The 72,089-nt window shown below is 35.9% G+C and overlaps 5 protein-coding genes across 6 annotated transcripts; 4 read left to right on the top strand and 1 right to left on the bottom strand.

Moving 5' to 3' along the window:
• Positions 1 to 2,583: 2,583 nt before the first annotated feature.
• Positions 2,584 to 6,085, top strand: LOC144453347 (uncharacterized). Its single transcript, XM_078144617.1, has 4 exons — positions 2,584 to 2,712; positions 3,897 to 4,125; positions 4,539 to 4,672; positions 5,299 to 6,085. Exons 1-4 carry the CDS (start codon positions 2,652 to 2,654, stop codon positions 5,478 to 5,480), a joined length of 606 nt encoding a protein of 201 aa, XP_078000743.1. The 5' UTR covers positions 2,584 to 2,651; the 3' UTR covers positions 5,481 to 6,085.
• A 12,391-nt stretch (positions 6,086 to 18,476) lies between these two features.
• LOC144451073 (uncharacterized) lies at positions 18,477 to 23,819 on the top strand. Its single transcript, XM_078141848.1, has 4 exons — positions 18,477 to 18,569; positions 20,344 to 20,545; positions 20,865 to 21,001; positions 21,377 to 23,819. Exons 1-4 carry the CDS (start codon positions 18,506 to 18,508, stop codon positions 21,592 to 21,594), a joined length of 621 nt encoding a protein of 206 aa, XP_077997974.1. The 5' UTR covers positions 18,477 to 18,505; the 3' UTR covers positions 21,595 to 23,819.
• Positions 23,820 to 23,967: 148 nt separating this feature from the next.
• LOC144451874 (uncharacterized) lies at positions 23,968 to 34,264 on the top strand. 2 transcript variants are annotated; one of them, XM_078142804.1, is made up of 7 exons: positions 23,968 to 24,106; positions 25,891 to 26,059; positions 26,775 to 26,902; positions 27,787 to 31,345; positions 31,709 to 31,922; positions 32,457 to 32,584; positions 33,571 to 34,264. In XM_078142804.1, the coding sequence occupies exons 1-4, from the start codon at positions 24,046 to 24,048 to the stop codon at positions 27,930 to 27,932; spliced, it is 504 nt and encodes a 167-aa protein (XP_077998930.1). In that variant the 5' UTR covers positions 23,968 to 24,045; the 3' UTR covers positions 27,933 to 31,345; positions 31,709 to 31,922; positions 32,457 to 32,584; positions 33,571 to 34,264. The 2 variants fall into 2 exon arrangements, with proteins under 2 accessions (XP_077998930.1, XP_077998919.1); XM_078142793.1 differs by having other exon boundaries at positions 27,787 to 31,922.
• Positions 34,265 to 35,316: 1,052 nt separating this feature from the next.
• LOC144447042 (uncharacterized) lies at positions 35,317 to 37,846 on the top strand. Its single transcript, XM_078136919.1, has 4 exons — positions 35,317 to 35,430; positions 36,230 to 36,530; positions 37,015 to 37,136; positions 37,644 to 37,846. The coding sequence occupies exons 1-4, from the start codon at positions 35,370 to 35,372 to the stop codon at positions 37,772 to 37,774; spliced, it is 615 nt and encodes a 204-aa protein (XP_077993045.1). The 5' UTR covers positions 35,317 to 35,369; the 3' UTR covers positions 37,775 to 37,846.
• A 1,889-nt stretch (positions 37,847 to 39,735) lies between these two features.
• LOC144453569 (uncharacterized) lies at positions 39,736 to 44,747 on the bottom strand. Its single transcript, XM_078144890.1, has 3 exons — positions 44,513 to 44,747; positions 43,373 to 43,655; positions 39,736 to 40,711 (listed from the first exon to the last, which is right to left on the bottom strand). The coding sequence occupies exons 1-3, from the start codon at positions 44,720 to 44,722 to the stop codon at positions 40,545 to 40,547; spliced, it is 660 nt and encodes a 219-aa protein (XP_078001016.1). The 5' UTR covers positions 44,723 to 44,747; the 3' UTR covers positions 39,736 to 40,544.
• Positions 44,748 to 72,089: the final 27,342 nt, after the last annotated feature.

The following is a 72,089-nucleotide window of genomic DNA, read 5'->3' as shown; positions in this document are numbered from 1 at the left end:
ATTTTACACAGGGTACCGCCCCAATTTAAAAAAACATCTACCCATTTCTAAATGAGTATTTTTTCGGCGAAAGAGGGACAACGAATAAGGATATAGCCACTAGAGCACTAACATTGATTTTCGAGGTCGAGCGACCATAGATGATCTGCTAGACGCTCGGTGGCGAAATTTGTATGCATTTTTGAGATATATTTCACATTTCATAAGCATGGAACAGGTGCACATGTTTAGGGATTTTCGTAAAGAGTAATCCATTTGAGCGGCAAATCTCTGTTCACTTTTCTGTGGGATTTCTTTCACGCACATAATATTACAGTTATTCGAAAAGTCATCCTGGTCTCACAACCAGAAGAACTCCATACAGGTCTAAAGTTATTTTGTAAAGCGACAGCGCTATGGTGTGCAGGTAACTGTGTTATGACTTGAATACTGTACACTGTTGTGTTGGTTTTTTCTTCATTGTCTATACTGTATGTTACATACAAAGTACCTGCCTTCAAACTTACAAAATCTACATATGAGATAGTTGACGGCATATTAGTATCAGGAAATTGAATTAAAAAACCCTGAGAGGAATGACATTCGTTTCTATAGTGACCAGTCAAACATATACATTAGATCACATTGCGAAAGCTGAGCATTTATACTTGTGTAGCACATGACCTTCTGCCCAATACTTTGGATTTGACACAATGTCCAGGGGGGCATTAATGGTAATGACGAATTTCGGGCACCTTCAATCATGGGTCACGTAACATCAATGGGTCAGGGACACATTGCCCAAATTTCGGACGTTTGTACATGTGCCATACATCTTGAAAGGAGTTCGTGTTTTCGTAATCTCCATATACTCATTTAAAAAAAGAACACTCTTTCCTTCAAAGAAAGTGAATTTTCAGGAGTTTTGTTAAAGAGACCATGAAATTACAGCTGTCGAGTGCCATAATTATCAACGGGAGAACATTATAAACTTGTGTTTGTTATACAGTCTCGTTCTAGGATAAATTTCAAACTTAAGTTCAACCTTTTATACTAGACTTTAAAGTGTAAGTTGAGATATTTTTTCTTGATGATATTTTATTTATATAAGTAGTAAAAATTCATGATTCGTTAAAAAAGGAGCTATACTCCTGATGTTTACTAACACTTCCAATTAATCCATGTAATTTCCATTGTTCAATTCACAGTGTTCTGAGTGTTTATTACTTATTATGCAAACGTTGGATGCTATATTTACAGTGTATATACATATATTATGATGTGTAATGTTGTCAAACTTCTGTGATTTATCACTAAGAGGCCGTCCATTCAAACAGGTCTACTATGGGCAATAATGAAGCATTGTGTTTTATATTTACCTTGAACCACATAGAGCTTAATTGTTGCATTTGTCTTTTACTATACAACCAAACATACTAGTTTTATTTTAATAGCTTGTGAGTTTTGTCAAAAATAAAACTGCCAGTGAGTTGGAACACGCAGTTATTCTGTTCACTTTTAATTTGTAGTTGAATAGTGTGTATGGTTTATACCACTTGGATAACGCTCGTTGTATGTATATGGTATGTCTCAGTTAAATAATGAGGATGGTATGTCTTAAATAATGAGGATGGTATGTCTTGAATAAGGTGGATGGTATGACGTGAATGGTGTGCGTGGTATGACTCGAAAAATGTGGATCGTACTAGTATGTCTTGAATAACGTGCGTGGTATGACTTGAATAGTGCATGTGGTATGACTTGAATAGTGTATGTGGTATGACTTGAATAAGGTGGATGGTATTTCTTGAATAGTGTGGATGGTATGACGTGAGTAGTGTGTGTGTGGTATGACTTAAATAGTGTATCATTTCAATAGGGTATGTGGTATGACGTGAATAGTATGTGAGGTCTGACTTGAATAGTGTATGTGGTATGACTTGAATAACGTTTTGTATGACATTAATAATGTGTGTGGTATGACTTTAATGACTGGTTGGACTGTAATGCGCCAAACCTTCGAGGTTATTTAGTTCTTTGATGAATAATCGATTGCAACTACATTTTACCGTAATGACAAACAACAACAATTTCTAGCATTTCTCTCAACTCCTCCTCCTCCTCCTCCTCCTCCTCCTCCTCACCACCACCACCACCACCACCACCACCACCACCACCACCACCACCACCACCACCACCACCACCACCACCACCACCACCACCACCACCAGATTTCTAAAAGCTCTGACGATTTTCTTACTCAGAGTCTTGTGTACAATAACTTGCAATTGTGTTACAGAAATTGTTCACCACATCTTTTAAACTCCTGTACATGATATGCATATTAAAACGTATACAAATTAGTCTTCTGCTACCAGAGGGTTAAAAGTGGTGGGGTACGATTACTGGTTTCAGCTGAAATTAATTGAATGGACTAAAAGTACTGTGGGTAATCTTATGATCCGCAGGCGGTATCGGATTCAGAAATCTTTATATCGAGCAAAATACGCGGAACTCACTCAAATACGGAGTGCTATTGTTCAAAGGTGAAATGTTAACTCTAGTTGAACATTTCCAAACAAAAGTTGCTAAGCAGTCCGTTTGTTGATTCATATACCATGTACCTCGTTTTCATCTAGGAGTGACGCAGAGTCGAATACGGCAAGTAAGAAATGGCTTCCAACATGAACTTGCTAGTGCGTATGTGTTGCACCTGGGTGCTCATTTTAACAGGTAAGCTTATAGCAAAGTATAACTCGTGTGTCCGGAAAGGTATATTTCCCTTCAAGTTTTCATATGATCAGGAAAAAGAACGTCTGGGAACACCTGTAGGAACATGAACACCTGTTTACTGGGACGACTGTGACGTCAGATGAAAGCTAGTTTACCATTACCATTACCATACAGAAAGTAGATATACATATATATCAATATTTACCTCCATGCATAATGTTCACCCGTACTTGCTGAAACTCAGCTGTCGGCGCACTTTGCCAGTTATACGCGAACTTTCCTTGTTGTCGACGTTAGTGGTGAACTAGTCAATTGTCGTCAACGTATGGTTTGCTTGCATTCTGTGAAAATTGTAGTATAAGAAATGTCAAGCAACATTTTACGTTGATATACACAGATTCATATACAATCCTAGAAACGAACATATGACATTTACGATTGTAAATATGATCGACAATAATAAAGTGTCACAATACAATGTTTCTCAGCAACAAGACAACTTTCTACAAATATTCCTGAAGGGACCGGAAACCTTATAGTGTAGTACAATATGTATTGAATGGTTGCAAATTAAACACTTTCACTCTACGCGAAAAGATGTGTGATTTATCTAAATGAAGCAACTACTTTTTAAAAAATAGTCAAAACACCACTTCTCTTGTTTGATCGAAGTATGTATCTTATCGACTTTATGCTTTTCTCTATCTAGTTCGTTATTATAGTTTAAAATCAATGACCGTATAAATAGCAACGTAGCATGTTGATATTGGGTAATGTTACTTGCTTTCAATGACGTGACAAATGTATAAATTATCCGATTCAGATCAATTATTTATGTATTAGTTTCCGCTTGAGTAGCGGCCTATGTTTTTAGGACATGATACAGAAACCATTTTCTGACTAAGCTTAATGCATGTGATACTATGCTGCTGCTACTGTAATGCTACAGTTTTATAGTAATGTTTGAAATAGCAATAAAACGACACCCAGTAATTATGACATCTGCCGATTTGCCAATTTTAGTTCAACATTCCGAAAAGTTCAAGACAATTAAAATTTGCCAGTTCTTAATTCATTGGATTCATAATTTGAAAGTGTAAGCAGATCCGTATCACTTTTTGGAATTGAATACAATTTACACCTGTCCATGAGTGTCTGTCATGGCCCACTCATATTTATTCTAGCTGTTAATGGGGACTACTGCAATGGATACTATGATTCATATGGTAGCTACAACTATGGATTCAGCTGTCCTACTTGGGCAGATTGGAATGATGAATACTACTGCTGTGGTACATCTACATGGAAATATTGCTGTGACTACTCAACCTGGTTATACAGTGGCTATGACTCGGACGATGACTTTAACTGGGGTTCTGACTACGATGGATACGAGACTGCTGTTGGAGTAGGGTCAGTCAGTTTGAAATATCTAGAAATTCGACACCACGTACTTACGATAGTAATATTGTAGGCATGATTTTAGACCAAGGCACAAGGCGTATTTCCTTATCAAGGTGGTCTTAAATGAATATAGATGTTAACATCGTTTGTTAGGCTGTTTCAAAAACACATTTTTTTTACTTCAAGCAAACAAATACATTCTCTGAAATTAAGTCAGTAATTTAGACGAACTCAAATATTGTGGGATCCCCAACAGTGATCGTATAGTGAAATTCATTTAAATTTAACTTTTAATGTTTGTAACAAAACTGGTTAAATGAAGACCATAGTTAGGTGGAAGGAATCCTCAAATTACACTCTCATTACGAACACCGGGAATATATATTTCACTGGCCGTATTATGGTGTATTCTTTTGTTCCAGAGTAAGCGTTATCATTGGCAGTGTGTTTGGTGTTATTGGTTTAATCGTACTTCTTGTGGTCAGTATTGTTATCTGTGTCTGTTGCTGTGCCAAATCGAGTGGAGGTACCAGAACAACAACAACTCACGTTGTCCGTAAGTATACAGCATGTAGTCATTACGAATTCACTCCCCTGGCTCTCTTTTGTTGTAACCTCAGACGTTTGTTTACAGTGCTTGAACCACGTCTAACAAAGATCTGAACAAAAGTAAAGAAACGACAGATAAAAGAGTACAAAGAACATTACTTTTACCATTCTCAGAACCGTGTTAAAATGCACCAATGCTCATTGTATGAAGCACATAAAAACATTTCAATTTTGTAGTTCCTTGTGAGATAACAGCAAGGGTCTTGACCTAAGGCGATCGTACAACAGAAACGCCGTAGGCTTTGTTCCACAATGTTAAAGCTCTGACAACCAAAATAAAAGTCTTGGTCATCTGAGGTCATGATCAATCAACGCATATATCACGAGGCGAATAACCATCAGTATGATACAGAGGCGTCATTTGACAACCATAGCTGTTCAACTTTCTATGAATAACAGTAATATCAACAACAAAACAAAAATGTTCGAAAATAAAACAATGTAATGGGTTTGATACAGAATATATTATATTGCAAGTAGCCACAATAACTGAGCTTGGATTTCTCTTGTAACTGAATGTTCACTTTTAGAATCTAAATAGTAACAAAAAGAGATTATATACTTTCCACACAGAAGCTCCAGCAGTCCAACCTACTGTTGTCTCCTATTCGGCACATGCTCCACAAGGACAAATGGGTTACAACACTTCTCCTCCTGGATATAATGCGTATCCATCACAACCACCACAGTATCCACACAAGATTGACGATCCAGTTTATCCTCCAGACCAAAACACAACCAATCCCTATGCCTAGTATGAAAGTGTTGGAATGTTCTGTTTTTGCATTGCCTCGCGTGAAATATCTTATGATTTCAATTAGTAAAATTGTATATAACTATACATACGTGTCTTGGTAGCCAAATCTAAGTGTTACCATTCATACAGACGTCGACCACGTAGTAATCAATATAACTGACCGTTTTCTTGATTTGAATATACATATAACCAATATATGGCGTATTTTATGAATGACACCTTTTCGATATATAGTTAGAGATACAATGTATTAACACAAGAAGACAAATAAAATTACAAAATTTTATCAAACTATATTTACAGCATATTTACATTTTATCCATTGTTCGGTGATGCATGGTAAATTGACTAGTTTTCAAAACAGGGCTTCTCTTGATATTGTGATGTAATTAACCATAGAGAGCCAAGGAAACCATTCGCTGTCTATGAATGACCTGAGAGCCTTCAGGATATATTTCTTTACCCAGTCCTATCCTGCATTGCACAAGTGTGCCGTTCAAATGCCGTTTTAATGTATATATTGTATATTTTTTATCTCGACACTGTGTGCGAAGAGCCTCTGGCTCAACAGTCTATCGAGTTTAAATAAAGTCAACTAATAATAATAGTAAATGGGTGATGTAACGACCGACTCAGATTTTTTTCTGTCCATGCTGTAACAAGTGAATGTATTGAGAGTAACACATACATTGTTAAATGTATTTTGCGTTTAAGAGACATCTTCGGTCTCCCTCTGAGTGAGTGAGTGAGTGAGTGAGTGAGTGAGTGAGTGAGTGAGTGAGTGAGTGAGTGAGTGAGTGAGTGAGAGAGAGAGAGAGAGAGAGAGAGAGAGAGAGAGAGAGAGAGAGAGAGAGAGAGAGAGAGAGAGAGAGAGAGAGAGAGAGAGAGAGAGCCAACTACCCAATGACTTTTGCAGTTGCATTAGTTGTTTTTTCATTGCTCTAATCTGGACAGAACTCAAAAGCTCGAGTAATCACAGCAGACGTTAACATATGTATAAACTCAAATATCAAAAAATTATAAACATAAAAAGAGTAAACATTTCGGCGTCCCAATGTTGTCTGTGTTTAGTTAACAACGTAAAGCAGAACCACTTGATATGTTTGTAGTATATTCAGTCTATGCCGAATTCATCAGCTCTAAAAGAATGTCGAAATCCTAAAATAGCCCACTGTCACGGTTCAAGGATGGTACGACGTCTAGCCTGTAAACGATTCGCAACAAGTTGATAAATAACACCTGCATTACGTGTATCTCGACCTCTCTGAGGCGCGTCGTGGGCTAAAGAAACAAAGGTGATGTGTAAGCGGTGTGAATGCAGCATAGGTACCTATGATGTGCTACAGTAAATTTCGTATTTCGGTTTGAACCACGTCACTCGACGTCGTATTCACCGAACTGAGAAGCTAAGCCTAAGATCATTGATAGTTGTAAAGTGACCTATAACATCGAGTCTATCAACTACTTTAAATCCCTGGCAAAGGTTATAGAAAGTTGACACCTATAGTCATTAAATAGAATATGAAGTTGAAACATGCTTTAGCCTATCTATACCACGGTCTGTGATTTTGCTTCGCTCTACACTAAACCGCTTGTGATACTATCATAGTGAAGAAAGTTTGAAAATACGCACTCAAACTGATTGGTCGCAAAGGGTATAGTTTAGTCTCTATACGTGCTACGACCATCTCGATTAGAGAGAGATGTATAGAGAGAGAGAGAGAGAGAGAGAGAGAGAGAGAGAGAGAGAGAGAGAGAGAGAGAGAGAGAGAGAGAGAGAGAGAGATTTTAAAGTTATTGCTCAGTAGAACAAACTTATAAATAATTAATAAGTAGTCATTGTAAAGCTGGTCTATTAAAACCAACAATAGAACAAGTCGAACTTGATTTAGAAAAAATTAAACAAAAATACAACTTTTGTAAAGAAAGAAATTAAACAATAAACATAAAAAAACAACTATTTGTAAACAAATTTGGCTAATTCCAAGCCCCTGTGGACAAACCGAAAATCACTGGCAGTGCACATGCGCATCGGACGACCACTGAACTTTATTACTTTTTCGTCACATCGATTTCAACGACGATCCTGGTTCTACTGGTAATTGTGATTACATACGTGACCTACTTAAAATAGTGTCGATAATATAACTTAAAGTCATATTCTGATTTTACAGACATCACAACTGTGGATCGATAGAACGCATAGAAATGTTTGAAACACTGCCTTAGGAGCCAAGCCTTTTTTGACAAGCACTATTGATCGTTTTAATAAAGCTGTATGTTTGTCATACTTCATCGAGTTTTACTGATAACAAAGAATTAGACTCTATTCATCAGAGATTACAGTATATTCGAAGTGGCTATTATAGAGAATACTCGGGTGAATGATTATTGCAGTGGTTACAAGTCCTTCTATTATGGATGTTATCATTCGGATAATACTAAATATGTACTGTTTTACTGTTCTTTCCCTGCAAGGTAGGTCACATATACGTACCTCATATTATTCGAGATGACTGATGTTTGCACTCTTACGAGTTGTTCTGAATGCACCACGACTGTGACTTTTCTTCTTTGTATATTCGTGTCATGATATCGACGATATAAGAAGTATTTGACATTGAAATAAGAAATTAATTCTTTCTATATCATATCGTATTGTTACCAAAATTGGTATCATGAACTTCAAAATAATTGAAATGAAATTTGATCAAATGGAAGACAGGTTTTCGTTTTATTTACCGTATTTCACGCCACGAATGCACTTGTTCTGTGCGTTCTCTTTTATGTATAAATTATGTAAATGTATTTCTGGTATCAATATTTTCCCGAATTAGAGGAGGAGGCAGTACCAAACGTATATACAAAAGAAAAGACAAGTACAAGTCAAGTACAGTAATTTGATGAAAACTGTAAAGAAAAAAAATCGAGCCTTCTATTTTTGCTCTGATATCAATCACTGAGATAGGGAAATTTTAAGATTTAATTGATCGGAAGGAAAACATAAATGAAAGTGACACGGTCAGTCCATGACGATTTTCAACTCTTCTGTCTTACTAAGAACTTAACAGGTAAGATAAAATGTCCTCGGCGCTGACCAAAAATGTTTAATTATAAAAACCTTTGTTTTCGGTAATAATCCCACTATCACTGATAAAATTTCCACACTAAACCAGTACTCACCGTGAATTCAGGACCTTCAGCCATTCTCGTTCTATGGGAAATTTCCCTATCGGCATAATTTACATTTTTGTCCTGAAACACTGAAACTATGATAAAGGAAGTCCAACAGCATCGGTATTTCCTCGGGTACTGGAAATATGAAACGACATTGATCAAGATGACGAAGACTTCTTATCGTTGTTTATCAAGATAGCGGATTTATTGGGCACGACGAGAAGGAATTCAAATAAGTGAGGGCGCTTATATCAGTGAAAGGGGAGCAAGGATCTATAGGAATGTTGGCTACTTTCGAACTTGAAGGTTTCCCAACAAACGTACACAAAACGTACTTGTACATTTATGCTAGTGTTCTTTTAAGAATAGGAAGATGCTGAAATGATATTAATAACCTGACTGTTCAATTTATATGACAGTTACTGTGGTAGATGGAGAGTACTGTAGTGGGTATTATGATTCCTCTCAGACCTATGTAGCTAGCTTCAACTGTCCCACCTCAACTGATTGGAGTGGTGAATACTATTGTTGTGGTACTAAATCTACGTCAACAAAGTATTGCTGTGACTTTTCGACATGGTCCTACACTGGATACACCAATACAGGATATGACGATATTCTTGACCTAGGGTTTGTTTTTAAAATGTCTTACACATATGCAAACACACACACACACACACACACACACACACACACACACACACACACACACATACACACATACACACACAAATATATATATATTTCGGAATAAACATTCGAGCGAAATCACACTTGAATAGCTGCATTAGAATAATTCAATGTTATTTATGTTATTGAATTAGTCAAGATGTACACCAATCAGTGCAAATTGCCAGTTAATGACCACATGTATACATAAAAACAAAATTGATGGTCCAGTAATAATTAATCATTAACAAGCAATAGGGGATTACAGTTTAGGAAATCTGTGTATGCTTTGTCACAGGGTGAACAACATCGTTCGTATTTCATTTGGTATCATTGGTTTTATCATATTAATTATCATCTGTACTGTCACCTGTGTGTATTGCTGTTCTTCTAAGTCTGATGGTGGAACCAGAACAACAAGGAGACACATCCTCCGTATGTATACGTTAAATTGTAATGATAGTTATAATTACTGTACTGTACTGTACATTTTATAATTGTCAGATTACTGATTGTCATTACTGAAGTACGTAATTGATTTCAGAATGTAACCATAAACTATTGTTTTCCACACAGAAAATTAAAAGTCAAGACATTTTAGCCTACTGTTGTCTCCAATTCAGGATATATTCGTCAAGCTCAAATGGTTTACAACGCTTCTCCTCAAGGATAGAATATGATTTTATCCATCTCAATCCCAACCGTCACCCTCACCATCACCCTCACCAACGCCTACACAATCACCAACGCCAACACCAGCACCAACGCCATCTCCATCACCACCACCACCACCACCACCACCACCACCACCACCACCACCACCACCATCACCATCACCACCACCATCACCGTCGCCATCACCATCACCGTCGCCATCACCATCGCAACCACAATTCTCAGAAGTATCGTCATCCATTCTAAGCTATGTCAAGCCTATTTTCCTGAACATTTCATCACCAACCCTTTGGCGTAGTACATGATGGAAGTGTTTGAATTCTTATTTCTCACAAATTTTGCATATTGCCATGAACTAATTGGTCTATGTGAATCTACAAAAGGGAGGTCTCGTATGGCATATTGGATTTTAAATTTTAAATTCTCTTCAAATAGAATCTGACAGTACTTTAACAGTCACCGACATTGACCCAGAGGCGTGACGGACAATGCGAAGTGAAGAATGACTATCTCTATTGTACACTTTTCTTGTACCTTGAATAAAAAATATTCATATATTCCCATATTTGTTTCTCGTTGAGGTATTTCTTTTATTCCTTATCCACTATATAGTTCCTGAATATGATCGAAAAATAATGAAATCCAAAATGTATCGCTTTTTTAAAATATCAAACTTTGATACTTTACAAATATTGAACACTTGCTCGTTTAAACGACACTACCTATACGCAGTTGTACAGACAATGTGTCAATGATGACACACTTCTTATGATGCTAATGACATTACTAGGAATTATAAGTATCGTCATCGTGTTTGTGAAAGAATGAAGTGTAGGTCTAATTGAAGGTAAGTTGAATAGCAATTAAAGAAAACTCGTGTATGTATTTCCATTATTTGTATACATAATGACTATTTCGGGAAGCTGAGGATCGACTCTGAAATGTACAACATTTTCAAAAAATGTCTTACTTTTACTGGGGGTATGTGTTTGTTCATTTCTCTTAAGTAGACTATGTCTGTCTGTCTTTCTGTTTGTTTGTTTGTTTGTTTGTTTGTTTGTTTACTTGCCTGCCTGTCTGCCTAGCGTGCACTAGTGAGTGTCTTGCTATTTAGTAAAATAAATGTAGTTGTATAATACAAACAATTTGAAAATTGCCTTCCAAAATGTGGCTATTAAATTTTAAAGATCTTTTTGAAAGTTTAGAATGCATATGCAGAAAAGTTTACATTGTATTTCCGACCACTACAGCAGTGCAATGATTTAGCTTGTGGTAGTATATATTTATAGTTTCTACGAAATCTTTATTAACGTCAGACACTTGAATGAGTTCCTTTGATTGCAGTCGGGTTGCCAACGAAAAAATGCCATGCATGTTAACATGTAGGAACAGAATTTAAACACCAGCACATCACACTTGGCCATGATCTTACTTCCTCCTTGAAAGGAGTCTTGACTAGGAATGTCGGTTATTTTAGAATTTTCAAATTGGATTGCATTTATCAATATGTTTTTGCACTCCAACAAAAGTATGCAGTAGACTCGAAGCCATTTGATTTGAGGAAATATATTGACGAATAAGAAATGATTTATTTGCTTCAGGAGCTGTACTTTGATCTTTTCTGAGTGGCCGACACATAAATCTAGTCACAGTATAAGCTATTGTCACGGTCACATTCTCTGTTGTACTGATTGTTTTGTTGACAACGGCTACTGAATATGACAATGGCGATTGTGTACTCTGATAAATAGAAAACTTGAAGTCATTTTGAGACCATGGGTGTTGTCGGTGGAAAATTGAAACAGTGGTCTTGAGAAAAAAAGTTCGAATTTTGACTAAACAAATTATTTTGTACTTTTTCGATAAATCACGATAATTAAACTGACACTGTATGTAAAGTAGCAGACGGCTTGAACGTTAATCTATGGGAAGCCGTTCAGGCCAAAAGTATTTTTTTATTTTAGCTGTAGTATTTTATATTTTTCGTACTTACAAACTAATTTTAACCGTTTATGTACTTTTATTCCATGGTTACATTATTTTAATTGAAATAAGTTTTCATTTATTTGAAAATATTGTTTTATTTTTCGTCAAACCAGAATTTTTTAAAGGATTATATATAATTGAAAGTCAAAATATATTTTTTGTTAAAGTTATTTTATTTTATTCTTTTAATTAAAAAAAAAATTCAACTTTTTTTTTTTTCTTCCCAACTTTTTTTTTTTGGCCGAGTCTGCTGACAGGCGCCGGTGCAGAACACGTCGTGCTTGTACCCGGCGCCTGTCACGAGTACGAGGCGTGACCTTTGACATCCATGGCATTACGTACACGTTCTTATTACCTTCGAAATTGATCGCTCAAACATTATATCAGATCTCAAAACTCTTAATTTACGTGTGATAGTATCTGTTTTTTCCAACAACCGCGACTTCAGCCGCGTACGATCCATGTGCAACGGGTAAAGGTATTTCCAAACGGTCAGTCAGGTACTTCTAGTACGAGCGCACATGTTGACGTCGACCTGCTGTATTACATACGTAGACGTGTAGACTGTCGACAGTCGCTCGCGCCTTTTTCCCCCTACGTTTTATCTAAACTCCGATCCGGCACAACACTAGTCTAATCGCAAACTGATATCGAGGGCCGAAGGCCCGAGTGATCGAGCAATTCGGCCCTCGAAATCAATTTGCAATTATACTAGTGTTGCGCCGGACCGGAGTTTAGATAAAACGTAGGAAAAAAAGGCGCGAGCGACTGTCGACAGTCTAGTAGACGTGTTGTTCTTAACTTTTCATGATATATGCATGTGTACTCAGAGAGAATGTATACTACAATGTACAATGAAGTAAACTGAATCTTTACAACAACAACAACAACAACAACAACAACAACAACAACAACAACAACGACGACGACGACGACGACGACGACGACGACGACGATGATGATGATGATAACAAGGCGATAGAAGCTGGTTTAGGTTGATATGTAATACAGCAGGTCGACGTCAACATGTGCACTCGCACAAGAAGTAGTACCTGACCTGACTGACCCATTGGAAATACGCGTTCGTTTTCCTCGCGTTTTTGTTCCTAAAGCTGTTTTGCTCACGCTCACATTATAGTGTACCATCTTATTTCAATTCTGGTCAGTTTCACAATAATGAATGTAATTGTTATTGATGCAACAAACTTTAGTTGTTTTAGATTAACTACCATTACCCTTTGCACATGGATCGTGTCGTGTCCTACGTACTACATCATGTAATTATTATTATTATTATTTATTTTTAATGAGGGCAAAAATAGTTGACGAAACAACTAATCGAGTTTTGTCCTCAGAGAAAAAAACAAAAACAACAACAACAAAGCAAAACAAAACAAAACAAAAACATACATATCACACAAATCCGGAGAAGTATTTAACTAAATTCGGAAACAATGACAAATCTTAAAAGAAAGAACAAAATGGTATACATCAACTAATACTGGCTAAGAAGATGGCTTTTGAAATTAGCTTTGAATGTACTCCGACTTCGAGTGTCTCTTATATGGGAAGGGATAGAGTTCCAAATTTTGGCCCCAGTGAACTTTGTGCTAAATTGACCGTAATTATTGTTGTATTTTGGGATGCTTAGATCATTTCGCTTCTGTTGCCTGGTGTCGTAACAATGACCTATCTTGGAAAAGAAATTTGAGAAGTATGGCGGAACATTGCCAGAGAAGTATGGCGGAACATTGCCAGAGAAGTATGGCGGAACAGTCTACATACATCATACATGCGGTCATAACCTTAACGTGACGGTGTACACATGTATGTACGCGGCTGAAGTCGCGGTTGTTGGAAAAAAACAGATACTATCACACGTAAATTAACAGTTTTGAGATCTAATATAATGTTTGAGTGACCAATTTCGAAGGTAATGAGAAGGTGTATTTGACGCCGAAACACGTCGTAATGGATGTCGAAGGACATGCCTGTCACGAGCACGACGTACTCGTGACAGGCGCTGGTCATCAGACTTGGCCAAAAAAAAAAGTTGGGAAGAAAAAAAAAAAAGTTGAAATTTTTTTTTTTTTAAATTAAAAAATAAAATAAAAAACTTTAACAAAAAATATATATTTTGACTTTCAATTATATATAATCCTTAAAATAATTCTGGTTTGACGAAAAATAAAACAATATTCTCAAATAAATGCAAACTTATTTCAATTAAAATAATGTGAACATGGAATAAAAGTACATAAACTGTTAAAATTAGTTTGTAAGTACGAAAAATATAAAATACTATAGCAAAAATAAAAAAATACTTTTGGCCTGAACGGCTTCCCATATTAATCATCTCGAGATATGGTTTTTAAATAAAAAATCGACACTAGAGAAATTGAACTTCGCTTTCCATTTTCGTGTGTACAAGTGTACAGGATCAAAGACAACGCTGTGCAATGTATTCTTACTAATTTATAAACCATTCAATGTTTTTTTTACCGTTTCTTTTACTACATTCTGATATAACAATATCGTTACAACAATGCCTTTACAATTTCATTCAGAACAGCTCGGAAGTTTTTGCTTTGATAATGGAAAATTGACCGTAGTTTACACAAATGTTAAAAAGTTCTGTGTTCACAGAAGTACTATCAATTAAATATGCATGTAATGGCCCGGTCATACAATAAAGGGTTTTAGGACGCTGCCATGATACTGAAGTCTAAAGAGACGAGCGTGAGCTTCGACTTTGTACTTTTTTTCTAAAATGACAGTTGGTGGCGCTGTACATGTTTATGCGGAATGTGTTCGTTGTTCACGACAGTGTAGACACCGATACACCTCGATACCACTATCATCGCATACCTACTACCAGGTTTGCTCAAATACCGAGGGTAGTTCTAAAATGCCCCTCTGGCAATCAAATCACCGCCCTCCACCCCTTACTTCGATGAAAATGTACTGGCAGTTTAGTAGGCATAAGAAGTTGTGTGCTTATAGCACGTACAGTAAGGTATACTGTAAAAGATGAAACTGCTTGGTAGAGCGAGGATGAGATGACGATAAGGGTAAAGATAATGAGAAGTAGGTATATATGTATGTGAATACTCCTTTGTGTATTGTAGGGGTCAGTGGACTATACTGTGATGGATACTTCAATTCATATGGTACCTACATTTCTGGATTCAGTTGTCCTACTTGGGTAAATTGGAGTGATGAGTACTACTGCTGTGGTACATCTATATCGAAATATTGCTGTGACTACTCAACCTGGTTATACAGTGGCTATGACAGCGACTGGGGATCTGAGTCTGACTCTGACTCTGATTTCGACGATTGGAGGGACTCAGCTACAGATAACTTAGGGCTAGGGTAGGTTTACTATGTTTACAATGCACTTATTCATCAATGGAATAATAGATGATCGCAATATTTGTATTTGTATTTGTATTTGTATTTGTATTTGTATTTGTATTTGTATTTGTATTTGTGTTTGTGTTTGTGTTTGTGTTTGTGTTTGTGTTTGTGTTTGTGTTTGTGTTTGTGTTTGTGTTTGTGTTCGTGTTTGTGTTGTTTTGAAATACAATCATACCGTGTCTTTTATGTATTTTGACCTCTTTGTAAAATTATGTACAAGCTGTTTCTTTTGTCAATGCTGATAAATTCAAATGTATTCGACGGTATAATAATAAAGATGTTTTCGGAACTACAATCACGACTGTTTGGATGGTGTATATTATAGTATATGAAAGAACAAATGAACTTAGATTGCCTCATAGAGCATTGGAAGGACATAACAATTAATGAAGGCTCAGACCACTATGTAGGTATAGTTGTCTGAGGTTCAGGTTGATAGGGTGATCCATAGCTGAACTGATATCAATTATACCAAGGATAGATATATCATAAAAAATGTGTAATGTTGATGACGGAGGATGACTTTATTTCCTTGGTTTCAGAGTAAGCATTATCATTGGTATTGTATGTGGTACTATCGGTTTAATCATCATTGTTGTGGTCAGTATTGTTCTCTGTGTCTGTTGCTGTGCCAACTCGAGTGGAGGTACCACAACAACTGCAACTCACGTTGTCCGTAAGTATAACATGCTTTAACCCACAGGGACCTGTAACAGTGCTTTAATTGTTGGTTTTCCCGTTTTAAACCACAGGGACGCGTAAAAGTGCTTTAATCGTTGGTTTCTAGTTTTCTAGTATAACTGTTATGGTATTCGTAAGAATGAAAATGATCAAAAAACCTTATTATATTATACCAGTACATTGATGGCGCAAATCGAGAGATCTGATTGGTCTAGACATCGAACTAGCGCGTCTAAAATGCACAGTTGGCACGCATCCAAATTTTGATGTTCACCTGTTCGTCTACGAACGTTGCAGTCCGTGCAGGGATGGGGACGTAGATGAAACCAGAAAACGTTTCGTTTTATCGCTATCGCTCATGCATATATTTCGTTCACTGGTCAAACCGAGTGGTACACCATTCCCAGGGGGTGGTTTATTGCTTAAATATATTCAATTGTGTTTAACTTCACTGAAAGATAAATAACCACATGTAATAGACATAACTTCAACCATCAGAATACTCGTTTTATTTCGTATGCAGGAAATTGGATGACAGATTGTTAGTTTGTATGAAACACCGAACAGAGTGACATGCATGGTGTTGGAGTTTTAAATAGGATTCCAAACAATTAAACAATGTCTCCTAAATGTCTTTCACACAGAAAGCCCACCCAACCCGACTGTTGTCGCTTACTCGTCACAAAACCAACAAGTTCAAGCTGGTTACAACCATCCTCCGCCAGGGTATAATGCGTACCCAGCATATCCTGCACCAGCACCAGCACCAGCACCAGCACCAGCACCACTAGCACCAGCACCACCACCATTACAGCTACAGTCCAACAAGCTGACAGAAGACGACCAATCTAGTCTGACCCCAGTGGCGTAAAGCAAATGGCGTTTTCTCGTTCAGTGCACATGACTGTACATCTCAGTCTATCTATCACGCTCCCATCGTCTCTATGTAATCCATGCAGTCATATATGCTATATACGTCATATATGTCATATACATATCTGAGTTTATCTCAACACAAACAGGGGAGTTCACACGTGGTACTATATATGATGCTAATTGTTAAAATTTACGAAGGCAGCATGTTTCAATATTTTAAGATATAATACATTTTTATAGATCGCATAGGGTGTGCTTCTTGTGAAATAATAAAATTTGCTGTCGAAATTAAAGTGTGCTGTAGATTGTCTTACACAATTTGTACTAAATAAACCTGATTAATGCATATTAGAAGAAACATGCGCATATACACACATTCTATATCTAGCCGATGTACTCTGGTAAGGTGTACGTGTTTTAGTGAAACTATTGTGATGATTCTCTCTTGCTAAACCGTGTTGTCAGATCGAAGTGTTGACGTCCAGAAATTGTGAGAAATAGTTTTCCAAAATGTGGCAAGATACCAAGATCGTTTTATGTTTGGAATGTAGGAAGTACACACAGTATTTCATACAATGGCAATTGTAAGTAACTGTGGTGGTTTGTTTACCGTTCCTACGAAACCTTTGTTGTCTTCAGAGACTCGATACGGCCAGTGGATGATGAAAGACTAATTTAAATTGTAAAGTGGTTGGCAAACAGAAGACGTGACCGCTAGGTTAGACCCTAGGTTTTGACTCATGATATTATACAACTTTGTAGTATTTTGTTTTTGGCATCCCATTCCATCCAATCATTTTAACCCACGTTTTGAAATATCTGAACAAGGGGTCATGTTTTACAGAGACAAAATGAAGAAGAGCCACTTACGGAATTGGGGGGCCCCACATTATGATTTTGCAACAGATTTGGCTTGGTTTTCCCCGGCCCACCCCCTTGTAAATACTGAAGGGTCCCTTACATACAGAAAGTTGGCACACAGCTAGCACACTATACAGTATATTCAATGGCATTTATTATCTAGAGGACAGTAAATGACTTGGTTCTCGGTAACTGTTCGATTACAGTATGTATTTACGTTCTAAGGATGGCCGAATTAAGAATTGTTTCCGACTGGCCGATAAATATTAAACTCTGGTACTAGAGAATAATTGTCAAAAAACCCACTCGCTACTCTGTTGATATTATGATCATTTGATTCTTGTCTTTAAAAATCTAAGGACAAGGTCGAAATCTTGTGAAAAATGGTCAATCTCTGTCAGTTGAAGTGAATTGCTTTGGTCAGATCAACAACAACAACAACAACAACAACAACAACAACAACAACAACAACAACAACAACAACTACAACTTTAATATCCAACAGATACTGTCAGTAGGTTCAATATCCTAGACATAAAGCATATACTACAACACATAACACACGAAGACGTGGACACTATATATGTCTATGGCACAGTGTTTTGTTTTGTCCCACGTCGTGATCTCAGGTGAAAGTTCGTGTACAATAGCGATTGCGTCAAAGTTGGACATTGAAATATGGACGGAACTGCTCGGATAATCCTATGTATTGTTGTCTGTCTTACTGCCCTTTCTCTCGAAGGTAAGTCAGATATATCTGATCTGATGGATTTATTTTATTATTAAGGGCTATATTCATTACTAATAATCACTTACATACGATCTCGTCTGTGAAATCAAGGTTGAAACAGACTGCCGTACCAGGTATGTAAATCACGGAAACGGTAATTTAAAACAATTTTCACACTTCTAGCATATATATGTATATCGTTGTCACTCAATATCGATAAGTTAGCAGAGGTGACGATAAAGAAGAGCAAAAGAATCGTAGATTAGGATTTTAAGTATGACTATGTTGCAAACAAAGTATAAGTATACAGGAATAATAACATTGTCGTGTAGAAAAAAAAATAGTTTGACGTTTGAATGCAATTGTGCATCCGGCTCTTTACAATGGTTGCAATTGTATGTGCTATTATTGTCATGACGTAGTTGTTATCGAAAACGATTATCAAGTAAAGCCATTAAAGATGGCCTCAAGGTAACTAGACAGGTGTGGATATAACATTTCAGACGATTAAATAAATCGTGATCATAGTAATCTAGGATTTTTTGAAAAAGTAGATGAGTGTAAAAATTGGTCGGGAAAAGAACGGCAGAAATGTGTGGATAGTATCCAACATCCGAGAAAGCCAATAAATCGTCTTCATTGTCGGAAAACTGTAGGTTGTACGGTATATGACCAAGAAACCGAAGGCAGTACCAGTCGTTTGTAGGAATTTACTTAACAAACAGGGTCGGTTTTTCGTTTACGTGAAATACAAACATATGAAATGATCAACTATACTTTTCATTCGTGTATATAAGGAAACTTTCGGTAATTACAGAGGGGGGGGGGCGGGGGACACCAGGTCCGGGTTGTTTCATAAAAGATTCAGATTCAGATTCAGATTCATATTCTTTATCGCCATATGTATAAAAACATAGGAATATAACTATTCACGAGCGCTCCTAAAATATATATGAATATATGACCCTCCCCGATTCCGTTGTGCTAAAAAGTTACCCTCCCTCAATTTCCTTTCTTTAAACCTGACCCTCCCTAGTTAAAATATTTCAGAAAAAGATTCTTTAAATGCTGTCAGACATTTGACCCTGTTTCAGAATCAACGGTTTAATCTCACCGCTTTTACCACATTGAAAGTTTTAAATGTTATATTTTTTCCCAAACTACTACTACTGTTGTGAATTTGTGTGAAATCGGTATTTCATTAATCAATACCTGTGTTTGGATCTCAATGGCTGAGCTGAAGGCCATACAATTGACTCCCAAACACTAAATGGGCACACTCCGACATTGTTGGGACCGAGGTCAACATCTCTTCAAGACTATCCCTAATATCTAAGCCAACATTACTGTTCCTGTTTACTCCTATGAGACACATTGTGACTTCTCCCCTTATATCGCATCTGACAATTGATTCTTATACCATTTTCTATGACCCTCCCCTGAGAACCGATTTGTAAAAGGACCCCTCCTCTATTTCCCTTGTAATACTGAAGAATAAATGAGTGACGTCACAATTTAGAATGTCTTAGCTAAATGTCAGTAGACGGGAAGTACGTATACTGCCAAGAGTTATCGTGCTTCATAGATTTTAAATTAATATACTTTTTAGACTTATAGTTTGAAAGCATGGGTGGTTGTTTTTTGTTTAGATTGTTTTTTTTTTATTTCCGTATGTTCTCCAGCCAGCCAGCCTGGTGGCTTTCTTTTGTCTGATTGCGTGTCTTACTGTTTATGAATTATATACATACACTTTACTGATCACCTGACTGTTCGATTTGTATTGTAGGGGTCAATGGAGATTATTGTTATGGATACTACGATTCATATGGTAACTATGTCTCTGGCTTCACGTGTTCTAGCTGGAGTGACGAAAGCTATTGCTGTGGTAGTTCATATACATATAAATATTGTTGTGACTACTCAACCTACTGGGGATATGACGATGAATCCTGGAATGATTCAGACTTCGACGCAGGGACAGGGACAGGGTCAGTTCTTTCATTTTAAATGAACGAACATTATTGTGTTCCAACACTGAGTGTCTGATGATCGCACCATGCGTGAAACTCCGAGTTACATCCAAGAAAGAGTCCCAGTACTACCAAAACTATATATATATATATATATATATATATATATATATATATATATATATATATATATATATATATATATATATATATATATATATATATATATATATATATATATATATATATATATATATATATACAGTTAATAACTAGACAGCAAATGGAATAAAGAAAATTGTTACGACGAAGGATAATTTTGCCTTCTTTATTTCAGAGCGGGCAGTATCATCGCTGGCGGTGTGTTTGGTACTATCGGTTTAATCGTACTTATTGTGGTCAGTATTGTCCTCTGTGTCTGTTGTTGTGCCAAATCGAGTGGAGGTACCAGAACAACAACAACTCACGTCGTCCGTAAGTATAACATGGTGGGGGGGGGGGGGGGGTAACTTGCTTTAATAATTGCTTTCCCCTTTTTCAAGTGCAAAACAATCTAAATATAAAGACACAATTTGATCAGAAACCTGATATCATTTCGTACATATATCATGTATGAAAAGAAAGAAAGAACGAAAGAAAGAAAAACAGCTAAAATCTGGAACAATTAGATTACTCATACTTTCTCTTGTCGCTAAACATTTAATTCCAAAGCCAACATTAGACGAGCGAGTTTTTGTATAAATCATGAAGTTTTAACTGCCGACAAATAGTATAATGTTATTGCCAATAGACCACGGTTTTTAAATACGATTGCAAGAATTAATTATGAATTTAATGTTTTTCACATAGGAAATCCAACCAACCCGACCGTTATCGCTTACTCGTCACAAAACCAACAAGTTCAAGCTGGTTACAACTATCCTCCGCCAGGGTATAACACATACCCTCCTTATCCACCACCATCACAGTATGGCCAACCAGCAATGGATGACCCAGCCTACCCTCCATCCCATTCTTCACCACCACCCTACTCTTCTGCAGTGTCTAGTATTACTCCAGTAGCCTAGAGGTAGCAAAGGGTGTAGTTTTTCTCTGTTTCACTGAATTAATGTCTGTCTGTCTGTCTGTCTGTCTGTCAGACAGACAGAGGAAGGCATACACATATACGTTTGCATAACTGTTACCGGTGTCAACTCATTACTGAAGAATCTAGGTTTAGAAGGTATATTTTGCGGCGAGAAATATTTTAATTTACTCGGTAAACGACCGCTCCTGATTTGATTCAAATTATGAGTAAAATATTTTGGCTCCCCTTTTCGTACCATCGGAATTTTCGCAACCCTCTCCCCTTTGAACTCTCAATTTTTTTCACGCCCCCCCATTTCTCCCCAGGCCCACCCCTGCCGTAAATTCTGACCCCATCATTAGGAATGAAAACCTGTGATCACAGACAGGTGCATGTGAAAGCGTATGGTGTCAGTGCAGTCCCACAAGGTGACGTCATTTACTTCCTTGGTATTGGATCATGTAACTGATAATCAGCAATAGACTTGTTGCCGGTTCCAAGATGCATTGCGCGTACAATAAAATACAATACAATATACAATGCCATGTATTGTGCATGTAACGCCAAGTATACAATATACAATGCCATGTATTGTGTACGTGCTGAGGGGTTTGCAAGCGCTCCTCAGAGGGATGGTTGTCACCTGACCGTACCCTGGGTTCACCTGTAAAATCACTGTCTGTCATTGATGGCGTTTAGTCTTTGTTCTATAAAATTACTCATGATTAAAGAGGTCAACATGTGTTTCCATAATTTCCTGATGAAAATGTTACAGCATAAGCGACATCATTTCGCGCCGCAATGCATCTTGGAACAGGAAAATCGACTATGGAATTGAACGGAACAGAGTTACTAAATGTTTGTGGACCCACAAATTGTAATGCCTTCTGTGTCCGTAATAATGATGGTGACACAAGGGCCAGGACAGCAACACGTTTTATCCGTAGCTATTCAACCAGTTAGAAATTCTCGACGTGTTTAAGTTACACAAGTATTTAGTAGGGTTTTTTGTTTATGACTTAATACACAATAATTTACCACACTCTATAACCCATTATTGCATGCTGTTGAATTATGAATACAATACACGACAGCAGGTTCAGGGCAATTTATGTATTCCTCCAGTGAAGACATCAGTTGGACAACACTAGGTGTAACTACATGGAACGACATCAAATACAATATCAGGAAAGAACCAACACGACATAGTTTCAAGCGGTCACTTAAAATGGATTTACTGAAAGAATAATTTTATATAGCATAGTTGGCATTCTTCACCGAACTCAGTTCTTCTCATCACTTTTAAAATGACTGGGATTGGGATGGGGGTTGGGGGAGGGGCAAGTGCGTGTAGTAACACCCGTGAATGTTTAATTATTAACCATTAATGTAAGGGGTCAGACTTGATTAGCAAAGCTATTTTCTGACTCCCATTGCCTGTATAAATTGTGTATATATATTTTTCCCCGAGTGATCTGTAATTATTTCTTGTACAGGTAATAAAAATCAATCAATCAATCAATCAATCAATCAATCAATCAATCAATCAATCAATCAATCAATCAATCAATCAATCAATCAATCAATCAATCAATCAATCAATCAATCAATCAATCAATCAATCAATCAATCAATCAATCAATCAATCAATCAATCAATCAATCAATCAATCAATCAATCTATCTATGGGTTCACCAGTATCAATGCCAACCACGGTTATCAGGTCTGGCAAAGTGGCAACAACCTATACATGGATCAGAATGGAATCACTTGTCAAGGATGACTAGTAAATGACATCAATGCGTATTTTGTAAAAGAAAATGTGTTCATGCTCAAAAACAATCATTAAGCAGTTTGATTTTATTTGCACGAGATACAATATAGACCCTGTATGAATAAATTGTGGTATACAGTATTACTATCACTCACCATACTTTGACCTTGTGTTATTGTACATGGATGTTGTTCGGCATTTCTTTTCTTGACAGACGAGGTCTTAAAAGGCAGGGTTGAGACTGAACAGTTTGGATACAGCTTTAGTTATAATTGGATTTGTTTATCACAAAAGATGTATAGCCTATAGGCGAGTAAAATTGAATGTTTTTCTTATTGTTGTGTAACTTTCATGGCTTGTACTTCGAATGAAATTTGAGGGTGAATATTTGTTGACCTATTAAAGTTAGTAATGACGAAGTTTGTTGTTCATTCGGCTTCTCCACCGTTGACGTTTGGGGTTGGAGTTACATGCGAGTCGTGTCAGCATGTTTGTGTATCAGCACTACGTTTATTCTTTGACCTGACACGTTTGACCTGGCAAGTAGATATATATCATTACACTAACTAAATAATGACGTCACGTGTTTAATACAATGTATATTGTATTCTCAGTTGACTGGTTCTGAGTATACTGTAAAGTAGTTCATATTTCTTCGACGCCAACAACGTACCAACAATGTGCACGGTTCCTTGGAAAGTGCTATGTATCTGCTGTTTTGTCACCCTTTCCCTCGAAGGTAGGATTTATATGAAAACATACTGTTCATAATGGGATGTAATCTCGTGAATCTAATCAAAATCATACTTGATTTCGTCACGTATCCCGTATATATGTCTGTGACGTACACGTATAGCCTAGGAAAAAGTTTGTATGTGTTGTAATGGCATGGTAACCATGGTGAATTACCTAAAACTGGCAAATAGGAATGTCTACAGGTTACGATTTCATGTCTGACCGAGTCGAAAGCGAATGCTTTATCTTGGTTATTTTAATGGATATATTCGGTAGTCGTCTTGTCTTGTTCGGCCAAAGTAACAAGTATGGCTATTGAGACGACAACATAATGCTGAACGTCATGTCCCGGAACTAAATCGAGCACTATAACTAAAAGGGAAATGAAAGTGAGCTGCGGTAACCATTTTCCTCAACACAAAAATAGCAAAAAAAACCCAACAACTTAGTCTTAAATCGTTCGAATGCGATCAATACCTTGACAATGACAACGAATGTGGCTGCTATAGCCAGGTGACCCATTTAACACACAGATCTAGAGTCAGAGATGTGTCCTCTACCAGTGTAAGTGGGCCACCACTGCCATGGTAGGACTACATGACAACCAACCATATCAGATTCGCCACTGAGATTAATAATGAACAACAAATCGGCTAATACACCATGTATAAGACGTTCATAGATAAGAGTGTACTGTACTTGTTTGGTCATCAGTATAAGGTCATTGGCTGCAATATAAACTTTCAATATTTCTATAATTATGAGCCAAGGACAGCAAATTTGTTGCACAAATAGCACGTTTGCACTGGCCTTTATATGTTGCTAAGTGTTGTCACTGCACACAGTGCTTGTCTGAAGGACAGGAGAAGTAGCCAAAAAATCTTTTGTCAAATGACTCAGATATCGCCATGGGGTATTCAACCCGCCGTTGCAGATAGTCGCATTTTACTCTATTATAATTAAAGCGTTTCCTTGTACATTTTTGATTTTATATTAAAACAATATTAAACTAGCGCACATTTCATAAACCAAGATAGTGGAGGGGGAACGAGAGGGCTTTGATTAAATAGCAATATATTAAGATCGTCCTAACATTACTAGTAAAGAGAGAGTGAAAGATTTATAGTTATTTGTTGGCGCCATAGCAGCCTAGAAATGCACGTGATCAGGGTCATACTCCAATAGCATGACGAGCAACAAAACATACTGTGGAGTTCTCTTGTCTAGTATAGTAGAACCACAGGCATTTGTTTCCCGAGTTATGGCTCAGAATATTTCTATCAGAATACCATAAAATGACGATAGTATCATTAATATTGACGTAGTCAGCCAACTATATATGAAAGGGGTAAAATTACACTTGTTTCTGTGATCGCGCAGTTTCACTAAATGCGAAGGAAGACGTCTTCCTTCGCATTTAGTGAAACTGCGCGATCACAGAAACAAGTGTAATTTTACCCCTTTCATATAGTGTTGGTTTAATACGTCAATATTAATGATATTATCGTCATTTTATTGTATTCTGATAGAAATATTCTGAGCCATAACTCGGGAAACAAATGCCTGTGAGTAGAACCTGTACGTTTGTGTAAGTGACCAAGGACATGGTTGATTCAATTTATACTAAATGGACATACTCGGCTATTTTTACTACCTGACCACCTAAAGTATCAATTGGTATTATTTTGTGTTATATTTTACAAGGTGAGTTTTCAAATATTTAAACAATGAGATGTTATTTATCGGCGTTCATTCTATATCTATTTATATGTTATTTTTCCTTGCTAGGGGTAATGAGTGGAAGCTATTGCAGTGGTTACTGGGATTCTGATAATGACTATCAATATGGTTTTTGGTGCCCATCTTTCTTTGACTCCAGTGATGAAATCTACTGTTGTGGCTCATCGACATACAAGTACTGTTGTTCCACCGATCCGGATACTTATATTGGACTTGGGCAAGTGTATTATGATAATAATGATCTTGATTGATTCGTAAAATTATAAATGAGTTGACAGTATTATGTTATCTATAATTTTTTTTATATCATATGAACATATCATTTCAGTTTTTTAATCAACAGATTTAAAGACATGACCTTTTATATCTTAATTTAATTTAATTTGATTTTTCCAATTTTGTGATTCTGATATTTTTTTTATTTAAAATAGTCTCAATATACCTTTCCAAGGTCATATACGTCTATGCTATTCAAATCAAGTAACGGAGATATAGTTGTCATTGACTCTGGTGTTATTATATTTTTTTAGGAATAGTCTCTGATGATTGAGGGTGACACATTAAACACGTTTGACAATGTAATAAAGCCGTACAGTGATCTGTTCGCACATAGCTTACTTCAGATATGAAGAACATGCGTCATGTTTACAATTGTACAACCAAAATTTTATGAGGTTATTGTGTTTTGTAACTGAAAATAACTAAAATAACAGAAAACTGTACAAATTTGTCTTATTTGTTCGGATACACTCAACGTTTCAAAAAATCGAGGATGCCATATTTAAAAAAATAATTTTGAGTGTATGAGGAATGATTATTGAGGGGAGGGGGCAACGGGGGGGGGGTCTTGATGCAAGTTTTGCCCCCCTACATGGTTAGATATTTATGAATGAAGCCTCTCAGCATACAGAAACTTATTTCCTTTTTTGTAGTGTGGCTGCTATCGTCGGCATAGTGTTTGGTGTACTTATTCCCATCGGCCTTATTATTGCATGTATCGTGGCATGTGTCTGCTGCTTTGGAAATGGGAGTAGCGGTGGGAGGACTACCACTGTTGTTGGTAAGTACAGTATCATCATCATCATCATCATCATCATCATCATCATCATCATCATCATCATCATCATCATCATCATCAACAACAACAACAACAACAACAACAACAACAACAACAACAACAACAAACATTGGAAACTACAAAACAGTCGATGAAAACAATGGCAAAAAGATAAAATATCGCGGAGGTTGTCATCAATACAAAATTAAACCCTCAATTGTACTTAATATAATTACATTGTCAAATCCTATACGTGTCACATACAATTCTTAAAAAACGTGCACACCATCGAAACTAGTATAATACAATTATATTCCTGTCTACAATGTACTCTTGCAACGAAGGACTAAAGCTGGATTATGAGTTTCGTCACACCCACTCCAAATCGAGGCTGGCCGTTGGACCAGGCCGAGAACCTTACCTGCGGACTTTCATTTCGTTTTAGTGTGTACAAAATTTGGTCTGCTCAGGGATAGGTACATACCACGATATTACTGGACTCACCCAAATATGTTCAAATTTATCGATCTGGTGTCTTCTGACAAAACTTCCATTGTACGACGACTAAGCCTTTATATTTACAAGGCACTCATGATTAGACATAATGGCCAATAATTGCCACTGGTGGCGTGTTAACATACATGTTAACATGTAACCACAACTTTGTATGTTCTCCACTAAGTTATGTAAGCAATGTATAGTTATTGTCTATTTATTTTTGACTTGTTAGCTCATGGGTCAGTTGACCTGATGCAATAAACCTATATATATATATTTATGTAAATGAAATATGACAAGCAGCAAACTATAGTAAACGGTGGAATGTACAACTATGAAAAGTTGACTTGTGTGAGTAGCTGATCTCACCACCTGTCATTTTCTTACAGGTGGCACCCAAGTAGCAGCATATCCACAAGTAGTTACTGTATCAAGTATGGCCCAGGCACCACCACCACCGTACTATGCTAGTCCTGGGTATGCTGCACCAGTAGCTTATGGCACAGGAACAGTAACAACTGTTACCAAAGTATAAACCTACAGCGACACCAACATACTATATTTTGTTGTTGTGAATTTCTTAAGATTGTGTGGTTATAATGTTTTTACCGAATAAACTGTTGCACATATTAATTGCTCAATACTAATTTGACAACATTCTGACAACGTAATTATCAAGACAGTCATGTCGATAAGATTGTTCAAACATACTCATTACATTGCGATTAATGGTTCGACTGTCGAATTCAATGTTCAAACACCACAGTAAATTGCATTGCTGTTACAAATGATTTAAAGGAAAGAACAGAATTTACGGCGGGGAGGGGGGGGGGGGGCTGTGTAGAAAGTATTTCGGGCAAACATTTTTCGCAGCCTCCCCTCTTTTCTCCTCTGGGACCCTTGCCGTAAACTCTGTTCATTCTCTAACATTAAAGTTAACTACACATCTGTATTATCTATGTACTAGCTGACTGTGTACATTGCTAAACATCGACTGCGATAGTTCTAGCCTACACTGTGTGAGTAGTAGTATGCCTGTAGGCTGGCTATACATTTATAGTTGTACGAGTGGAACTCAAACCGTGATATCAATAACATACCCCATTATACGTGCATAACGATTAATTTTAATGGTTGTTTTGAAAATTATCATGGTTATGTGAATTATTGTGATGAGTTCTGATTTCAAGCAAATTAACGAAGTTCATGGGCGAACCACTCATCCCAGTGTAATGCAATAGATACGGTTAAATAGCTAAATAGTTATATCTTAGAGCAACACAAAATCCTCAGTACGTATTTATATTTCAGTTATCAAATATACGTAGTCCACCCCTGACGATATGTCAGCCATAATTTTTTTTGGGAGGATTGGCTTCCAAAACATTTATAACGCTGTCAGGAGAAGTTTCCATTTGATATTGTGAACCTAGAGTTCGTGAACATTCCTTGATGTATTTCATTGATGCATTTGAAAATATGAAATGTATGGCATTCAATTTTCGAAAGCTGCATCGTTATTATGTTTGCATATTTAATGTCATTCTTCACTTTTTTTTCTGAATTAACACTTCAATAAATTATCCAGAATATTTTACTCTGTTCTGATTGGCAATGTCATTCAATGTTAAATAGCGCAAAAGGGGTTAATGCTAAGTGACTAATAAGTTTTGAAGAAGTTGCGACTCGAGAAATGGAACGGGTGTATACTACCTACCTGAACCTCAAACCACTATAGTGGTCTGAAGCTGAGCGTAGCTAGCTTATTACTATTATCGTTGATAACAGAACCAGTCTACTTCCAAATGGAGAGTTGGACATATGCCAACAATTTGACGAATCGGCAAAATACAAAGTACGGATGTCTTTGATTTCTCATGTCAACGTCGACGGCGGTATATGCTTAAATTTCACCAGGCGTCAGTTGGTTGATTTGTCCCGTTCTTCAAGCTGCTACCAAGATTATCGTCAGTAATTAAAAAGTAACAACGGAGTTGACCCTTGCACCCCACGAGGTCGGAAAGATAATGTCTTACGATAGTTCAAAAAGACCGTATGCTCAACTTAAACAAAAACACGATGTTCTTGGTAACCGTATTAGAATTGTATTATATTTAGTGACAATATAAGTAACAATTACAATACGGAGAATGGGCAATAAAGCGGTGGTAGACTCAGGTTGTATGACTAGTAGTCTTTTTTAGTTGTGCACAAGATGCCACATTATCAAGTTTTTTATTGACTCTCTAAATAGACAACGCCACCAACGACCATCATGAGAATGCATGCTGTAGGTATTAAAATTAATTAACATTTTCCTAACCCATGATATATCAGTGTTATCTTCATAATGCACACAATCACAATGAATTCTACAACAATGTGTATAAAGTTGAGTACTAGTATACGGATTCACAAAATAACCAGCAGTATATTTAAAACTTCTAGTTCTTATGGCTTTACATAGCTGTACCTACTAATAGGTTTTAACCGCTGAAGGAAAACTTTCCCAACAAAAGGCACTTGCATTGCCATTAGTACATAAATGTTACATCTATGTTATATTTTAGTATCTCTGACGCATGCTTTCTCTTTTGATAGATGAAACACTTAAGGTTTAGTTAACTATATGAACGTGTATGATGAAAGTGTTTATTGGCCGAGGTCACCACAGCCAGGAATTCGATTCGAAGGACGTTAAAACAGGAACTAGTTGAGTACAGTACAAACTGTTTGAAGAAAGAAGGTAGCACAACTCTATAAGTCGTGCCAGCGGCAATACTTTGTCTGGAAGAAACTCTTTTAAAGATATCCTCGTGATATAAACCTTCAAGCTAAGTTTCTTACTTACTTATAATCCTAGTCTATGACAAACTTAACAGTTACTGAGTTTTGTCAATGATATGATATGTTTAAGACCAGACAGACCCATATTTGGTCTAGTTCTTTAACTTTTTATACGACCAATTGTGGAAGAAGGTTTACCTTTAATCTAGTTGTACTAATTCTATGGAGTACATCATACTACTCGGCACCCATGTCATGTAGTGGACACGGGTGAAAATGTTGCCTTACTTGGCTCTGGTGGCCGCATGTAGACTAACATGTGTGGCTATCAGTATATATGGTCTGAGATGTGATATACCCGGGCACTGACTTTGACACTGTATAATAATAAACAAAAACGACAATATAGTTGAAAAGTTTTATATTTCGTTTGGCCCAAGCTTTTCTAGTACAGTTACTATGAACGATGACATTAATTCAATATGTCAAAAAGCACATTCTGAATTGAGAAGTAATACTCTACTTATTACAATTGTATAAATCAGATTAAAGTGGCTTGACTGTAACTATTGACGTTGATATGTTATTAACATTGGAATTGATTGGTAAATATATGATTACGAAAAATTATGTTCTTCGTTATACATTTACTTCATTGATAACTTGTACAGTATGTTTATCATTGGTGGAAAATTGTGTATAATTGGTGAACTAAACTTAAAGTTCTATTCTTTGAATACTCATGGACAAATATAGCCTAAAGCTACTGCTGTGTACAAATACAAATAGCGTTTTAAAGTTTATAGTTTGTTTTGACGATCGCAACTTAAACTGTTTTCCTTTTGTTAGACATGAATAGGATACAATTGCAGTTGCTTATGACTTTAGGACATCTTTTATTTTACTTTTGAATTCTTCCATGTCACTACAGGCCAAAAAATGGAGACAATAGGAAAGTATGGTAAGGAAAAGAATAGCATTAATTTGTTCATATATGAATTGTTGTCGTGGAAACGGACCATGTAACAACGCTGCGTCATAAGTTTTCAGCAAGTTGTATCGCAATCCAGTCGAACCTGTGATCGATAGATACAACTTGATTTTGGAATACGATTAATATGCGGTTTCTGTCAATCTGCTGTTTGCTCCTTTTTGTCGATGGTAAGTAGAGTGTGTAGATGGCAAACAGAACAATGAAAGGATAGCGTCAGTTTGCATTGGATGTGTAACTTTTGTTACCTAAATGTGACTGACGGTCTTACTTGAGATAGCCAAATGGCATAATGTTTCATATTTGAAATGTTTGTGTGGATTCATTCAACGGGATAATACAACGGAAAACTAAACGAACACGTTACGTTATCATTGTACACTCAATAATTTTTGATACGTATCATACTACTTCGTATGTTAGAATACCACGAAACTATCGATGTGGAACTAGAATTGAGACCCACATATATGTTTAGCCTTGACATTCAAAATAGTATCACAAGGGTGCACTCAATATGTCCTTGATTCTAGGAGTAAATGGTGATTTTTGTGGTTACTCCGAAGACGGGGGTGACACGAACATGGGTTTTGATTGTCCAACTTCTGTCGACAATTCTGACGAGACATACTGTTGTGGAACTACAGCCTTCAGATATTGCTGTAATTATGCAACATCGTTGGAACATGGGTATGATAGCAGCAAAACGGACTGGACAAATGAAGTTGGTGAGACCCTAGGACTAGGGTATGTACACATACGATCAACTTGAAAGAATGGTAACATTATGTCCAAAGAATTCTGAATTCAGGAAGTAGCAATTTTAGAGACGAAATACTGGGAAATAATGTCAAAGAAAGGATAAGTGAACCAGTAATTTAAAGAAATCATTATTCACTATTAAACTAATTATTTTAGAATTTGAGCTCGAGAGATAGGGCGTCATGAAACTAAACTTTTTCATGAAAGTTGGAGAAAACATGGATAGAATTTCTCATTCTGTCTGATAAAATTCTGTATCTAATGTCATTAAATTTGGACAAAATACGGACACAGTACCACCTTCTATCTGATTACAAGTTGTTATACAATCCACACAATTTTAAAGTAACTACTAAAATTTTCCGTCCTAAACTTTGACAGAAATTTGAGTACTAAGTGATGATGTAATATATTCAAGGTCAATTTAAAGAATGTCTTTCAGGTGATTTTAGAGGTTATGGCGATTAGAATTTCATACTAGGTAAAAATAATGTTATGTTTACTGCATGGTTTAAACAGAATAAATATGGTCCTTGGTATAGTGTTTGGTATTATTGGTCTCGTTGCACTTATCCTAATATTGACATGTATCTGTTGCTGCTGTGATTGTTGTGGTAGTAGCAAAGGGAATAACACCACTGTTATTCGTAAGTATACCGACATGGATACCTTAACAACAACTTCTTAAGTTCTGAATACATTTAAAAAAAATGATTCTAATACGCCGTGATCGCGTTTTAAATAACGTGATCATAGTATAACTGCTTTTGAAGTAATTGCATATTGCTAATGACAAAATATCAGTGACGATATATTTAGTAAGGAAATGCTATTGTTATTAATACAGTGCTAGTGACTAAATACTCGGAGCAACTTCTTAATGACGGACAGTAATAGGGATAATTATATTACTTGTGACGACTTGTTAGTCACGTAGTACTATTTACAAATCGTAACTAGTGAGAAATTGCTTGTGGTAACAGGTTCGTGACATGTTGTCAGAAATATATATTGCACTAGTAAGTGAGAACTTGTTTGTAACAAATTACTTGTGAAAAGTTGTTAGTTATAATTTCAAATTACTAGTGACAACTTGTCAGTGAAGTGTGACAGGTAATAACTTGCTAGTGATATACATTGCCAGTGACTTGCTCTTAAATACAAACTAGTACTAGTGTCAAGATTGGAGACTTTTTGTTAGTGGTACACTGGCATTACTAGTGATAAATTATTGCTTCCTGGTGTGTTTCTGAGATTCTGTATTTTTATTGTAAGTAATCTTTCAACTGCGACTTGTGTTGACCTTGCCAGACCTGGCACTTATTTACGACATATGATCTCCATAATGTGACTAAGAATACAAGTTTGTCGTTTTAATCACTCTACATGCAACCAGTCAAATACTAGTATGTAGTAGGTAAGCTTAGAATTGAAGGGGCAATATCCTAAGTTTTCCCCATCATGTTACCACACGTCACTGTATTTATTCACAGAGACCCAAGGCTAAGTCTAGGTCCAGTCTGAAACATAAATATATTCTAATGTAGTTCGTATAATCTCATTATTGTTGAATGTTTAGGCAATCTTGTTAACACACATTAATTTCTCACTTTTCGTGTCTTTGTTTTCGCAGACACAGCACCGCCAGCTTACCCATCCGCTGTTTCTTCTGTATGAAGCATAACCCTTCGGAACAACACAGCCTAGAGAGTTGTAACATCGTCACAAAGACATGAACAAATGTATACCACATTATTAACATTTACAGTGTTGTCATGACGTGGACACCCACGGACTTTTCCGTATACTATATAGTATATTAGCGTTTTCTGTCCAGTGTAGATATTAGATAGCCGGCATATTCTAGAATAATCAGTAACAGTTTCTTTTTGTGATTTTTTCTGAATTTATTATATTACAGAATAGATATCAAAGGTTGAAATAGTGTGCCATATCACGTAATTAAAACATTGCATTAATTCATTGAAATAGTGTAAAAGTGTTTTGAGATCGAATTTGAAATAAGGTATACATGTCAATCGTGAGAATGATACCGCAGCTCTGAATTCAATGTATATAAAGAATCCGAAGTATATATGCCAATTTTGGTTGTCATGACAATGTTACCTCATTGTAGTTATCTCTGTGGAATTCTGCTAGAAACGGTAGCCTATTTTCACTTGTTGATTCTAATACCAAATTACCGCTCGATGTTAAAGAAACAGACAGGTCAAATAACGATGGAGGCTATTTGAAGACCGTATCAAAAGTAATGTGTTTATGATATGGATGAGTCTCCTTGAATTTGCTGTGTTCCAATTTCGTGCCAGTATGTAAATAAAACCCTTTTGCGTTTGTCATTTTAATTGTTTTGGCAAGGCGGTTAATTATGTTGATTGGGTTTGTTCTAGTATATTCGTCCACATTTGATTATAATCAATTGTAATACAGTATACATCTTGAATAGTTAATGAATACGTAAATACACGTGTCTTCGGCACATGACCGTACACCTAATACGTTTAATATGGTGGCCTCGTTCAATTCAACTTTCCAAGTCAATTCAGCATTGCATTTATCCCAAATCATCCCATGAGACAAACTTCAAATTTGGATATGTCCAAGGTTGAACTTTTATTCTAGCAAGCATTCAGTATTACACAGCATTTTCTGTGCCATTGAACAGAAGTGTTTTTAATTGGCAATGAGTTTGGTGCTATAGAAATTAAATTAATATGAATGATTGATTGATAGATTGATAGATTGATTGATAGATTGATTGATTGATTGGTATTGGGTAATTCAATGCAATTGGCAGACTCTAGAAAAAAACAAATGTAAATACAGAAATGACATTAATTCTGTAATTCTGTACTAAAACACGAATATGATATGATTTTAAAATTAAAGTATACGCTACTCGCTAAATAGACCAAGTGTGATGAAATCAAGCGTTTACATAAATGTTAAATTATTAGTGAATCAACACATTTAATATTTATAATGACTAATAGTGATGAAATATTGTTGGCCACAGAAATACCATCTATACAGATTTTCAAAACTATAACAGATGTTTTGGAAAATGCTAACTATAATTTATACTCGGTTGTATTGATCATGTCAGTAGAGTATTCTTGGAATGTTGCCAGACGAAGATTAATATCAGTAGCGGTATAAGGAAATCATTGCAAGTGCTGCTGAATTACATGTGATACTGACACATACTATAAATAAATACCCAACAATAAGGCCAACATCCGTGTTCAGTATGCATGCACTTTCAGAACAATTACTCCCCGACAAGATCCGGTATTTGAGGGGCCAGACATAGGCTACTAATAATATCTGAGTACTGCCGTTCCACCAGTCGATGCAATAGCGTTGTGATCGGCGCATCGTGTAGTGTTTATTCCAACGTCGAATGTCACCATGAAGTCCGTCACGAAAGTCTTTCTCCGCATGGGCTGTGTTTTTGTTTTCCTAACTGCAGGTAAGAGAGTAATTATGACGAGTGGCCAGTGCTGGGATCGAAGTTTAATTTTTGTAGTTTACTGTCCACTTCTAGCTAAATAGTTTTATGATTGTGTATGTGTGGTATCGGGCTGAATGACACTGCTGACTGGGGAAATTATGCTAGCCCATAAGCTTACTGAATAGTTGTATACACAGACACGAAAATAACAAAAATACGACATGAATGAATTTTTAAAGTATAATTGTGTTATTTTATTTTCAAACCTCGATTCCTTAGTCATGGTTGCATTGTTGTATCCACCGACCCAACCCATCCATCCATCCATCCATCCATCTGTCCTTCCGTCCGTCCATCCATCCATCCATCCATCCATCCATCCATCCTCCGGCCCGTCCGTCCGTCTATGCATATGCATACACACATCCATTCTTCCCCATGGCCATGCACACGTCAACCCATTCATCCATTCGTTCAGCAATTCTTCATTCAGTTTGTTCACTAGTCGTTTTGTTGTTTATTGCCTATAGAAAGAATATACTATTTCAGTTGTAAGGACAATGTATCCGGGTGATAGATCCGTGTCCAGTTCCGGGTATCCGTTTCACCATACATAATGCACTGAGTACAATGAACTCAGTATGTTTTTAATCACAGCAAATAATGATAATCGTTTCTTTTTATTCATTTTGCTATAGTTAATTTATTTTATCCAAAAATGTTTTCATGTTTATTTTTTAAATACATTTGCTTACTTCCATGTAATGTGACGTCACGGAGTGCAAAAGGTTAAACTTCCTAGCGTTGTTGATTGCAGGTATATCGGGCGAGCACTGTAAAAGTTATTACTGGTCTGATACGTTTTATTACGGGTTCGATTGCCCTACTGCACACGATTCAAGCGATAAAACGTACTGTTGCGGTAACACATGGGTAAAGTTTTGCTGCAACTATAATACATGGTTGAATTGGGGTGTTGATGACGACGGTGACGAGAGCAGTACTGTACTCGACACTAATGAAAATGATAGTAAGGACTATAATGGTGATGGCGATGACGATGGCATGGGTCAAGGTATCGGCCGCACAGGTGATAAAGATAAGGCTGATAACGTCGGGTAATTACTATTGCCATTATCCTTGTTAATCGTAACTCTTTCGTAGTACCTCTATGCTGACGATCGTAAGAGGCTTAAAACCAGCCAGTGGTCGTGCCGTACAGAAAGATAGAGAAAACGTGAAATCAAGCGTATTACTAATTAATACGTAATTTCAGCTGATTGAAGAAAAAGCTGACACAACACACAACAAAAACACAACAACAACAACAACAACAACAACAACAATAATAATAACAACAAAAACAACAGTAACAACAACAACAACAACAACAGTAACAGCAGCAACAGCAACAACAACATCAACAACAACAACACTGAAGGGTTCAACTACCATATCCTTCCCAAAAAATAAACGAACCTCTGTCGGTAGTGTCAATTATCAACTCAATAACTACACTTTTGTAAATAGAAAATCTTTGGAATTAGATCTAGATGTGTATAAAATATTCATCAATAACCATCTTTATCATTTCATCATCAGAATTGGTGCCATCATGATGATCATATTTGGCATTATTGGCGTTATCGGTATAATCATCACAGTGGCGTTCTGTTTGTCCAAATCACTCTTTTTCGGCGCCAGGACAAATAAGACCACCGTCCGTAAGTATTACCTATTACCTTATATATATATATATATATATATATATATATATATATATATATATATATATATATATATATATATATATATATATATATATATATATATATATATATATATATATATATATATATATATATATATATATATATATATATATACATCTTAGTAGCAATTTGAGTGATTTTATTCTATCCATGGTTGTAAGTAATAGGCTAGGGGCGATGTGAAGGTAGCGGAAAATATATATACTTTATCACTCATTAACAATCCAGCCAACAGATGTCATTGTTTTCTATATTTTTCTAACAAATCAGAGTGAACCTGTATAGGGTGCTTCACATTATATGTTCCGATGTACTTGGTAATAAATGAGTACATTGATTTTGTGATTTGTCATTATGTAGCTGTAGTGAACTGTTGAATGTTTTGATGTATACATATATATATACACGATATACATTTTACTGATAAGAACATTTGTGTTTGATTTTCTTTGCTAACAGAAAGAATGAACCCTCAACTTACCACTATATCTTCTGACGTTGCCTTGGCAACCCCCACGGGGCAATCATATCTGGAGCCGCCACCACCCTACGACAACTATCCAACAAAAACTAAAGATGATTACGTGTAATCTATGCACAATGATTAAGCTTGCATTTTCATGGTAAATGCATTACACGTCTCATACAAAAATCTTCATTTGTCTCGCAGCAGTTTTGTGTGAAAGTTTTGCTTTTTTACTATTATACACAGAAACCGCAACGTTTTCAAATTGCTTATTTTCTATACCTGTCTGAACTTAAAAGTCACAATTGAAATCGAAAACTTGAAATGTAATTTTATTCTATGCACCCCCTATACAATATAGGGGAGACTATCTAAGATGCAATTCCATTTCTAGTCAATAGTTCACGGTGTATTACGTTATCTTTCATCTTTTTAGTCCTAAACCGTCATTTTGATATGGATATGAAACCAGGAACTCTTATTGTGTTATTGTTGTTTAATATACTTTTCTCTTAAGTAGATATCCACAGTTTATACACGGAAGAGTATTGTAATTTGAACTTGAGTTTTTAACCCATCCAGTACGATTAACTTTTGTGCTAGATTTAGATACAAATATCTGTGTAGTTTTTGGTACATCTCAACACAATATTTGACATGATGGGTCAGAGAAATAATGCAGGTGAAATTCATTTTTTTTATAATTAATCACATGTCGTAGAATATAAATTAATAATGCACTTTATTAGATAGTTAATTGAGGTAAAGTTGCCTTTTCAGAATCTAGTTTCAAGCTAGTTGCGTAATGATGTATGTAATGAGCGATCTGGTCACGTGACCCCATCGTGGCGTATTTATCTGACAGTAGATTATTGCAAAAAATGTGGAAGGTTGTAGTCACATTTATTCTATAACAAAACGAGTCTATCCAATCACTTAGGTCTTTAAATGACTTTATGAGAGACAATCATTGATATTAGATACTGATATTTTTTTTCGATGAAAAAGGACAACTGTCGTACAAAATTTTGACGTAAAGGATTTGTAACGGCCTATACACATATTTGTGTTTTAGTGAAATTTACTATTTTTCAAATCTTGCCATCTCTATTTTTAATTTTACTAATTTGTTTTGCTTCTTGCTGTTTGTTTTTATAAATCTTTTTTTTCTTGTGGTATATTGAATAGTTTGGGTGTGTTCCGCTAATTATTAAAGCAGGCTTGTAATTACACTTAATTCTGTCCCAGTGTTTCTGTTGGGATCTTGATTCCATGTATTGTGTAGAAGTTTGAAAAAAACCCAGTCAGTTTCTAAACAGTCCATACAACCTGAATCACAAGTACGTGATTATTCAGGCTCTAGCTACTTCACACAATTCATAGTTGATGTGTGGAAAGGTTTCCCCATTCTCTCATTAGACATGAGTCACTACACATTGCCCTCATCGAATTAATACATTACGTTGCTTGTATTCTTCTATAGCTGATTTTCAAAGTGTCGATCATGCTATGATATAGACTGCCAGAGTGTCGATAGGTCAGCAATGGAATTTCAAACCCAACCCCTTTCAATAAGGTTATAAATCTTTATATAAAGGTCCCTACAATGTCGTCTGCACCTTCGGCTTTCAAAGGATCATGGTAGTTGGAAGGCAATCTCTCGACTGAATATTAACAATGACGGCAAAGTCTGTAAGGTACGCCGTGACGGGGCGCCCTCACACATCGGTCAGGCAAAGTTGCTTTAATAAATGGAAGTGCAGATGACTCAGGAGATTCTGAAGAATGGTGCAAAGGTGAACACCTAAGTGGAAAAATATACCCTATATTTAGAACCTCAATTTTAATACGTCAATCGAATAGGTGTATCTGGTAATGATATAGAACATGAATATGGGATCCTGAATGTTATAGTTCATGTGCTAGAGCTATACTTGATTATTCAATATGATGATACAGGGTATAATGTCACAAGTGTTAACCATCGTATTACATTCACGTCTTCCGTTTTTGTCTAATTTTGTACGACTGTTTTAAGCAATGTTAAAAGTGAAATGAGAACACAAGAGATTAAAGTCACAGTGAATTTCGAGTTTTATTCAATTGATTGTACAAGATACAGAGTTGACAATCTCGCTAATTGTAAATTGCATCTCGCTAATTGCATCAACGGTTGTCGGCGGCCGAGTGATTAAACCACTTGCCTCTTACCACTGCGGTCGGGGTTCGAACCCCATTCGATTAAATCTACCACGCTGCAAGTAAGAAGAGTGTCGTTCAGTTTGACTCTACCGAACAACACATGTTTTCCCCGGGTGCTCCGGTGTCCTCCTGCATTGACACTGAACCCACGAGGGATGGCCCTCGCTGGATTTCTTGGGAGACAATTTTTTATATGCTTAAAGAACTATCCAGTATAAATAAAAGATTATTATTATCTTGCACCTCGTAAAGGTAAAATGTTTTCGTTGATTGACCATGTGGAACATTTATGAACAATTTATTTCTGACGAGTCACCTAAACAAGCAGACTTCATATTGTATTAATACACCGTTCTTTACAATGACATTCGGCGTTAATGTGTCCTAAATAAAGGCCCGTAGATGACGATTCTAAAAGTTTTAATTCTTTCTAGTTTAGAATTCCAATGTGGTGATGATAGCATCACTGTCTATTCGATTTCCAGAACCATGAATAGTATATTATAGTACATGCTGTTTGAATAAATGATGCAGTAAGTAGATGTTGACCCTTATTTTGTCAGAAACCAATTGAAGTGGAAAGTTAGAACTAAACAAGTTGTAATTGAAACTTTGACAACTTGATTTGGATAGCACAAATGTATCATATACACCACAAAACAGGGATATGCTTTACATTTTCATTTCTTCTGTTATTTGTACAGGGTTTTTCTCATTTCTTTATTTGCAAGAGAAAGCGAAGTGTCCGCCTTGCTGGCTTTCCGATTCAATCGACAAAGTAGGTCGTTTTGACGATCTAGTTCATCTCCAATACCAAGTGCCAGATCTTTGAGCCTGTCCAGGCCTGAAGATATTTCAGCTGAAAAAAAAACAAGGATGACAAAAAGTTCATTATTTGTTGCATTTTACAGTGCCTGGCTGTGTTCTTTTGCCAAGTTGTACGAGGCAACTCGGTGAGCAACGCGTGCACTGAAGCATGCAACTAATACTTACTAATCATAGGGCCTTGAGAAAGTCGCAAAGGGCGTGGCAAGAAATCCGACATGTTGGATTTTCTGCAATTCGTCGCAAGTTGCTTCATGCGTTGATTGATGACTCGCAACTGGCCTTGTGAGACCACCTTGTCGCGTCGCCACTGGAGCAGTAACCCTTTGGCGTGTGCTCATGCATAATAGAACGACGTTCAATTGTATTGCTGCATATTATTTTTATTTTCAACATTCTACTTGGGCATTGACAAGCATAATTTAGTATAATTCCAACTCATCGCCTTGATTACCGTTTATCTACGATATATTACATTTATGTTAATGTTTGATCTTCATTATATATCATTTTATTCCTTAGCGATTAAACTTGAAATACTGACGTCGTAAAATTGATATATTATATCGTCGTGAACGAATTTTGAATTGAATTTAGGTCTACTATCGACACGTCTACACATTTTCAGTTATTTCATGGCGTCAAAAACATTTTTTTTTCTTCTTAGGGAGCCCTCAGTAATTACAAGGGGGGGGGGACCACGCCCAGTTTGTGACTTAAAATGTGACCCTCCCTCAAGTCAGGGAATTTTTCTATAGAAAGATCCCACCACTGTGAGAGTTTACAATTAAAGGCATTTTTTATTGTTCCCCTACAATTACCATCACAGTGAGCTTGTGTTTTGATGTCACTGGCTGAGCTGAAGGCAAGAACTCTCAAAGACTAGATTTGTGACACAAATCCACCACATTATCCCCAATATCTTGCCACGCGCGCTGTTCTCCCCTTGCTACTCTGAGACCTACTCCTCTCCTCGCACCACAACTAACGGTTAATTCACTGCATTTCACTGATATGTTATGATGTTACTGTAATAATCCGATCATCTTGACTGCTCTTTTAAATGGATCCCCCACAGCGTCTTTTCTAATCCCTGCATTTTGACCACAACAAAATAAAAGTATTAATTTTCATCTTTTTTATTTATTTCGACCATCAAATATAACCATCGATTTGGGGAGCTTTAATTTTGAGAATCCTAAATAAAAATGAATAAACTGAAAAGTGATTGGCGAAGAAGAAAACTGAGTAGACTGTTTGACTCACTCACGTCTTGTAATTCAACTGGCAAAATTGCATGTTAATTTTCATAAATCAAGTCACAATTATTAAAAATCTGACCGAATTGATGGGATTATTACGGTACTTTAAAATGGTGGCAATGTTGAGATGTGGTAAGTAGTAAAATTTAGAACCGGTGGCAGCGATGGGATTAGGCCAAAATAACAGAATAATGCAAAGTTAGATAAAAATGAGTCAAAGTAAAATGTGACCCTCCTCAAATTTCCTTTTTCTAAAATATGGCCCTCTCCTCAGGACCGATTTGTAAAAAGTGACCCACCCACTAATTCCTCCGGCCTCCCCATGAAATTATTACTGAAGGCCCCCATGTCTACGCATGTACAGCAACTCGCTGAGCAACAAATTGTTTCGTGTCTCAGTCTTAATTGCTGGCCTTGTCGTTCGTAGGCGACTTCATGTGTCGTCTCGTGTAACTGGGCCTTAATCAACATCAAGATTCCCGGCAGGTAGGTTTATGAATTTGCTCGTTAATCGTCCATCTAACTTTTCAATGCTTGACACATCATTTTTCTGTTTCTTACGTCATAATTGAAGATTATTACACTGCAAACAATGAACCAAGCGACGACTGTTTCACTTTCAGCAGTTAGAGGTCAAGCTCCACTTGACCCAAATCTAACGACCAATTGAGATCTTCCTATGTTACAATGTTCTATTTCTTCAAGAAAAATAGTATAGATCTTACTTTAATAGTTACACAATGGCTTAGGTTCCAACCCCCACCACTTCACACATACTGAAGCGCTAACAATTCAAGCTACATGTATTACATAGGCCACTGAGTGACAGTTTTGACACTTTTCATAATCAATCAATCAATCAAACGGAGGGTTAACTTTTTAAAATATAGTCGGCAAGAGTTCGATAAAAGAAATCTTAACACTAATAATAACAACATTTATCCACCATCATGATACACATAGCACGATATATACATTACAGTAACTGTATAAGCTTATACACGACAAAATAGCAAAACAATTCTAGCTTTTACCACCAAGTGACACTCAAACAGACAGATACACAGTCACGTAAAAATGACATTTAAAGACAAAAAGCATAACAATACTAGGTGCAAAGTAAACTGACACACCTACACATTTTCAAAATCTAATTTACAAATTAAAGAAACACAAAACAGTGCAAGCCGTTATCCACATTGAGAATAGCAGCTCTTTAGTATAGACAGAGTAAACTCTAACCAATACATATATAGCTACAATACACAACAAACTATGTCATTTCTTAGTATAGGAACAAGTTATTATTGACTTTATATATGTGAGGATGTTTACTACGATCTTAGATGTTTCTCTACTACATGAGGCAAAGAAAAAAAAGACAAATAAGATTTACTGAACGTTCTGATTAGCTGTTTAGTTTATCTGCTCACCTGCCAATCCTTCAATGTCCCCAGTGGGCGAATTTATTGCGGCGTGTGAGGCAGAGGCATGACCACTTGCCTGGATTCGTTGAACGACTTGTTGTAAACATCCACCCTTTCTTTCCTTTTGGATAGGTTCTTGCTTGCTCGTTCTGATGCTTAAATGTTTGGTAAATCCCTCAACTACACGTTTCAGGTGTTTGTGCTGCGACCGTGTCGTCTTTATGTCATCTTTCATCTTATCCAGTCTAGTTTCCAATCTTTCCAGTTTCGGTCCTTGTCTCGACAGTTCCTTATTTAAAGAGGTTTATAAAATGATCATTGAAAGTGAATAAAAAGACCATAACATCATTTCATAAGATAACATATAACACCATAATTACATTTGTCTTGAGAAAATATTTGAAGGTTAATTTGTTTTCGTGGAGATTGCTTATATTAGTGTGTTGAAGGGCTAAAAACTTACATGGTTAAAAATAGTAAAATGAATAAAAAAATAAGAATATGTAAAAAAAAAATGTAAAGGAAAACAAAGATTATATGGTATGTTTTATATACCATCCGTCCAGCCTCAGTGATAATATGATGTATAACAAAATAGTTGTAATTGTCACTGGATCTCTCTCCTCCAAGGATAGCAATAATGAAACGTAGTGGTTTCCCCGCCCCAACTAAACAACTAACCAGTTTAAATTTGAAAGAGTGTAAATTGATCGAAACACCCGTCCTACAAAAGAAAAAAAACGTCGAGTGAAAATACGAGTGAAATGATATTCAAAGGTTGAATATTTGTATCTGACTAATAAGAAATGTTGTTGCTACGAATGGTTTTATTGTTACACGATTAATTGTGTTTTTTATAGTCGGAGTACGAGACTCGATTTTGAGAAAAAAAGGAATGGAGAAGGAGAGAACATTGCCAGAATCGAGTCACGACTCTCTCCGTCTGCAAGTAGGACAAGTTGTTTATATACAACACTAACACTTACAATATAGTACTCATATACTAGCTGCATTATGCTATTGTGGTTTAATATGGCGACAATTAGGCATTTCATTTTTTATGACAGCCTTGATGGTAAGTAGAACAGCTATCATTATCGAAGAAGGTTAGAACAATGTTATTTGAAGTAATAAGAAATTCCTTACAATTGCTGTGTCAACTCCTCTGCTTTCTATGTAGTTGATATCCTTGAGTATTCTAGTTGTACGTTTTAAAAGGTTTATGTCATCTTGTTGGCGTTGATGATATAGCTGCCCACTGTCCTCATTACAGTGTCGCGTCTCCAAGGTACACAATGATACCAATGCATGATCCTTAGCCTCGTCGACAAACGGATTATTTGACCAACTAGCCATTGTACATATCTGTCTCACGCTGCCAAATTCATCGACCAAATGATACAATAGCACTGTTCCCCCTCGTAAAACTGCAGAGTTTTAGTTTCCCCCCTCGTAAAACTGCAGAGTTTTAGTTCTCTAAATAGAAGTGTTTTTTTAATGGTAAAATTTGCGTTATGTTGAATGATACGATCATGCAATATAGTTTCATGGCTTATATCGGATAATTACTTTGGTAGGAAATGAATATTCTTAATTCAAAACTATCGAACTCGAAAAATAAGTCAGTGCATACGATATCAAATTTTATCTGTCTTTAGCCAACCCAATGATAAAACTATACATATGATAGATATAATATGCATGTTAGATAGGAATTGTGCATGTTACAGGTGACTGTAATGGCTTAGTGCGACTATTTTATATTTATGTCGTTTGTTCAAATTTCTAAATAACATGAAATGAATTTATTTATGATTCTATTTTATAGTATTTTTAAAGATCGATATTTACTACACCACTTGACAATATAGCATTGTGAAAGTGTCATATCTTGTTCTCATGTTAGTGTAGTTGCATGATTTATTACTTTATTTTTTTAAATTTTTAAAAATGTTATGAATGGTGTTAGTTGTAGTTGTAAAATTACAAATAGTTTGACGTCCCCTGGGTGACTCACAGTCAAATTAATTTCCCATTTTCTGAGGAGACGTTTCGAAACCATAAATAGAGTCTAAAATATCTAATATTCAAAGTTTCTTTTATGTAATGGCTCACATAACGCCCTTTATTCTTTCTTGTATCTTTGTAGCCCCTCTGGAGATACTAACCGGTGGTACTTTCCGTTATTGAAATGAAGAAAGACATTATGGTACTTAAGTACCAACTTTAAGTCTTTGGTCATTCCAATACCGGACAATATTTGGGCAGTTCTCACTAATAAAGTTATATCTTTACATGATATTGATGTTGTAATGGATAACTTTGTCTCGTCGTCATTATCCATGAAATCAAAATATAACAGTTTGATTGGTTGTACCGATAAGAATTGATCAGCAAATAAACGTCAGACTCCACTTCATTGAACTCACAAAAATAGTATATACTAGTATTTTACCATCTAACCATCATTTTGATCATTCCATTGGTTTATGACAGAGGTATCTAAATTATATAACAAGAAATGGTTTGATTTTACTATATGACCCTGATGTCAAGGTCATAGGAAATGGTAAAGGAGTAAAACTATTCAGTAATAAGTATACAAAATAATACTTGTCTATATTTTCATTCTTCTAAAGTTGCCTGTACACAAGATTTAAAAGAAATTGGCAGAAAAATATACTTCAATGTGTATGTGACACACATTGATTGGCTCGATTTTGATAACTGACCATGAAATTCAAGGCTTTTAAGGTCAAAATCTTAAGAAAGCCATCCTTTATAATATAGGGGTAGACACTTGAATATAGTCTGTATACTGCAGTTTTTGATTTTGTACTATAGATATGGCCACCATTCGGTAAAAAGTGGCATGAGCTCCAAAAAATAATGCTAGTGCTACAGACTTGTCTTTGGTGTTGATACTTATTGACCAAATTCAAGTTGTAACTTCAGACGCACACAGTCAATCTCAGAGGTACCAGAATCTCAGGACACGTATTCAGTGGATAAACTCACAAGCACTCAAAATATTACTTTTGGTGAAGAAGGTGTATGCTTAATCCAACAATACGAGAGCTTTGGATTCGTTTTCCTTCACTTACAGCAGTCCAAACTAGATCGAAACAATTAGTTCTCCGTAGTATTCCTACTACGATGCAGATCAGTTACCGTAAGTTAAAGACGTGTTGCTCTCCTCGCTGCCCCACAAGATCTCTCTTCGTATCCGTTGTATCCTTGCATACACCCAACATTCACATTTTATTCAAATTCAAAGTTTCATTCCGTATTACAAATATGGTTAGTAAATAACATGTTTACAGTAAACTTCAATTCTTTTCCATATATAGGAAGTGTTTATGAACTACAGTTAATCTAATCAAGAGATAAACTATCTTGAAAATATCCTTTTATACTATAGCCGAATTCATTAAAAGTTGTGAGTCATCACTTGTAGTGACACTTGCAACATTCACTTAATTACAAGTAATAACATGACCTAGCTCGTATTACTATCTCATTAATCAATTAGACCTCACACGGTCGGGTAACCTAGATACAATTTATAATACAGTTTATAATACAGTTATATACTTTGTAACACTAGCCTTGTGTAACTTTCTCTTCTTCTGTAGTATCTGTAAATATGATTTGATAGAAATTGGCAACTGATAAACACTAAAGTGTACGTAACATGCAAGAAATGGTTTGAGTTTGATAATCGATCCCTGAAGGTCAAGGGTAAAGGTCAATTCTCAAAAGAAATATTGTCACGGACCAATATTTGATACTATTTCGACATTTTCGTCCCTTTGTCTAAAAATCGATTACTTGTGACACAAGTGCTTTATCTCTATCACACCGAACAAATACTCAAACATACACAAACAATAATAATAGAGTTCTCTTTTATACTAGTTTGCACATCACTGAGTGTTTGTTCGGTGTGATAATAACCCAGTAGATAAGAGGGTACAATGAGAGCAAAGACAACTTTTATCCCTAATGCAATCAATATTTTAAATAATCCAAGGTGAAAAGTTTTTAACATTCCATCAAGAACAGTTGACTTTTAACTTCAGTGATGCTACTTTTGTTGTGTACGTATGTTCATTTCTGTAAATTAGGTGGTTTATGTCAGATGTATTACTGTATGTGTATACTGTACATTAGGTGGTTTATGTCAGGTGTATTGCTGTATGTGTATTATTGTAGTTTTGTATTCTTTTGCGACCACAATTAATCAATTTCTCTGTACAGAGATACTGATATATTTTCTTGTATCTTGTATCTTGTATCTTGTATAAAGCAAATTGGGGCGGTAATCCATCCCCTGGTAATTATGAGATCAGAGTGTTTTAGATAAGAGGAGAAGAATTGACAAGATGTCTTTATTTAGTCAATAGAGAGAGAATTATATACAGCTGAAAGAGAGAAAACTAGCCAGCAAAAAAAGGGAAAACAGTTTTACATCACCACAAAAATCGGTCAGTCAGTTGATTAATATCACAAAAAATATATTTTATTTCACCACAAAAATTAACAATTCATTCAATCGACCAATCATTCATTCAATCAATAAAATAATCATTCAATAAATCGATCAATCGATTACAAGGTTGCTGTTCGCTGTGTCTTGACATGCCTGTGTTCATCCAATTACGATAATTAACTAATCAAATGGAAAGGGTGATTACTGATGCTCTGTAAGATTAATAGACAGCCACTGTAGAAAAACACATTAATTAAATTCACTCAATAAGGGATAAACTTAACTGCTTCAGTGACTTGTATGAAAAAGGGCGTTGCTGAGACAACAGAAGGATGCACTGTTTTATAGTGTCACGGATGACAGAACACAACTTTCCGATATTCGTAGCTTTCCACAATTTTATGTAAGATGATTTAGATTTGTTCAAAGTTTTTTTTGATGTTTTACGCAAGGTCAATGTGAACTCTCATCTGTCCTGTATTAATACTTAATGAATAATTTTTGCATTTCGCGAATAGTATTCTGAGATGACAACACTAAGTGTCATTAAAACAGCATCAGTAGCAAATAAATGATTACTTGCAGGCAGCTGGAAGGTAATGGCTCGATCAAGTTGTTTAGCTACATTTCACATTTTTCAATATTATTTGCATTGGGTTAAGGCAACGACACTTCAGTTTATTCATTTGTGATGTTGACATCATAAATCATCCAATCATTTGAGCATTTTATAATTTATGTTTATAAGAATTTAAAGTTGGAATAAAGGTTGGATTCACCTTAGAAGAGAGCAAACAGAAAGAGATAGCTAGACCTGGACAAGGATTTTCCATCTGCTCCGTATCTACGTTTAAAATGGTTTCAAGTTAATCATGAAGATTGTATGTAGTATATGAGTTATTCTCCTAACGTTCGAGGATTTCGGTACCTGATGTGAAAGTGGAAAGAGTTTTGTGGAGAGAATGGGATGTGTGTGGAGAATTAACGATTAACATTAGACAGTGGTCAACGTCAGGAAGTGACCAGTAGTAAATATAAAGTCAACGCTTATTTGTTACAATACAATACAATACAATACAATACAATACAATACAATACAATACAATACAATACAATACAATGCAATGCAATGCAATGCAATGCAATGCAATGCAATGCAATACAATACAATGCAATGCAATTATTGTTACTTAGACAAAGGTCTCATTTCAGACTTAGGTCTTGAACATTGAGTAGTAAGCACTCTTAGGCAGGGGCCAGAATATACAGTAGGGTTAGGGAGGGAGGCATATTTTTGCAAAGATGTTTAGATATACTATTTTATGGTATTTCCCCTCCCGGATTCTACAATTGAGCCGTGCACTTCATTAAATAACGGTGGCATTCCATTTCAGACTCCACAAGGTATTTCTTAAATAGATGTACGCTTCGCACGGTGAAAATCTCAGAGTTCTAACCTATACTTGGGGATCCTTAGCCAATAGGGCTGGGCCTTCAATCTTTAGTCTGGTTGGGGGTGGGCAGCATCACCTTGATGCCTGATGTAGGAGGGTTGTGCCTTTACCATCATGGTAAAAAACATTGTATTTTTAGGGCACCCAAACCTTTCCAAAACTCGAATTTTTACGTGGCCTCCACCAACCTTTACACCAGCCTTAGACTGACTGTTCTATTGAAGATTTAACTGACATCCTATAAGCATCTGAATATCTGAATTCCGCCATTATATATGAATGTAACTGCAACTGTAATTGTTAACACTCTGTTGTTCAGCACTAAGTATGCATAGATTGTTGTTATGACACTAATGTATATAGTTCTACGTCATCGACCAAATTTTAGAACTATCCAATCACGGTTCACTTATTGCAACATTGTTTTCTAATGCTGTGTAAACGTTCATTTTCTAGTTCTCCTTAAGAAAGAAAATGTTTAAATTCACTCACCACCATGGATCCTAATTTGTGGCTGACATGTATTTTAAGTATGGTTATATATTCACACGGTAAGCACTTTACATATTCTTGACAATTGTAAGACATTTTACCAAATAATTGAAACGTGTTCCCGATGACACACTACTCTTCGAAAGGGGAAATTATGTAAACTGAGCACAAATCATTGCTGTCTGCAGATGCAGGCGTATGATATTTACTCTGTACCCACTATTACCCCCCCCCCCCTCTGAAAATGAAGCGACAACATTTATCACATAAGAAAATTCAGGCTCCAGATGGGGATCGAACTAACTACCTTTGGTTTACCAGACAGACATCTTATCTACTTGGCCACTGAGGCTGCATGCATGCATTAATATTCGATATGTTACATTTAATAAACAATGTAAATGTCACGGGCTAGTACGTAGACTTGAAAAAAAAATTGATGGATTTAAAGGAGGAAACTCTTGATTTAAGAATAAAAGTACTTTATTCTAAAAATATTCAAAATGTCATGTTCAATTAGACGATTTAAGTTGCCACCACCTAGCCAACATGCCCCATGTCATAATGCAAACGAAATGACATGTCTCTGTATCTTGTATGTGTAGATGTAAGTGGTGCTGTAACGTGGAGGGATGACTTACGGTGTGGTTCAAGTTTTCCTCTGTCCGACGGCAGCCCGGCACAGTGCGACCCAAACGGTGTTTTCCCATGTTGTTCATCTGGTGGTTGGTGTGGTAATACAGCAGAGCATTGTAACTGCGGTGGCTGCATTGATTACCGTCAATACGCGGGTAAGATGTCTTATAAGCCAATTGCAATTATTAACTTTTCTGTTTCAATGTGATTTAGGGGCGAAATCAATAGTACAATGTAGAATAAAAACTAAATTGTTATACTGAGGCTCCAGACGCCCCTCAGTCCCCCTTCTAACTAAACTGGCCACAATTGAAAATTGTTTCAGACAGCACAACCAATTTCAGATTTGCGTAGTAGTATATAGTGCTATGAATACAAAGCCAGTGTGTAGTGTGGGAAATAGCTCTTTTATTGACACTAGTACGTTACTGTTATTTAGTGCCATGCATATACTATAGTGAAAATTTGTACATTTCTAAATTTGATAAAATTAAAAGAAATATTTGTATTTAGGTGTGCACAACAGATTCCATTAAAAGTGAATTTGATTTTATAGGATGAGAACTAAAATGGCTCACCCCTAAAAGAATTTAGTTTTTTAGCACAACTGAACTGTGTGTGTGTGTGTGTGTGTGTGTGTGTGTGTGTGTGTGATATCATGCCACTGGTGTGTGATTCGGATAAAAATGTGATTTTGCTCAAAAAACGTAAACTCAAAAACTACTGCGCAGATGTTCGTTTAATGGGATGCATATAGGGGTGATAGGTGAAGTGTATAATGATCTCATCAGCGATATGCAAATTAGGTGTAAAATGTGAATTTTGATCAAAATCTTGGTGAATGAGACTGTAATTTGGTGAGATGTTTCAAGAAATGTTATTCTGCAGATTTTGTTCAAAATATTTTGACACAATTACCCCAGCAACAATGACTACACCATTAGCAACAACCAAATGCCAGTATATTTTGCTAAAATAACATCTGGTAAGCGAGTAAAAAAAAATGTATGTAAATGTGCCTAGCAACAACACCACACCCATAGCAACAGCCAAATAATCATGTATATTGCAAAGAGAACAGGGATTTACAGACAAATGAATAAACATTTAAAATGTTTTGCAAATATACTTAACAACAAGACCATGCCCATAGCAACATCCATGTGATTATGTATATAGCAAAGATAACATCAGGGATTCATAGACAGGTGAATGAACATTCAAACAATGTATGCAAGTACGTCTAGCAACATGACCACGGCCATAGCAAAAAACCAAATGATCGCGTGTATTGCAAAGATAACAACCTGAGCTGGATAGGCAACTGGATAATCATTCAACAAATGAACACGTATACCTAGCATGGATCGATGAAACAGCATGTGGATAAATACTTTTAAAAACTGTACAGTTGTGCTACAATACCATTGGCGCTATTTTTTAAAATCCTACATTGAACTATTGTTCCTGCCCCGTACAACACAAATTGCACAAATCCAATATTGTGTTTTGGAGCAGGAAACAGATAAAAGTTTTTGCTGACAACACATCAAAGTAATGCATAAAAGAGTTGGCACAAAAATAGATTTACCAGCACAACAATAAAATAAAATTGACCTATCTACCGCATCATTTACTGTCTGCATAATCAGCTCTCTACTAAGTCATTTTGTCAAAAGTCACAAATCCATATATTGTGTTGCAATTTATTATTCTAGTCTAGTCTAGTCTAGTCTAATAAAGTATTTTTATAAATATTTTAACACTGTCAATGATACCAGTCACCAGTTTTTATTAGCGCCCCCCCCCCCGTAGTGGTTATATTTAATAGAAACATGTTCTGTTTGTCCGTCTTGATGTCAAAACACGCACACACGAGTGCGTGTGAAAATCCCGGGTGAAAATGTGCATAGACATCCCTATCTTTACACAAGTCAAAGTGATTCAAACATAACAGACACATGACAACCACGGTGTGAATATGCACGTCTCTTACTTCCTCGAATTGTCAAATTTGTGATACATAGATAGCTATATTTGTAGAAATTCACTATATATAGTCGGATTGTATATGGTCCGTTGCAACATCGAGACACTTAGAAAACTGCCATTACTTACAATTATGGTTGCCATGGAAAATGTATGTAAGTCACAAAGACCACATCTGATTGGTCAAAGAAGTTCTACCTTTTTTATATTTTAATAATAGATTCAGAACAGCTTATTTTTTGTCACCTTCATGTGGTTGTACAGTGTTCATTCTAAATCCTTTCTGACACAAGGTTGGCTAGTTTGTCTTCAGAAAATGGTAAAACACCAGCATCGCTGTCAGCAACTGAAACAACAATACACACAACACCCTCTGTAACGACAGATGAACTCGCCGTAATATCATCAAATATTAATTCACTATATGTACATCTGGCAAATGATAACGCTACTTCGGATATTTCTGAACAACAGGTATTGACGAATATTCAAATTTGTGTAAACATATAAATTCAATTTATTGCATTAGGTCTCTTATTCTCACTTTGGCGTAATCGTGTGCGGCATGGGAATGTCTTAAAAGACTAGACTAATCATCACCATTATTTTTTCATAAAGTTATTTATTTGGTAACTGAGAACCATGAAGATTGATAAGTTTTTATCTCTCTGGTTTTATAATGTTACAGATAATTGGATTTTAACAACTTTGGCTTGTACCTTTACATGAATGAACACAACAGGCTACTTTTATCTGTCTATTCTAATCATCATGTATACATTTATTGCATTGCATACCGTGTATGTTGTTTGACAGGTATTTCAAAAATAGAAACCATAATTATGCACAATTTACTGTAGAACTTCAACTTTTCCATTCATAGGTTATCTTGACTGCCACATCAAAAGAAAACATGATTTAGATTGATAAAACGTGTATTGAAAATTTACTGCAAATACAGTAATCACATAAAAGTCTAGAACACGTGAATACAAAGAACCAATCATATCTTTAGAACTATGATACCACCAATGTTTATATTTTGGTTAATTTCATCTTATACTCATTTATTCATTTCTTTATCCTGTATTATATCTGTTTTCAACCAATTTGATAGATTATTGATACTGTAAAATCACTCAGTAACATCACGTCAAGTTTATCCACGCTAAATGTAACATTGATGGACGGTAAACGTATTGTTGAAGGTAAGAATATTGGAGTCATAATTTGAAGTGTATCAGGGGCAAAAGTAGAATACGTCATTCTCATCACCTTTGCATACATTAATCGGGGGTGTATTTTATTTGTGGTGATAAGTACCAAACCACATGGAGCACTGTTGTTAGCCAAACTCGTATCAAATTATGGTTGCTGGTTAAACGGGAAATGTTTGCATTCAGTGTTGGGTCATCTTTATGATCTAAGTTGGTATAGTAAACTATTTCCGATGAAAGAGAACGCCGTAATGAAATAAGCTAAGTTCTAGCTAGACTGGACTGAAATTTCACGCAATGGGCCAATGGTCCCAAATCCCTTTGTCAAGAAAGTATTCCAGGGCACTTACCCACAATTCAAGACTGATCTCGTAAATTGTGTATTAAATGAGCATGCTTGTTTTCTTTTCTTTCTTTCTTTCTTTCTTTCTTTCTTTCTTTCTTTCTTTCTTTCTTTCTTTCTTTCTTTCTTTCTTTCTTTCCGTGTCAGATATACTTGGCGTTGTCGATGGTTTGACCAATAGTTTCTCCTCTATGGCGATGACACCTACTAATACTGAAAAGGACGTAAATGACACCACAAAGTCATTCACTGAAACAGTCATGAACATTATCGATACAGCATCTACTTTCATTCTGAATAACATGGAAATGGATAACGTACCAGTAGTCATTAATTCGTCTAGCGTGCTACTTCAGTTGGAATCAGGGAGCATCTCTGGTATGTGCAATAAGGCCATCGACCTTGGAGATAACTCTGGTTTTGCTGTTCCGTCATTCCAGAAACTCTTTCCGACTTTGGAAGGAAACGTTTCAGCGTTTTCAAAGGTTAGGAATCGTTGTTGTCTTGTAGATAATACGTTGGCAGGAAAATTTTCTTTTTTTAAAGTTGGTTGTTGACACAGCTCTGTTCATAATGTTAATGTGAGAGATATGATGCAAAATATAGAATGAATTAGTAACGACTACAACTGTATATAAGGTAAAGCGTTATTTTAAAGTCACAATACTACAGTTAGTATATGTAAAGTTATGGCGCCAAGTTATGGACATTAACAACGTTGTTTTTTTCATATATTTTTCAGTCATACAAAATCAAAAGTAATCCTTTCGCTGGTCAGGATAGTGGTGCCTTATTTGACGTCATCGGTCTATCATTTACTAGAAAGAATGGAAAGGAAATTCGAGGTACGTCATCACGGTCTATGAATATTAAACAGTTGTACAGCTTGTGTGTTCTGATAAAGTATATGTCTTTAAGGTTATACTTCATTTACTAGTACTTCATTTCAATTGCAGAAATAAGGAATGTACACAATTACGTCGGTACGTTGACCTTACACATAATTCAACTCTACATACAGTGCTGGCAATAAGAGTGTAGTGTTTGCGCTGTAGATGTTGACATAATTCAACTCTACATACAGTGCTGGCAATAAGAGTGTCGTGTTTGCTCTGTAGATGTAGACATAATTCAAGTATTCATGTATGCTGCAGTCATAAGTGATATTGTAAATAACTATGGTTTCTTTGCTAAATAGTAGGTGGAGCTGGAATTTATCTACATCTGCAGAGCAAATGTTTGTACCATCGCTAGGCGTTATATTAAAGTGAGTAACTGAATGTGAATATGAACTGCAGAATGACACTAGATGCAGTTTGTTATATTCTGTTAATTTCTACTAACTTTAACCAACAGTAAATGATACAAAGGAAGACATTAGGATTCGACTCGGAACATATTCACCGAGACAATACAATGGTACAGAGCTGAAACAAATCATTGCCAATGAAATAGTGGAATATACATGGAGTGCAGAGGTAAATTTTATAATAATGATACTAGAAGTATTTGAATTTCTTCCCTATCTTGAATATTTTGTTACATTTTTATGTAAGTCTCCCTAACTTTCGAACACTTTAATATTCCATGTACGTACGTTCAACTTGTTGAATCTTTAATAAATTGAATTACAAACCTAATATAGTTAATAATGAGATGCAAAATCTCCAACTCTTGACAAACTTAAGGAAGATGAAATTTGGCGATGTGATTTAAATCTAGTACTAACAGAAGCTATCGACAAAACTTTAGTACGTCAATTTTCAATGAAGATGTGCACGGTAAAATGTACCAACAGTTCATCATTCCAAAATAATGTAAAAAGACTTATTTTGTCCAGCTGGGCTATTGTGGTCTGGAATAATTTACCATTAGACGATGTGGCAGGACAGGCATGTCATGGAGGTGAATTTGAAGAAAAGGCAGACAAAGACGAAGAAAACGGAGAGAAAGAGAAAGTCGGTTTTCAATGCTGATATTCACCAGCATTAACATAATATGTTTAAGAGTAAATCCAGGATATTTGACCTTGTTTTTTTCTGTAGATTCAACAGCCATTTGTAGCACTTACACTATATCTCAAGTGTCCATCTAAAATAGTTGGAAACACGACAATTCGTATTTACTTTGATCGTAATGGGGAGAATTCGAGTGACTGGATATTTTCAAGAATCCTGTATTTGAAAGGCTCAACTTTCAAAATGTTCATCCCAGAGTCTGTACTGGTTCATGGTGGAAATTACACATTTGCCTTTGAGTTACCACTCAGTAAGTGTTCTTTTTTTTTCATTTTGCAAAGTTGTAATATTATATTGTGTCAATTCACTAAGTATCAAATACCTATATCACATGTTTATTTTCATTTCAGTTCATACATTATATTTACAGTAGTTTTTTAAAGTTAACATAACATGCACTTGCAAATAAAGCGAAAATCTGGAACATTGGATTGGTCCTTTGTGTGATATTAGATATCTTTAATGAATGGATTCAGACTACAATGTCGTTAGTGATCATCATGATTACAAATTTATGTAGACGGAATCCTTCGGTTAATTAAGATGGACATGAGTAAGTGAATGTTGTTCTGAAATAGTATTGACCGTCCATAAGAATATTTTTTATGATTAATGATAAATATTCTTTTTTCAGATACCGTAATTATATTGGTTGACACAGCAATACGTGTTACACCCTGTAACTGTCTTACACATTTTCAACAATTCCTAACAATTTAATCTTTGGACTTCACCCGCATTTGACAACAAACATAATTAAAAAGATACTGTTTCCCCAATTCTAAATGACACGACACATAGGTATATATGCGTTCATTCAGTAATCTTGGTACCCTGTAACATATACATGTAAAGACAGACTTTTCCGTATTTTCACTCACAGATATCCAGACGAATTTCACAGTGATAATGAAACAACATGTGTGTAAATATTGGAGAGAGGAGGACGGAGAATGGAGACGTGACGGTTGCCGGGTAAGAATTTACAATTCAAGTAACACGCAACAGTAATAATTTGCTTTTAATACACCTTACTTCTGTACCTGAAATGTGGTTCAGAATTCAAATCTGGCAAGTAGCTAGACGTTGTGAAGTCATAATGGCGATCTAAGAAATTTTTACCTCGGCCGATCTGGGGCAGGCTTTACCTACTACATCACTAGTTCTACAGTGTTGGTTGCTGACATGTAATTCCTTCATTGTTTTAGTCTTTCATTCCTGACAGGAATTATTTGACTATGCAATTATATCACATTCTTTCAATTTAAACCGAACAATCATTGCTTTAGCCTAGGGCCCTTGACGACATTTAGCCCTTTGTTTTACACAGCAGTATGATTAAAGAGTCCAATTAAATGGAGCTAATTCCATCTGCATTTAAGTATTAATCGAAAATCTGTCATACATCGAAAAAAAATATAATGTCATGGAATATAGAATAATACATTTATCATATTTATCACAGGTTTCTCCCGAATCTGATTCTGATGCCACAGTGTGTTTATGCAATCATCTTACGTCTTTTCGAAAATCACTGGAAGCGGTTCCAACAGGAGTGGTGGGTAGTAGAACAAATGGAATAAAATGAATTAATCCATACTGAGTGGTAGCAAGGAATGCTTTCGAAAGTAATGACAAAGTTCATCTTACTACTAAAGGAAGAACAAGTACATCTAATGGAAGAAATATTTCGGACGTATTTGTATTGTAATCGTTTACATCCCGAATGAGGTTTTGTTGTCTGTCTGTCTGTCTGTCTGTTTGTCTGTGACTCAAACTCTAGATCATCAATTCAAACAAAACGTAATACACCTTATATTGAACGCATGGTCTTTTGCTGTTTTTTTTGTAAATGTGTTATTTGGGCCGGTGACCTTTAAGAGCAATAAATATATTATTTATTTATTTCATACGGTCAATGCACAAAGAACCACTATGCAAGTAATAACTAATTTGAATAATTGGTGAATTTGTTTTTGAAATTTAGGTAATGGCTTGAGAATGTATTCTTCAAATTCTATACAACTTGGTACAGCCATCGATATTAAAACGCTTGTGGTATACATAGCCTTGTTGATGTACCTTTTGTGATATTAATGATGTCTACTAATTCAGGTACATCCATCACGAGTAGTAGCTCAGACTGTTATATAACTTGGATGCTATAATGATTTCATTATGACATGTATGTCCTACAGATAAGACCGGCATGTATTGCATATCTAGATAATTCGCATACGTGTTTATATTGATTATATTTACTACTTAGGGTGATAGAACGCCATTGGTGGCTTCGAATATGTTGAATATATTGGTGATACATATGACTCATGTGTTGTGTATTTGTATTTGTATTTGACGTTGCTTGCATATCTTATATCAACATTTGCATATCTATTGACATTTACAAATTACTAGGTGATATATCGTCTACATTAGCTTTGAATTTCATTAAATGTGAAGAATATATTGATGATGTTATGACACACATGTCCACGATATTTACGTATGACATGAAGGAATTCTTTATGACTTACTGATTTACATAATTAATGTGATTTACAAATACGAGAATAGAGTAATCTTTTCTTGCTCACAATTTCATAAAATGTGATTGACATATAGATAATACCACGACTGGTTCGTCTCATAGATATGATGGTTATAACATGCACATTACATGACAAATTTGCATAATTAATGATATTGACAAAATGAGGGGATGTATTATTAATGGTAGCTTAGAATTCCAGTAAACACTGTGAAAATATTAACAATACCATACCTCATATGCTTTATAGATGTGAGTGAGTTTGTGTAAGTATACACGTGTACGTGTCTGTCTGTCTGTCTGTCTGTCTGTCTGTCTGTCTGTCTGTCTGTCTGTCTGTCTGTCTGTCTGCCTGCCTGCCTGCCTGCCTGTCTGTCTGTCTGTCTGTCTGTCTGTCTGTCTGTCTGTCTGTCTGTCTGTATGTATGTATGTGTGTGTGTGTGTATGTATGTATGTATGTATGTATGTATGTATGTATGTATGTATGTATGTATGTATGTGTCTGTGCGTGTAAGTAAGTATGTATGTATGTATGTATGTATGTATGTATGTATGTATGTATGTATGTATGTATGTATGTATGTGTGCATGTATGTGTGCAATGTGTTTAAGACATATACATTGATTGGTATTTACGAAATACAAATGCACTCAACATGCGTTTTACAACCTGGAGCGGTGTTCCCCTTTAATCAACAAAGATACATCTAGTTTCAATAACTGTTTCTTTGTTAAACACACCATGCTGAGACAGCAAGAGTAATGATACATTTTTAAGAGGCAATTATGTCTTCTGTATGTATTCAAGGCAAGAGTTCATTAAAAGCACTCATATACGTAATCCATATTTTCGATTATATTTGTTTTATCGATCTGTAGCCTCTATGGACTATATTACATAATAATCGTAATTGGATATTGCCACAGTTGAAGTGCTTAATTGGCTTTAGTGGACAAGTACTCAGGGGTTTACAAATGCCATGTATCCGTAACTTCATTTCGTAAAAAAGAGTACCATGTATGAATGCAAGTTTGAGACCGCGAGAGAGAAATCTAGATTTAGAAAGTTCGGTAATGCGTGCAAAGAAGAGATAAATATTCAGCAAGGAATATCAAGAGGAAAGTGGTGAGAAGAAGAAATGAATAAAGAACAGGGTGATTAACAGCTAAGCAATCAGTTCTGTATAGCAAATATACGTGTGACTCGTGAATGTAAATCATTGAACCAGTAACAAGGTACCAAATTAATACAGAACCTGAAATGGACTTTCCGTTACTTACGACCCCCCCCCCCCTCCACAAGGCATATTTTGTTTGTGTCTAATTTAAAATGATATTTCCGAGGCCAGAAATATCGACGAAGGGGACAGTAGAACACAAGAGTATATTATACATATCTTTTAAGTTGTATTATAATACATGTAGTTTACAATGGTCGCGTTTACTTATTTTAGAGAGAGAGAGGAAACGGAAAACATCACATGAGAGGTGATGCCAGTAACTTTTATAGACCATGTCAAATAACTAGTTGAAAATAAAATCCATGATAGTTGAGTAACAATGTATCTTCTCTATTCTATGATTGTGATTATGGTGATAGCATTACAGTTTAATAGATATGGATATGACTTTTGCTACCTTAAACATCGTTAGACTCTATATTGTAGATTGTCTAATTATTGGTGATGTTTATAAGTAAGTGCTTGCTATGGTTGTCTTCGATATCAGTACATCAACACGTTTCGTTAACAAGTAGATTTAGCGCCCTCTAATGATCTTGTTACTTTCATACTATATGTTTATATGTGGGTTAAACAATAACTCGATCGTCAATACAGCCTCTTCACTTTCGATCGCCTGATTAATCAAATATTTGACAAATTTATCAATCCCGTGACGTGACCAAGGACATGGAAGGTTCAAATATGACGATTCTAAGCTCATAATCGAGATTATATCCATGATATAGATCTTTGACACTTTTGAACATTTACCACCGTTTACTTCAGTAAGAAGGAGAAAACACAGCGTGCGTACTTCCATTGTAGACCATTGTCTGTTTTAAAAAACTACACATATAAACATAAGTGTCATAACATGGAAAACAACCGTTTATTGATGCGTAATTGCTTGATTAGTCAAACTGTACATTGTGTCGTTATAGAAAAAATACATGTACAAATCCCATAACAAATACTAATACAACATACATGCAAATAATACAATAACAGATTTCATGTTAACGTGTACGATCTTTGATGACGATATCCCCACCTGATATGAGGATGAATATGTCTATATCTCTACATATGTCTACAGCTTCACATCCAACAGGGAGTGAACTATTGGCCTTGTAAACAATATATTCATATATAATATTTTGTGTATTGGATATATGTTGTAATACACCAATGTAAAACAGAATATGTAAAGTTACTTTTTTATAGTAGTGTGACATTGTCAGGTTAATGCAGACAACTTGATATCATTTTAACAAAATGTAATAATATGATAATGATAAAATATAACAGTCGTTAACGAAGATAAATTGGTTATAATGAATATTAAAATATTCTGTTACATATCAAAGTAACATAAATGCAAAGCACGGCATATATGGAGCCTAATACACCTTTAAATGTTATAAGTGATCATTCTGAATAGGAAGATGATGAATTACATAAGACATGATGATCTCCTTGGTGCAAATAAGGTCAAAATATGATTTTAGTCAAAAGGTTAAATCTAAAATAACACTACGTTAATGGGATTGATGACTAGGCTATTGGGTAAACAATCAATCAAGTATTGACCTTTATGCCTAGCAACAACACCACATTCATAATTACAACCAAATGATGGTCGATATTGCAAAAAGAAAAACACCCAACAACTGAGATAGACCAGTGGATACACAACCAAATTATAGACCCCTGTAACAACAGTGAAATAACCTATATTGCAAAGGTTACAAGAGGTATAGATAGGCAAGTGGACAAGCAACCAAAAATCACACATCTGCATAGCAGCAATCACCACATCTGCATAGCAACAAGACCAAGTCCACAGCAACAGTGACATAATAGTGTATATTGCAACGCTAACAACATGGATAGATATGCCATGATTTTAACCACGGATGTCTATATGTCTAGTAACAAGACCAGGCCCATAACGACAGTGAAATTGTGGTGTATAGCGCGTAGATAACAACAGGGATGAATAGGCATGTTAACTAAACATTCAAAAAACTGACACAATTCACATATGCCTAGTAGCTAAGACCACAATATAAATACCTTTGCCAAGGTAATAATAATGATGAGTCAGCATTCAATAAACACAATGTGCATTGCAACCATGGACTCGTCCACTTAATTTAACAACCCCCCCCCCCCCAACAGTAAAGATACTTCGACAGCAAGGTCGCCTGTATCCTACTTCCCAATCTTATAGGGTTACCAACATGTATATTAACACAAACGAGAAAACATAATGTTTTTATATGCCCCCATGGAATCTGAATTGTCGAGACGCAAAGAATTTATATTTATATTTATGTTATCAAGGGGTGTTAACCTAACTGGATTTTCCAATCAATAACTGCTTTGCTTGCAACTATATGTTAGTCGTCTCCTCAGCACCGTATGAGACTATATTACATTCCGTTTTGCTAAAATCCTATTTTCTCTGTTTCTGTACAATACCCGAAAGTAACATCTCAAAATTACATTAGGTTTCAATTTGTTCCGGCAGGATATATCGAAAGAGTGTGCATTTCCCTCCTTTAGCAATGATTTTTCATGTTGATTATTCCATCCAGAGTGTAAAGAAATTCTTTAATTAATCCAATAAATAAAGTAGTCTTACACAAAATTGGGAGACACGTTCTTTAAAAGACTTTGTCAATATTATTTGCATTGCGTTAAGGCAACGACACTTTGTTAATTTGTGATGTTGACATCATAAATCATTCAATCATTTGAGCATTGTATAATTTATGTTTAAAGAATTTAGTGTTGGAATAAAGTTTGGATTCACTTTAATAGAAGAGAAAGTAGAAAGAGATAGCTAGACCTGGACAAGGAACTTCCATCTGATCCGTATCTACGTCTAAAATGGTTTTAAGTTAATTATTCCCCTCACGTTCGAGGATCTGGGTACCTGATGTGAAAGTGGAAAGAGGTTTGTGGAGAGAATGGGATGTGTGTGGAGAATTAACGATTAACATTAGACAGAGGTGAACGTCAGACAGTGACCAGTAGTAAATATAAAGTCAACGCTTATTTGTTACAATACAAAACAATACAATACAATACAATACAATACAATACAATACAATACCATACAATACCATACCATACCATACCATACCATACCATACCATACCATACCATACCATACCATACAATACAATGCAATGTAATGTAATGCAATGCAATGCAATGCAATGCAATGCAATACAATGCAATACAATGCAATACAATACAATATTTCAATTATTGTTACTCAGACAAAGGTCTCATTTTAGACTTAGGTCTTGAACATTTTAATTTATTACATTGATTAATAAGTACACTTAGGCAGGGGTCAGAATATACAGTAGGGTCAGGGAGGGAGATATTTGTATTTCCACTCCCGGATTCTGCAATTGAGCCGTGTACTGCATTAATAACGGTGGCCATCCATTTCAGACTTCATAAGGTATTTCTTAAATAGATCGATGTAGGCTTCGCACAGAGAAAATCACATATTGAGTTCTAATCTATACTTGGGGATCTTTAGCCAACAGGGGTGGGCCTTCAATCTTGAGTCTGGTCATCAGGCATCACCTTGCTGCCTGTTGTAGGAGGGTTGGGCCTTTACCATCATGGTGAAAAACATTGTATTTTTAGGGCACCCAAACCCTTCCACAACTCGAATTTTTACATGGCTTCCACATTCTCCCCAGGCGTCCCCTTGTCGTAAATATGACGCCAGCCTTAGTTTCTATTGAATATTCAACTGACATCCTATAAGCATCTCAGGGCCGTAGCCTGACCAAATTGCCGGGGGTGGGGGGGGGGGGTAGAACTTTGTCTTGGTGCAATCATGCATTTAAAATTTAGAAAAATGACTAATTTACATAAATGAACATGTGATTTACATAATATCTATTTTAGCATACGAAATTAAATATCATATGTAAGGCCAGAAATAATAAAAAAGCTGGTCAACGGGCAACCTAACCCATCACATTGGGTAGGTAGATAGAATTTCATTTTTTTTCACAATGCTTGACAAGGATAAAACAAACCATATATAATGATAGCAAAATATTTCAGGTCGAGTTTAGATAGAACTTATTCAGTCATCTTGATACTACCTCTCGTAATTTGTCTGCATAGCTACAGTTAGGAAATGTACACAAATAGCTCCTCGCACCCTCTCTTCTCAAAATGTTAAGCCGCCAAATGAAACGCAAGCATTATATTTGGCACCTCTTCTGTCACCTGCACTAAAGTGGAGGCATACAATTATGTGGTAGAATATGATACATAAAATTAACAGTGATAGCCAACAACAATAATACTCTGAATGAGATTACTTTCCATAGGAATGGATTTGGATTTCACACGCATACGGAGATGTCTCTAATTAGCTCTAAGTTATCCAGGGAGGTACTTAGCCAGACACCATTCATTTTGTTTTGGGAGAAAGACAATTATCACCTTGATTGCTATTGAATGGAGAGACAACTCCAAAGGTGAAAAAATGAAAAATAAGACAGTGTAGGAGGCCATTTAGAGGCATAAAATATCAAACCATGACATAATTTAAAGTCTTACAATGCTTGAATATGGTGATAAAATACCAGAATTGAAACAATTATGCTATATATTACATATTGTCTGGGAGTGTATTTTTTGTGACAATGCTGAAAGATATTTTGCGGATGTGCACTTGGTAAATGACTTCTGCTGACGTTTAATTTGGTTAAAAAATCCTGAATAATGAGCAAAACATTAAGACTTTCGGACTTTGATAGCCCTGTGACTGTTTAGTCCACTCCCATGGTCATAAACTTTTACTCAATTCCTTTTTAGTGCACATTGGATATGCAACAGCTTAATCTAATCTCAATTCATGCTTGTATGCATCAGCAGAGCAAGGTAAACCACTGTATAAAATAAAATTAAGCAATAAACCTGGGGATGGTATACCAAGAGGTTTTGACTAGTGAACTCAATATATGCACTCGCTATCGCTCGTGCATATATTTCGTTCACTGGTCAAAACCTCTTGGTATACTCGCTATTATATTATACTAGTATATTGAAAATATCGGAAACGAGATAAGAACTAACGTTTTCTCGTTTCATATGCGCCTCGGTGACTAATTTGCATAACACTCACGCTGCTTTCAAGACAGCTGATCTGGGCTTCAACGTGAACGCCGTGCAGCGACTGGATTTATTTTATCTGCTAGTCGTTTCTAGGGATAATCTGTACATTGATCGGCTCATTAAAAGTGCACAGTGATGAATAAACAACCTGTTTGACTCAAGGTATAAACTTGAAGTGGTTTATTGAATACAGCATGCTTCATCGTTCCCGGCCGAATTCGCGACTCGGTGAAGTGATAGACAGGTTGATATTTACAATGTATGTATTTATATTACTGGAAGTTACGTCAGTAGATTTTCGGGTTTGAGGATTTCCCTCTCGGATTGATGACTGATACTCTAGGACAGGATCCCAGACAAATTTCTATTTAGATTACTGGTAAGTCGGCCAGTGTGAGCTCTTTCACTTGCTTCATTTTTATGACAGGACAGGACAGCTCACAAATGTTTCCACTCCAGCCGCTAGCCGTGCCGAGGCTGGGACCGATCTCGTGCATGCCTTGACCTTAGTACATGTAGTAGGCGATGATTTGAACAAATACGCGATGACTTGGTTGCTTTCGAAATTTCCTTCATAATTTCTCATAAAATATTGTCTCATTGAGAGAAAATCCTCCTCTGTCAATTTGAAGAGTTCACTATCAGTATCACAGCGGACTACAACTCAACGCTCGTAGTAGACGAACAAAATTTGGACGCATGCAAACTGTGCATTATTTTAGACGTGCTAGTTCGATGTCTAGACCAATCAGATCTCTCGATTTGCGCCATCAATATACTGGTATAATATAATATATAATTTGGAATAGACTCAAATGTATATTGTTACATGTACTATTCAGAAAATGTAAAGAAATATCCTTAACTTTGAAACAAATGCAAAGCCCGCTTGAGGATATATTGCCCATCACCAAACAAAATATATGGGTAGGTTAAAGACCTTTTTCATTTTTTCTGGTCTAATGTCTCATCTTTCAAAGTAGTTGCCGTAAAGATATCACATTCAAATTAAAAAAAACCCAAACTTTTAAATAAAAAAACCGGATGGTGCTTTTCCAAATAAGTAACACAACAAAATGATCATTTTCTTTACCATACCCCCAACACATTTATGTCCTTTATGTTAAAAAACCAAAAGTGAACTCAGTGAATTCTCCTTGTCATTATTCTCCTTGTCAATAATTGAAGTTTGGATTTTGATGTCGAAGGTAGGAAGGGCCATTCTTCCATAGCAAATGAATTGCGTAATAACGATAGTGTCAGTGCAATGAGATAATTATATCATACAACGTTTCAACCAAAGACAACGTCGAACACAAATGAAAGTGGATCTTAAATTGCGTACCTAGTTTAATAGTTTTTCGGGGCCACCAAATATTCCAAAAAGAGGTCTGCCGTTTTATCAGTAAATGTTTTAACATAAGCAATAAGATGTAAATGAAGTCGAGTACATCTTCGGAGTCACTGCATGCAACAGGCGACCTCACGCTGAACGACTTTTCCGTCTTTTTTGGAGTTTCACTCGCTGACATTATTGCGACTTGCTATCTTCAAATGAAGGAGACTTTCAAGACTACTGTTATTTGCGGAAAATGCACAGTGCATGTCAACTTCTTTTGCACTTTCCCTCACAAAGTTACAATGGTTAACGGGACACATTTTTATTCAAAGTTAAGCAGCGTACAATGGAGATATAAGATACATATTAGCGAGGAGTCAGTGTACAGTCACTTTTGACTTTAGTAAACCATCAATTTGAATCGCGCAGGCTAGGAATCATCACGTAAATAACGATTTTAATAACATCGCTATGTATTCAAAAAGTCGCTTTTTTCTAGCTTTTTTCCAAAATTTCAAGGGGGCAGCTGCCCCCTCCCTCCGCAAGCTACGTTACAGCATCTGAATATCTGAATTCCGCCATTATATATGAATGTAACTGCAACTGTAATTGTTAACACTCTGTCGTTCAGCACTAAGTATGCATAGATTGTTGTTATGACACTAATGTATATAGTTCTACGTCATCGACCAAATTTTAGAACTATCCAATCACCGTTCATTGCAAATGCCAACATTGTTTTCTAATGCTGTGTAAATGTTCATTTTCTAGTTCTCCTTAAGAAAGAAAATGGTTACATTCACTCACCACCATGGATCCTAATTTGTGGCTGACATGTATTTTAAGTATGGTTATATATTCACACGGTAAGTACTTTACATATTCTTGACAATTGTAAGACATTTTACCAAATAATTGAAACATGTTCTCGATGACACATTACTCTTCGAAAGGGGAAATTATGTAACTGAGCACAAACCGTTGCTGTCTGCAGATGTATGCAGACATCTTATTATTATTTTATTATTTTAATTCTTAAAGAACGCACTACACATACGTCTCAGTGCATTGTACACAACAAAAACAAAAAACACACTTGATTAATGTTCATGAAACAAGGGAATTAAAATGCAGTCAATACTGATAAAAAAGAGATCGAGGTAAGAACATATCAAAAATAGTCGAAGAGCAAAAAATTAAAACAGAATTCATGTCCAGTTATGAATGAGGTCGAATATTAAAAGCCTTGGGAAAATATCATGAATGTACCTGTAAAATGTGAGTTTAACAGAAATATTGCACAAAAAGATGCGTCTTCAAACGGCGTTTAAAACAATCAACCGTTTCGGCGGTGCGAATTTCTAGGGGGCAAAAGGTTCCACAAAGCAGGAGCGCTATCTACTTGGCCACTGAGACTGCATGCATGCATAAATATTTGATATGTTACATTTAATAAACAAATACAATATGTAAATGTCATGGGCTAGTACGTAGACTTGAAAAAAAATGATGGATTTTAAAGGAGGAAACTCTTGATTTAAGAATAAAAGTACTTTATTCTAAAAGTATTCAAAATGTCATGTTCAATTAGACGATTTAAGTTGCCACCACCTAGCCAACATGCCCCATGTCATAACGCAAACGGAATGACATGTCTGTGTATCTTGTATGCGTAGATGTAAGTGGTGCTGTAACGTGGAGGCATGACTCACGATGTGGTTCAAGTTTTCCTCTGTCCGACGGCAGCCCGGCACAGTGCGACCCAAACGGTATTATCCCATGTTGTTCATCTGGTGGTTGGTGTGGTAGTACAGCAGAGCATTGTAACTGTGGTGGCTGCATTGATTACCGTCAATATGCGGGTAAGATATCTTATGAGTAATTTACAATTTTTAACTTTTCTGTTTCAATGTGATTTAGGGGCGGAATCACCTGTTCAATGTAGAATAAAAACTAAATTCGTATACGTAGGCTCGGACCCCCCCCCCCCAACTAAATTGGCCAAAATTGAAAATTGTTTCAGACAGCACAATCAATTTCAAATTTGTGTAGTAGTATATAGTGCTATGAATACAAAGCCAGTGTGTAGTGTGGGAAATAGTTCTTTTATTGACACTAGTACTTTACTGTATTTTAGTGCAATGCATTGACTATGGTGAAAATTCTTACATTTCTAAATTTGATAAAATTAAAAGAAATGTTTGTATTTAGGTGTACCAAACAAATTCCATTACAAGTAAATTTGATTTTGTAGGATGAGAACTAAAATGGCTCCTAAGTGAATTTAGTTTTTTTAGCACAACTGAACTGTGTGTGTGTATGTGTAAACAACTTAAAGTTGGCAAAAAACCGTTGGCCCGATTGCCATGATATTTGGTGGATGTATTACCTTGGGTGTCTTGTTGAGAAATTGTTGAAATCAAAGTGATCATGCCACTGGTGTGTGATTTCGATAAGAAATGTAATTTTGGTCAAAAAACATAAACTCAAAAACTACTGGGCAGATGTTCGTTTAAAGGGATGCATTTAGGGTGTATAGGTGAAGCGCATAATGATCTCATCAGCAATATGCAAATTAGGTGTAAAATGTGAATTTTGAACTAAATCTTGGTCAATGAGACTGTAATTTGGTGAGATGTTTCAAGAAATGTTATTCTGCAGATTTTGTTCAAAATATTTTGACACAATTACCCCTGCAACAATGACTACACCCTTAGCAACAACCAAATGCCAGTATATTTTGCTATAATAACATCTGGTAAGCGAGTAAACAAAAATGTGTGTAAATGTGCCTAGCAACAACACCACACCCATAGCAACAGCCAAATAATCATGTATATTGCAAAGATAACAACAGGGATTAATAGACAAATGAATAACCATTTAAAATGTTTTGGAAATATACTTAGCAACAAGACCATGCCCATATCAACATTCATGTGATTATGTATATTTGCATACATTGTTTGAATGTTCGAAAAGTCATTTTGGCAAAAGTCCCAAATCTATATATTGTGTTGCAATTTACTATTCTAGTCTAATCTAGTCTAATAAAGGATTTTTATAAATATTTTAAAACTGTCATTGATACCAGTCACCAGTTTTTATTAGCCCCCCCCCCCCCCCGTGGACGTAGTGGTTATATTTAATAGGAACAGGTTCTGCTTGCCCGTCTAGATCTGGCAAAGAGCACGCACACACAAGTGCGTGTGAAAATATGCATCAACAAACCTATTTTTACACAAGTCAAAGTGATTCAAACGTAACATATGCACGTCACTCTTACTTGATACATAGATGGCTATATTTGTAGAAATTCACTATATATATCGGATTGTATATGGTCCATTGCAACATCAAGACACTTGGAAAATTGCTATTACTTAAAATTATGGTTGCCATGGAAAATGTATGTAAGTCACAAAGACTACATCTGATGGGTCAAAGAAGTTCTACCTTTTTATAATTTAATCATAGATTCAGAACAGCTTATCTTTTGTCACCTTCATGTGGTTGTACAAAAAAATGCAGTACATTAACCTTGACATTATGAAATACTATACCTGGTATCCAAAATGGTGTTATGGCTGAATGATGACCAAACAGTTAACCCACCTCCCATGCCTACATTTGTGTATCAATGCCATTGGTGCTATATTTTCTGAAGATCAACTCAATGTCAACGTTTCTATAATCGTCATATTATAAAGTCCTGCCCTGAGTATTATGTTTGCTTGAAAATGCATGCTCCTGTACTTCCGATCACAAACATACTGCGCTGAAAAATCATTTCTATGATGGCAAAAACATACTGTACAAAGAAATCATTTCTACATTGACAAATCCTGTCTACGAAGGCAAAAACATTTCACGAATCATTTCTACGATGGCAAATCTTATATATGATGGCAAACACATACTGCGCGCAGAAGTGTCCTTTTCGTCCATGGCATACAGGTGCGTGTACACCGTAGCATGGAGTTACCATATGACATTAGTGAAGGTAGTTCGGAAAACATCACAGGAATCTAGAAGGGTTTAGTCCTTCAATAATTACTAACTTTGTTCATTCTAAATCCTTTCTGACACAAGGTTGGCTAGTTTGTCTTCAGAAAATGGTTAAAACCGTGAAGTTTCTATGCCCGTGTCTACTCTACAAGCAGAAGGTGACGCCTTATTCGTCTGCTTTGAAAACATGTATGCATGCGCATATGACGTCATGGCTCATAAGTTTGCGTTGCGTTGGACAGTGCAAAATTCTAAATACCATGTACCATGTGACCACGTATTGACAAATCACGCTTCATTTACAGTGAGAGAAACAACAACAGCAGCAGCAACAACAACGGCAATAACAACAACAACAACAGCAACAGCAGCAGCAACAACAACAGCAACGTCAACAACAACAACAACAACAGCAGCAGCAACAACAACAACAACAACAACAACAACAGGAGTAGCAACAACAACAACGGCAACAACAACAACAGCAGCATCATCGCTGTCAGCAACTGAAACAACAATACACACAACACCCTCTGTAACGACAGAGGAACTCGCCGTAATATCATCAAATATTAATTCACTATATGTACATCTGGCAAATGATAATGCTACTTCGGATATTCCTGAACAACAGGTATTGACGAATATTCAAATTTATGTAAACATATAAATTCAATTTATTGCATTAGGTCTCTTATTCTCACTTTGGCGTAATCGTGTGCGGCATGGGAATGTCTTAAAAGACTAGACTAATTATCATCATTATTTTTTCATAAAGTTATTTATTTGGTAACTGAGAACCATGAAGATTGATAAGTTTTTATCTCTCTAGTTTTATAATGTTACAGATAAGTGGATTTTAACAACTTTGGCTTGTACCTTTGTTTTACATGAATGAACACAGCAGGCTACTTTTGTCTGTCTATTCTAATCATCATGCATACATTTATTGCATTGCATGCCGTGTATGTTGTTTGACAGGTATTTCAAAAATAGAAATCATAACTATGCACAATTTACTGTAGAACTTCAACTTTTCCATTCATTGATTATCTTGACTGCTACATCAAAAGAAATCATGATTTAGATTGATAAAATGTGTATTGAAAATTTACTGCAAATACAGTAATCACATAAGAGTCTGGAACACGTGAATACAAAGTACCAATCATACCTTTAGAACTATGATACCACCAATGTTTATAGTTTGGTTAAGTTCATCTTATACTCATTTATTCATTTCTTTATCCTGTATTATATCTGTTTTCAACCAATTTGATAGATCATTGATACTGTAAAATCACTCAGTAACATCACGTCAAGTTTATCCACGTTAAATGTAACACTGGTGGACGGTAAACGTATTGTTGAAGGTGAGAATACTAGAGTCATAATTTGAAGTGTATCAAGGGGAAAAGTAGAATACGTCATTCTCATCACCTTTGCATACATTAATGGGGTGTATTTTATTTGTGGTGATAAGTACCAAACCACATGGAGCACTGTTGTCAGCCAAACTCGTATCAAATTATGGTTGCTGGTTAAACGGGAAATGTTTGTATTCAGAGTTGGGTCATTTTATGATCTAAGTATGGTATAGTTAAACATTTCTGATGAAAGAAAACGCCGAAATGAAATAGCTAAGGTCTATCTAGACTGGACTGAAATTTCACGCAATGGTCCCAAATCCCTTTGTCAAGAAAGTCTTCCAGGGCACTTACCCACAATTCAAGATTAATCTCCTAAATTGCGTATTAAATGGGCATGCTTGTTTTCTTTTCTTTTCTTTTCCTTTCTT

Source organism: Glandiceps talaboti, chromosome 2, assembly GCF_964340395.1.
Source record: "Glandiceps talaboti chromosome 2, keGlaTala1.1, whole genome shotgun sequence".
NCBI lineage: Eukaryota > Metazoa > Hemichordata > Enteropneusta > Spengelidae > Glandiceps > Glandiceps talaboti.
Note: the sequence above shows the minus strand (reverse complement) of the source record. Positions and strands in the feature narration are given on the sequence as shown.

Bases quoted from the DNA above. Each gene is read 5' to 3' on its own strand.
- LOC144447042 (XM_078136919.1), top strand. From the start codon at position 35,370: ATGAAGTCCGTCACGAAAGTCTTTCTCCGCATGGGCTGTGTTTTTGTT. The intron at 36,531-37,014 runs GTAATTACTATT...TTTCATCATCAG, and splicing joins GATAAGGCTGATAACGTCGG to AATTGGTGCCATCATGATGA. The intron at 37,137-37,643 runs GTAAGTATTACC...CTTTGCTAACAG, and splicing joins GACAAATAAGACCACCGTCC to AAAGAATGAACCCTCAACTT.
- LOC144453347 (XM_078144617.1), top strand. From the start codon at position 2,652: ATGGCTTCCAACATGAACTTGCTAGTGCGTATGTGTTGCACCTGGGTG. The intron at 4,126-4,538 runs GTCAGTCAGTTT...CTTTTGTTCCAG, and splicing joins GAGACTGCTGTTGGAGTAGG to AGTAAGCGTTATCATTGGCA. The intron at 4,673-5,298 runs GTAAGTATACAG...CTTTCCACACAG, and splicing joins AACAACAACTCACGTTGTCC to AAGCTCCAGCAGTCCAACCT.
- LOC144451073 (XM_078141848.1), top strand. From the start codon at position 18,506: ATGGACGGAACTGCTCGGATAATCCTATGTATTGTTGTCTGTCTTACT. The intron at 18,570-20,343 runs GTAAGTCAGATA...TTTGTATTGTAG, and splicing joins TACTGCCCTTTCTCTCGAAG to GGGTCAATGGAGATTATTGT. The intron at 20,546-20,864 runs GTCAGTTCTTTC...TCTTTATTTCAG, and splicing joins GACGCAGGGACAGGGACAGG to AGCGGGCAGTATCATCGCTG.
- LOC144451874 (XM_078142804.1), top strand. From the start codon at position 24,046: ATGTGCACGGTTCCTTGGAAAGTGCTATGTATCTGCTGTTTTGTCACC. The intron at 24,107-25,890 runs GTAGGATTTATA...TTTCCTTGCTAG, and splicing joins TGTCACCCTTTCCCTCGAAG to GGGTAATGAGTGGAAGCTAT. The intron at 26,060-26,774 runs GCAAGTGTATTA...CCTTTTTTGTAG, and splicing joins GATACTTATATTGGACTTGG to TGTGGCTGCTATCGTCGGCA.
- LOC144453569 (XM_078144890.1), bottom strand. From the start codon at position 44,722: ATGGCTAGTTGGTCAAATAATCCGTTTGTCGACGAGGCTAAGGATCAT. The intron at 43,656-44,512 runs GTAAGGAATTTC...TCTTTAAATAAG, and splicing joins GAGGAGTTGACACAGCAATT to GAACTGTCGAGACAAGGACC. The intron at 40,712-43,372 runs GTGAGCAGATAA...TTTTTTTTTCAG, and splicing joins GGACATTGAAGGATTGGCAG to CTGAAATATCTTCAGGCCTG.